Genomic DNA, 72,089 nt, shown 5'->3' with positions numbered 1-72,089 from the left:
TGTTTTGTTTTTTGGCATAAGGTCTCTTTTGATCATTGCTGAACAACATGTCAGGAATATCTGGCCAATAAGGTTCTGTTAACCACAGTCTCCAAGTCCCACCTGCATCCAGGTAGAAGCTTCTGGTCTAGAGATGCTTGTGCAACAATACTCAGTTTTGTTTGTGTTCTAAAGTATGTTTCAATGGCCCAAATTCATGTCACAAAGTCTGTATCTCAGTTGCTTAAGCACTGATCTTTTCAGGTCATTTTGTATAATCTAACAACCGTGATCCATCTCTAACTTCATCATGTGTGATGATTAAGTTTGATTGGTAATGGAATTTTATTTAGAACTTTGTATGGCACAGAATTCTGGGCACAATTCTGAGGGAGTATTTAATGTCATTAGTTTTGGCTGCACTTTAGAAACTGAGGTGGGAAAGCAAGTTGTATAACTGGACTGTAGAGGCAGAGACAGAAAAATGTCACTTTCCAAAGACTATGGAGAATCATGAACAAGGCACATTGGAGTGTAAGCAATAACACTTTTATTTATTATAACATTTACTATGATAGCATATGAATGCTGAAGCAGGATGCTGTAATTATTGTTCTGCTATGATTAAGTGGAAGGTAGAAGGGAACATTAAAATAGAATGACCTTATAATGTCTTCAGTCATCTTCTACCACTTATATGTGGTAGTTGTTCTGTTCTGTCCTGTTAAATGAACCATGAAATGTCATTGTTAGACAAACATTCTCAGATGATAGATTCACTTCACTTCAGATAAGAGTAATATTTCGGTATATTTTCTTAACTCTATACAAATAATTACTTGCGTTATCAATGTATAGGAATTTGAGTGGTACTACCATATTAATCAGGTGCGTTTTAGCCTCTTTATCGTTCTTCACGTAGGTTTTGTAGTGGATCCTGTGCAATTTAATATTTATGCCAATGCTAAGCATTTGGCAAGATTGTCTCTTGTAGGAAATTAAACAAACATTATTATTTTTGCATTAAAATCAAAAAGCATGTTGACAGTGGTACAAGACTTAAACATGCAGAATCTCTAATGGAGGTATAAATTAAAACATTGTTTCTAAATGATCTTATCAAAAATAATAATTTTATATGCATGAATCCTCTATGACTTAAAGACCATAGGAAGAATGGCAATATTGTGGGATTCGTACAGAGGCTGAATAAAGAGTCTGTCATACTTACATGTGGTATATATATAGTACCTAAGTATTTGTGTGTGTGTGTGTCTGTTTGTGTGTATACATATAAATTATATACACACATATATATAGGTTTGTATATACATATGCATAAATTTAAGTATAATTTAATTAAAGTGTTTGTTAAAAAGTTTTTCCATACTCTAATATCATTTTGTGCCCAAAACTACTCTCATATTTACAAATTTATGAAATAAGTGAATGATGCCATCCTTCCATTCATTTGATGACTAAATAAATCTTGGCTCACCTGTAGGACCTTCCTCCTGCAGAGGAATGGATGAAATTATTAATTTTTCACCATTATCGCATGTTTTCTTGTTGTGGCCAGCTAGGAATTCTTTCATAATAGGTGATTTGCCAGAGGAATTTATTGAATCTGCACAAGTCTTTAAATCCTCAGATCTTCTGTCAATACATTTATAAAATATATTATCATTTCCAAATATTTGATGATAGTTGTCTATCATGATTTGTATAATGGACATCTGTAACAACACAAGGCAAAACAAGATTGTCATTTCACATGGTTTACAAAATTGAAATTTAAAAATGATATCCAAAACTGTGAGGAAAATAACAGTTGCCATAGATAGGAATGCATGGTATGAAGTTTCTGAAATAGAGACTCTAAGTTCTCTGCATTTTACCAAAACTTGTCAAATTTAAGGCATACTGCAAAGAGTAGAACTACTGAACGAAAGCAACATTTCAAACCTGATTGTGCTGCCAAACACTGTGAGTTAATCTAATTAATGACTGCCATTCGTTGACATTTTTAGGGGTAGAAGGATTGGGGTTTCTGTTGGGATGTTTTGAATGGGATGCCATTCTAGTTCCAGGCATGGCAATACTCTCTTTGTGACAACTTTCTGGTGGCTTAAGTCCCTTGGCCCTCCTGATAGAAGTATGCCATTGCCTATAATTTGGAATTACAAAATACAGGTGCCCATTTTCAATGTAATTTCTCTGCTACATTTTTGCTTCCCAAGACAAGAAACATCAGGTTTCAGCTTGCTGTTTGGTTTTTTTTTCCTTTCTGCAGACATGTTCCTCTGTCATGACATTGAAATGCTATACTCTCTCAGCATTTCTAAGTCCCAAAGAACCACTTACTTGAACAAGTTTCCCTGGTAATATTGTTTTATTTTTATTGGCTATTTTATTTTTTTATATTTCAAACGTTATCCCCCTTCACAGTTCACCTCCACAAACCCTGTATCTCCTCCCCCTGCCTCTATTACAGTGCTCCCTCCCTCACCTATACACTCTGGCCTCAACACCCTAGCATTCCCTAACCCTGGGTCTTCAAGCTTCCTTAGGACTAAGCAGCTTCCTTCCTAGTGACACCAAATAAGGCCATCCTCTGCTACATATTCAGCTGGAGCCACGGGTTCTCCCATGTGCAATATTTGTTTAGTGTTTTAGATCCTGGTGTTTTATTAAGGCAAAACAAATGTGTCTGAGAAAAGCAGTTGGTGAGAAAAGGGAGTTTAATGGAGAAAATGACTCCATCAGATTGACCTAATGTATAGAGAAGTCTAAGGGATATTGTCCTGATAAATCTTGGAATTTGTAGGCCCAGATCTCTAGGATGTTGCCACCATTGAGTCAGAAAATGAAAGGTATGAGGTACAAGGCAAGAGGCAGAACTCCTACTCAGCTTGTACTTCAGTTTTTGAATCCAGGTTCCTGCCCTGCTTCAGTTTAGGCCCTGATATTTCTCAGGAGTTAACTGGTAACTCCAAGTATATCATGGAGTGTAACCTGTCTTCCATAAGTTGCTTTTTAATCAGTGTTTTGTCAGAGCAATCATAGGAAATTATAACATTTCCTAAAGTGAGCAACAATGATAAGTTACTTTTCTTCTGAGATGATGGCTGAGGTTAAGTCAATTCTACTCATCACATATTTCTTACCAGCATGCAGCTAAGTTTATATTTGAGCAGTCCTGCACAAGATAGTCATATTTTATATGCAGATTGCACAGAATAGTTTTGCTTGTTTGTTTTCATGCTTGACCATACAAAAGAATATATTTGAAAAGAACTGCCCATAACAGAAGAATCATTAATAGTTATTAAGAGTGAAAAATTAACTTTGTTGCTTCATTTGGACATGCGCTTTGATACAGGCTTGGATTTTAGGTTTCCAGGAGCTTGGTAATAAGAAATTACCTATAAAAGTTAGGTTTCTAGTCCAAGCCAAGTTGATTCCTGGGTGAGAATACTACTCATGTGTGTGACATCACTAATTCGTCCTTCCTGTGGACTTAATCCCTGGAAACTACTAGTTAAAATGTACCTTGCTTACTTTCATTTTTTACTTTTTTGTTGCTTTTTATCCTTTTCAAAATATATGTCTGTTTTTGAATCTCTTTAAATTTATCATCATGCTCACAAGTAACTCTCATTTTATTTTTCAATCCTTCCAATTATCTCTTGATAACAATCCCCCCTCGCAAAACTTCAAAAATTAAAATTAAATAAAGTTTTAAAGGTAAATTAAAAATCAAACAAAAAATTAAAATCCTTTTAAAAAATGCACTCTGTGAGATGTGGTGTGCTCACTATGTCACTATACTATGTAACAAATTATACCCTTTTGTCCAAACAGGTTTACTTGCAAATGTACATTGAAATAAGTCACTGACCTGCTTCAAGCCCTCTGGATTTTGCTACACCATCAATACCGGAGCCTCCCATACATGCCTCTCCTTCTATATCCTGGTATCTTGCTGTAGCTTGTAAATCATTGTGATCCTTCACCTTTGAATCTGCAGGACCTCCCCCTTCATATGCTCCACCAGCAGGATCTAGGCCCCCAACATATATGTAGCAGATGTGCAGCTTAATCAATAGTTATTCCCTTTTCCGGTTTCCGGGCCAAAATACCCCTGTCCCCTCCCCCTCCCCTTCTATATAGATGTTCCCCCCCATCCTCCATCCATTATGGTCCTCCCCCCAACAGTCACGTTCACTGGGGGTTCAGTCTTAGCAGGACCAAGGGCTTCCCCTTCCACTGGTGCTCTTACTAGGCTATTCATTGCTACATATGAGGTTGGAGCCCAGGGTGAATCCATGTATACTCTTTGGGTACTGGCTTAATCCCTGGAAGCTCTGGTTAGTTGGGATTGTTGTTCATATGGGGTCTCGAGCCCCTTCAATCTCTTCCAGTCCTTCTCTGATTCTTTCATTGGGAGTCCCTTTCTCGTTCAGTGGTTTGCTGCTGGCATTCACCTCTATATTTGCTGTATTCTGGCTGTGTCTCTTAGGAGAGATCTACATCCGGTCCCTGTCAGCCTGCACTTCTTTGCTCCATCCATCTTGTCTAATTGGGTGGCTGTATATGTACGGGCCAAATGTGGGGCAGGCTCTAAATGGGTGTTCTTTCTGCCTCTGTTCTAAACTTTGCCTCCGCATTCCCTCCCAAGGGTATTCTTGTTCCCCTTTTAAAGAAGGAGTGAAGATTTCACATTTTGATCATCCGTCTTGAGTTTCACGTGTTCTGTGCATCTAGGGTAATTCAAGCATTTGGGCTAATAGCCACTTATCAATCAGTGCATACAATGTGTGTTTTTGTGTGATTGGGTTACCTCACACAGGATGATATTTTCCAGTTCCCTCCATTTGCCTATGAATTTCATAAAGTCATTGCTTTTGATAGCTGAGTAATATTCCATTGTGTAGATGTACCAAAATTTCTGTATCCATTCCTCTCTTGAAGGGCATCTGGGTTCTTTCCAGCTTCTGGCTATTATAAATAAGGTTGCTATGAACATAGTGGAGCACGTGTCTTTTTTATATGTTGGGGCATCTTTTGGGTATATGCCCAAGAGAGGTAGAACAGGGTCTTTAGGTAGTTCAATGTCCAATATTCTGAGGAACCTCCAGACTGATTTCCAGAATGGTTGTACCAGTCTGCAATCCCACAAACAATGGAGGAGTGTTCCTCTTTCTTCACATCCTCCCCAGCATTTGCTGTCACCTGAGTTTTTGATCTTAGCCATTTTCACTTGTGTGAGGTGAAATCTCAAGGTTGTTTTGATTTGCATTTCCCTTATGACTAAAAATGTTGAACATTTCTTTAGGTGTTTCTCAGCCATTCTGCATTCCTCATCTGGGAATTCTTTGTTTAGCTCTCAACCCCATATTTTAATAGGTTTATTTGTCTCCCTGCAGTCTAACTTCTTGAGTTCTTTGTACATTTTGGATATAAGGCCTCTATCTGTTGTAGGATTGGTAAAGATCTTTTCCCAATCTCTTGGTTGCCGTTTTGCCCTAACCACAGTGTCCTTTGCCTTACAGACGCTTTGCAGTTTTATGAGATCCCATTTGTCGATTCTGGGTCTTAGAACATAAGCCATTGGTGTTTTGTTCAGGAAATTTTCTCCAGTTCCCATGTGTTCGAGATGCTTCCTCCCTTTTTCTTCTATTAGTTTGAGTGTATCTGGCTTGATGTGGAGGTCCTTGAGACCTGAGGAACTTAAAACTGCACCTGAATACATTAGTGGTAAAGTAATTGAAAGTATACAAAATAATATACACCACTTTGTCACGTACATACACACACACACACACACAAATATGCACACACACATATGAAATGTACTTTTGTATGACCATTAATTCACTTGATATGAATATTTAATAATATAATGTCCCGCGCTATGTCTCGCCAGCAGGAACGACGCGGCACACACAGGATCCTTCTGCAAAAAAGCTTTAATGTGTCTTGAGAGGGAGAGCATAAGCTTACAATGCAGAGACGCCGAGTGAGGAATAACCGTCCCTAATATAGGAAACTATCCTCGCCTAGGACGTGTCACTCTCTGACTGGTCGCTGCCAATTATGCCAGATGACGTACCAAAGCGTACGTGTCCCTTTGAGTAGGGAAGTTACCAGGCGCCTGCGTATTGCCCTTTTTACCTGGTGCGTTCTGCCAGATGCTGGTGCCATCTTGTAATGGAGTATGTGAGGACAGCTCCTCACATCTCCCCCTTTTCTGTTTTTTAAGCAAACAGGACACCCAGATATAGGAGGGCGAAGACAGAGGTCATATCCTCGTACAAAGTTGGCGAACCTGTACAAGAGAGATACCCTTAGGCTGTTGTTGGGACCCAGGGCACTCCCGACACGTCGCACTGCCATTTTTCGAGGGAGGGAAAACTGGGGCAGAAACCCTCATGTAATATGACATGCCTTCCAGGGAGCGTATTTGGTAGAACTTCCCTGTGCGATGCTAAGCTCGTCACCCCTCATGGGCTGCTCAAGCTGGACACTCTAACCCTGTGCAATGAACCGAGGTTCTAGGAGTGCAAGAACTGTCCAGCCGGCGACCTGTTGCTTGAGCATGGTCAACTAGATATCGGCTGACGCTCCTTGTTCGAGGGCTACAAGTGCCTGGGCGATCACTACTTTGTCCTTTCTTGTTTGAGATCTCAATTTGCAAAGCAACCAGATGAGTAACACTAATCCACAGCAGAGGATCACTTCAAAAAGTCCCACTCCCACCCATTCCTTGAAATAAGAGACTGCTGAGGTGATCCAGGACGACAATCCCTCCGTCAAAGACAGGTCCAGTCGGGTAGAATTTGCTTGAATGATGGTCGCTCTCAGCTCCCGAAGTGTCTGTTCAAACTCCGAGGTCCAATTCTGTAACAGATGCTGTGAAAGACTCTTAGACAGATTAGCAGCTTGGGTAAATTTGTCATATTATATGGAGGTGACACAAAGGCCTGGGAGTTTTTGCTCACAGCCAAGCTGGGCCAGTTGCCATAGAATGTCTAATTGCTTTCGGACCAGATCTATACGTTGGTTGACAAGCATAAGGCCTCCCTGTATCTGAGTATTGGCCAAGGCCTGTCTGTCCCAAGCCACAGAGACGGTGGCCGATAAATCATTGATAGTTTGGGTTGTCTGTACTGAATTTGACAAGGCCAATGCCGAGGCAGTAACCGAGGCAGCGACTGCTGTCATAGCAATAATGCCAGCAATAATTGCAGAAATACCAAAATCTCTTTTTCTCTAAATAAGGTCATGGTCCCCGGGGTATCAACAGGGATCGGCATAAAGCAAGGCATGTGGGTAACTACTGCGATATTTTATATGAGTAGCTGTCCAGACAGAGGCAGCAGGTTTGATGTTCCCCATCCAGGAAAATGACAACCGTCCCTTTTCGCCCTTTCCTCCAAGTAGCATCGCCATGGGCGTAAGATCAGTGCAGCTACCATTAACGCAATGTAAGGCCACCACCATAGAGAACTGTGGCGTTAGCCACAATGTCCTCCTCACCAGTTCCCCATGTGCCCTCCCTTAACCAAACAGAAGATTGATTACATAACATGATGTAAGGGAGATCAAAAGATGTTTTGTTGAATATGCCAAAACAAAGGCTGCCCTTAAGGGGAATAGTCCTATTTTCTTTTAGTCGTTCAACCTGTGGATCCTCAGGTAAATTCAACCTTTGGATCCTCAGGTAAATAGGCCAACCCTAAATCCCTGTTAGTGGTACATCACCGGCATCGGGAGTGGAAAGGTTGACATTATTCCGCATCGTAGCTTGCCCTGCACCATTGCTGGCATCTGTGGAAGAAGAGTGAGGAGGTGCAGGAGTCCCAGTCCCTTCTTGATCACTTGGTGTGATGCTCTGAGTAAGTCATCCTGGGATCCATATGGGACTTTCATTGTCCTGTGGAAAAACACAGACCGCTCCCCTGGATCTTATTAAAACAGGATCCGGGCCTTTCCATTCATTTGTCAATACATCCTTCCATTTGACTAATTCTTTTGTCCTCTTGGGCTCTGAGCAATGTTGCTCAGCTGCTGTTTGTCCAGCTTCATCAAGATTTAAAAAATTTAAGGTAAAAAGGGCCAGAGCAGTGGCCACTCGGGGTGTTGGGGGGAGTTCTATCATAATTCCCCCTCTTTGTTTTATTAAATATGAATTGAGCGTCCGATGAGCACGCTCTATGATTCCCTGTCCTTGAGGGTTGTAGGGCAGGCCCGTCAGGTTGGGTAACCTGCTTCTGAGCACAAAACTGATGGAATTTTTGAGATGTGTAGGCGGGGCCATTGTCAGTTTTTACACATTTTGGCTTTCCCCAAGCACTCCATGCTTCAAGGCAGTGCTGAATGACATGTGTTGTTTTTTCTCCTGTAAGTGGGGTGGCATGTAGAATGCCAGAACATGTGTCTATAGATACATGCACATACTGTAATTTTCCAAAAGTAGAATTATGAGTAACATCCATTTGCCAGATTTGCAATGGCTGTATTCTTCTCGGGTTGACCCCGATGTGAGGAACTGGGAGGAACTGGCAGCACTGTTGGCATTGGGTGACTATAACACGTGCCTCTTTTCTAGTTATAGAGAAGTGGCGGCGTAAAGTTTCTGAGGTGACATGGAAATTGCCATGAAAGGCTTTAGCGGCCTCTAAAGGAGAGGCCAGGGCCACAGCTATCATTTTTGTGGCTTTGTCAGCCAAATCATTCTCTGAACTCATTGGGCCAGGGAGTCCAGAATGGGCTCGTATATGAGTAATGTATACAGGGAATCTTCTATTTAATAGGATAATTTGGATGTTTCGGAAAATATCTGCCACCTTACTAGTGGTTTTAATTATACCGGTGGTTTCAAGAATACTAACAGTATTAACCACATAGGAGGAATCTGAAACAATATTTAGAGGAACCTGGAATTTTTCAATGACCTCCATGACCACTAGGCATTCTACCACTTGGGGTGAGGTTTCAAAATATTGTCGTGAGAATACTTGGGAGTTTACCACATATGCTCCCACCCCTGTTTTTGACCCATCCGTATACACTGTTTTCCCCTCCTTTAATGGTCTGTGGGATGTGACGCGAGGGAAAACAACAGGTTGTGATCTTGCAAAACACAATAGGGGGTGTTTAGGATAATGATTATCTATCTTCCCTGTAAAGGATGTGAGCAGCACTGCCCAATCATCAGAGGTAGCAGCTTGAGTTTGGACCTGGTAGGGTGTATATGGGATAATCAAGGATTGGGGTGGAGTCCCAAAATGACAGATGGCAGCTTTAAGGCCCTTAATAGCCAGATGTGCTACTGCGGCTGGATACCAATCAATAATCTTCACAGGGGAAGCATGTGGATGGATCCATAACAGTGGAGCTTTTTGCCATAAAACTGCAGTGGGTAAATCCTTGGTATCTAGTACACAGAGTGAAAAAGGTAGAGACCAATCAATGTGTTGCAATTGGGCCTGTTTTATGGCATCTTCTACTTTTAGTAAGGCCTTGGTTGCAGCGGGAGTTAGCACACAAGGGGAGGTGATGTGGCTGTCCCCTTCCAGTATTTCGAACAAAGGTTTTAATTCCGTGGAAGGGAATTTCAAAAATGGTCTCACCCAGTTGATATCTCCCAAGAGCTTCTGAAAGTCATTAAGAGTATGGAGGTGGTCTCTACGGATTTCCAGTTTCTGGTGTATAATCTTATCAGGGAAAATAATGGATCCTAGAAAATGACCTGTGTCAGCAATTTGGACCTTTTCTGTAGCAATATGTAAGTCCCTTTGTTTAAGGGTTTTTTGTAATAAGGAATAGGCTTGTTTGAGTAATTCTAAGTCTTTATGACACTTCAATATATCATCCATGTAATGGATTAACAGTAAATTTGGATAGGTCTCCCTGACTGGTTTGAGGGATTCCTGAACATATAACTGACACATCATAGGGCTGTTGGCCATGCCCTGAGGTAGGACCTTCCACTGGTATCTTTTATCAGGTTCAGTATAATCATACTGATGGGACAGTAAAAGCAAACCTGGGCCTATCAGGGGGGTAAAGCAGAATAGAGAAAAAAAACAATCCTTGATATCTATTATTACCAAATTCCAATCTTTTTGTAGGGCCGAGAGTATAGGAAGGCCCCGCTGAATGGGTCCAAGGGATTCCATCTGATTGTTAATGGCCCTCAAGTCATGGAGTAGTTGCCATTTTCCTGATTTTTTCCTTATTACAAAAATTGGGGTGTTAAAAGAGAGGTGGAGGGCTCCAAATGTCCCAATCTTAATTGTTCATCCACCAGTCCTGTAGCTGCCTGTAATTTCTCAGAGGTTAAAGGCCATTGGGGAACCCACACCGCATCCTCCGTCCTCCATGGTATGGGTCGTGCTGCCCCAATGGCGCCTAGGAAAAACCCAGGCTTTGTTTATGGGGGTTGGCGATCGGTTCAATGGGCGTGAGACGACCCTGTTCTAATCGCCCTAGGCCTTTCCCTTCCTTATAGCCCATCCTTGACATCATGTGGGCCACTTGTGGGGGGTATTCATTAGATAAGGTAAGTCCCATGGTCTGCATAACATCCTTCCCCCAAAGATTAACAGGCAGGGGAAGTACATAAGGAATAAATTGTCCCTGTCGGCCATCGGCAGTTGTCCAAGTTAGAGTGGCAGAGCTGATCATAGGGCATAACTGGTAGCCTAATCCTTGTAGCGAGTAAGAAGATTTTGTGGTAGGCCATGATTGAGGCTACCATTTTGAGGAAATTATACTTTTATCAGCCCCAGTATCCAGTATGCCTTCGAATTTCTTTCCATTAATTTCTAAGCTCAATTTTGGGCGGTTGTTAAGGTGAACCACCAAATATGCCGAATCATGACCAGTGGACCCCATAGGTCCCTTGGTATCCTGTATCGTGGCCTGGGAGCACGGAAGGAGGAGTAACTGTGCTATTCTATCTCCTTTACTTATGGAAAAAAACCCCATCGGGACTTGAACATAGAATCTGAACATCAGGAGAGCGCTGAGCTTCAACAAGGCCTGGATGGACTATCAGTCCTTGTAGGGCGAGAGATCCTCTCCCAAGGACAAGGCCTATGGTTCCCGGGGGTAGAGGCCCCACAGTCTGAGCAGGAATTGGATGAATGCCCATCTGGGGCATTAGAAAGAAGTCTGAGGCGGCACACAGGTCCAATTTTGTGTTGCCTCTTGGGGGACCTCCTCTGCCGGGGTCGTGGCCCTGTGAAAGCGGTTCCCATATCTTTGAGGGCCCTGGGACCGGGGGCCCACCAGCCCGTTTTTTGACATCTCATTAGGCCGAGTCTTCAAAGGAGGGAGTAGTTTGCCTTTAATGTCTCTCACTGACCGGCACTGGTCAGCCCTATGGTAGCCTTTGCCACATCGGACACAGAGGGTTGCAGACCCCCTGTCTCCTTTTGTCATCCTGCAGTCTCTTTTTAGGTGGCCTGTTTTCCCACATTGAAAGCTTGATCTTTTATCCGTCCCTTTAACGGGGCATCACTGGGACTGGAGAATGGCGGCCGCCAGGCCTGAGTTAGTAAGGGGCCCTCCAAGTTCCCTGCAGACTCTAAGCCAATCCTGTAGCCCTCTATTTCTTCAGGGGGCTATGACTGCTCGACACTCCTGGGTGGCTTGCTCGAAAATGAGCTGTTCTATAAGCGGTGCTGCCTGTTCAGGATCGCCAAAGATTCGTCCTGCCGCCTCTGTCATTCTAGCTACAAAATCTGAGAAATTTTCCTGGGGTCCCTGAATGATTTTTGTAAGTTGATTATCGATCCCTCCTCTCCTGGACAGTGCCTTCCGGGCTCTAATAGCCGTGCTAGAGACCTGAGCATAGGCGCCCCAGTGGTAAGCAGACTGATCAGCTGCAAAGCGGCCCTGTCCTGTTAAGAGTTCGAAAGTCCATTCCTGTTGCTCAGGTATTAAGGCCGTAGCATTCGCTCTGGCCTATGTTTGGGCTGCCTCATACCAGAGCGCTTTCCATTCCATGTATTGGCCCATGCTGGCAAGGGCTGCCTTAGCAATCATCTGTCAATCAGCTGGTGTCAATGCCGTCATGGCCAACCTGTCGTGTTGTGTTAGAGTAAAGTTGGCCGTGACTCCATACTTTCTAACTGATTCTGCTAATTCCTTAATCTGATTATATTCAACAGGGGCATGGACCCGTCCTCCCTCCGGAGTCTCAAAGACAGGAAATGTCATACTCAGCTTTCTTCTCACCCTCTCGGGGACTAGTGGGAAGGCACGTGAGTGTGTCTCATATGGAGGAGGCGCCATTGGTGGCGGCTGCGCTAGAAGCCTTCTATTACTTCCCCTACATTCATCGGGGTAATATCTTTCCTCCTCATATTTAGCTGCTTCCTCATCTAGCTCGGCTCCTCCTCTGAGTCTAAGGTTTTATTTTCAGAGCTTTCAGAACTGTCGAGGTTCAGTGCTTCTAGCTCTTTCACAGGGTATAGGCTGGCTCCCCCTCCTGGCTTATGTGTAGAGGAGGAAGTGCTGGAATCTGAAAATTTCAACGCTCCCTTGTCTGCGGACTTACCGGGAGGGCCATTTTTCTTTCTTAGGATGTCCTTTTTCTTGCGCGCGCCCAACCTCTCACTACGTTCGGTTTCTGACATACTGTCCTGGACTACCTCGTGAGTTGCCTGTCCTTCCACTACTGCTGCCTTACACGTTTCATCCTTTAAACAATTCTTAACCAGCTTCCATATAGCTTTGGTCCCTAGGCGCAGATCCTCTTCCGCCAATTTTCTGTCAAGGTCCTTTCCAAGTTTGTTCCATGAGGCAATTGTAAATGAGCCTGAACAGGCAAACCAAGGAGCCACCCTCTCCACCTCCTTCACAAAGTTTTTAAGTGTTCTTCCTCCAATTTTGATGTCCCTCTGCTTTAACACTGTTTCCAAGGCCGTGACCAAAGACTGTGAGGATCCCATGATGGGCCAGGAACGCCGGCGGCTTATCTACATCCGTCTGACAAGGCATGAGGTGAAAGGGTAGAGACGGACACGCTGCTCTCTTATGTACGGGAGTCTTACATGCGCCTCCCCGGATGGTGCCACTTATCTACATTGGCCTTATCGCGTCTTTGCTCCTCAACAGTCAAAATCAAAGGTAAAAGGGAGCTGCGCGAAGCTCCCTTATATACGAGAGACTGAGACGCACCTTCAGCTGCTGTGATCGTCCTTTTAACAGCGAAAACGGTGAAAACAGAACATAATAATAAGAAAGAGTAGGGTGGCTACCAGGACAAATACTATAGCCTCAACAAATCCTTCCCAAGGCGGTGACAACCCCAGACCAAAGTCCAAGAGAGGCCTGCCTCTCCAAACGTACCTGCCTGCAGTTCTGAATCCTCCTTGTCGCCAAGGGATCTCCGAAGGTGCTGACGATGGCGAGGTCTTTCCCGGGTTTTCGGCACCAGATGTCCCGCGCTACGTCTCCCCAGCAGGAACGACACGGCACACACAGGACCCTTCTGCAGAAAAGCTTTAATGTGTCTTGAGAGGGCGAGCATAAGCTTACAATGCGGAGATGCCGAGTGAGGAATAACCGTCCCTTATATAGGAAACTATCCTCGCCTAGGACGTGTCACTCTCTGACTGGTCGCTGCCAATTATGCCAGATGACGTACCAAAGTGTACGTGTCCCTTTGAATAGGGAAGTTACCAGGTGCCTGCGTATTGCCCTTTTTACTAGGTGCGTTCTACCAGATGCCAGTGCCATCTTGTAATGGAGTATGTGAGGACAGCTCCTCACAATATAATAGTCTAATTACTGTAAAATACAAGTATTATATACTCCAAAAATAGGGCTAGAATAAAAAAAAACAAGCAAAACCTGTATAATCAGGATTTTTTAAAACTTCACTCTAGTCTTCTTTGACTACCATTATATGTGAAGCATACTGTTGGCCAAAATCAATATGTATGAAGAAAGAACAAAAGAAAGACTGAAATGATTCACTTATTTTAAACTACATTAACCATCTTTCTTCCCAAATCTTCCTGAAACAGATCGATATATATTCCACTCCACTCCAGAAGAATGGAATCCTAGGGTTTCCTTTTACAGAAATGATCTTTCCAAAGTTTTCCTACTTCCTGCATTACAATGAGAATTTTGTTCCCAAAGGCAAAAGTCAGATCCCCTTATCTTTCTTGATACATCACTCCCAAACCATGTGTCCTTTGTAGTCTGATCCCACAAAACATAAGGAGCTATCTGGATAGATAACCTGTTAGTGTCTAAATTATTCGTGGATGAGTCTCTTATTATTACTATTACCAAATGAGATGCTTTAGAAAGATAAAGTTTGCTTGAGGAATCTTCAGTAGAAGTCTAAACAAAGAAAGGAGATAATTTTATTTTAGACCATCTGAAAACTAATGTTAGTTACAAAACTAACTATGAAGAAAACAGGGCAAATGTTTTGTAGACCAACTCATAGTATAACCAGAATTCAAAAGAAGTATAATATACAGCGAGAGTACTACAAAAAATATTTTCTGCAAATCATTTTACTGTATAAAATCATGGGAACATTTTAAAAGTATGAATGATTTTCTATGTAATAGATAGTTGACTGCTACCAACAGAAGCCAGAGGAAGCTGTTGGGATATTGGTATTAGAATGAATGAGATTGTTGCAGACTATGTGTGTTCTGTGTATGAAAACATCTAGTGTTATTAAACATCAATCCATCTTTCCAAGCACCATGGAGTGGAGACACATTTAATATCTAATGTAGTATAAATCCATGTAACATTCTTGTGACACTCTAGAACATAAGGAGCAGAAAGCACTCTAGTGGCCATACACAATGCGATTATAAAAGCTTTGCTACAGCATGACAGAGATGCATGGCACCTGGGTAGAAAGTGGAGCTCAATGCTCCTGTTACACACAAAATCATTCTCTGGAGTATTGAACAGAAAAAAGATTCAAAGAAGTCAAAGCTATACCTGACCTAGAGTGTTTGAGGTAGTTATATTTGAGAAAGAAGTATTCATAATAGCTTCATGTTCTAATCAATGACATATATTTAGCATGTGGTATATTCACAGTAACATGGTAATAATACTAGGATGCAAATAATCCACAGGTATTATACACACCTCTTTCTTTTAATTTGTTTCACACAGGAACTAAACCAATACTCTAGGCTGACCTGCACACAAGGTGTTGCATAGGCTGTCTTCTAAACTGTGACAGTTATAAAGAAGAAGACACCCAGGTGTGATTACAGACATGGTTCAACATTCTAGTTTGAGAACTGAACATCTTTAAAAAGTGACAATACGTGTCTGTGCTAAGGAAACCTCTTGGCATGGGACATCACTCCAGCTTATAATACTGTAAACACAAGCCTATGTACCTTACAAAAACACTGCTTCTATATTGGTACAGTTCCGCAAGTGCTTTCTGTATCATTACCTTTGGATGGCATTAATTTTTCCAACCAGAATTCCTTCATCTGGGACGCTAAGCCAATTCTCTTATAAGTCAGAAGTAAGTAAACTTCCTTCAATGTTTGCAATGAAGTCCTTTTTTTAAATGAAAATAAAAAAGTAATGGTCAATGGTCAATGTACATTTTAGAAAGAACATGAAAAGCATTTTTGTTTAAAATTAGCAGTTTAGACTAGTGATTCTCAACTTGGGAGTCATAATCCATTAGGGGTTCGCATACCATATATCTTCCATGTCAGATATTCTCTCCATTTTTCTTTATAATTCTTACCAATAGCAAATTTTTAATTGTGAGAAAGCAGCAAAATGATGTAATGGTTAGTAATCACCAAACCATAAGGAAATATATTAGTGTTACAGTATTAGGATGGCTGAGAATCATTGGTTGAGAGCATATAACATAAAATACTCCCAAACTTCTATCTCCCCAGAATCTTGGATCAAATGTGGAACCTATATGCAGGATCTTGTGTTTTTTCCCTAAGACTAGAATCAATGAAGCAGTGTCTTAGTTGCTATAGCAATGAAATAAACCTATGGTCTGTTCAAATTGCTTCTCCTGATTTCTAGTCCACACTATGACTTGCAATCATAGATCTGCACTCCACTTCCCAGCCCAAAGCTCTCTCTGCCTTGAAAAACGCCAGATGCTATGTGGAATATCCAGACAGGAACCTATCATAACTGCCCTCCAAGAGGCTCCACCCAGCAGCTGACTGAAATAGGCTATGTAGAGCCACAGCCAATCATTGGATCTTATGGATCAATCGAGGACTTGTATGGAAGAAATGGGGGAGAGATTCCATGACCTCTAGGAGATAGGAATTCCACAGGAAGAGCAACAGAATCAACTAAGCACCACCACTGGGAGCTGAATTAACATCTAAAAATCCTGCAGAACCTGCAGCATGACTTACAGCACAATTTCTAGCAAATGTAAAGCTTAGTCTCTTTGTGGGTGTGGAATAGGAACTATTAAAAAATGACAGCACCCAAAATTAACTCATCCTGACTGTATAATTGTTGAATCTGTACTTTAGGCTCACACAGCATAAACCTGTTGTATACACGTACACCTTGCTTATAAACCCAGCAGGAATAGTGGTGAAGCTTACTTATTAGTGGTGAAGCTTATTTATTTTCCATGAGAGAAGGTCTCACAGTTTCATGTCTTTTTCTTAAAATTTGTAAATATTCAACTATTTAAATTTAGTTGTAAGTGTCAGATTGTTTGAAGAACAGAAACTGTCTTTTGCATGAAATATAACAATGAACTTTGATGTTGTACTAAGGATAGCAAGCCATAAAAATGGAAGAATCATAGGTGCCCTTGTACATGTAAATTGCTTTGAATACACACAGCTAACTTCAGTAAGGTCTTAAGTTTCTGGCAATGAGAATCAGACACACTTGGCAAGCTCAAAGGCCAAGGAAGGATCATTCAGTACCTCTGCCTAATGTCAGTAAGCATAGTTAATCCCAGAGCACTATTTTTACTATTTATGTCTGGGCCATAGCTCCACAGACTTCTGAAAGGTGAAATCAGATAATGGCCCAAGTAAAAATAAAACAATGATATTTGCTCTAGAGTCACTGCAGCTCCCTGGCAAGTTAGGAGTGTTAGTGTGTTGGACAAGTTAAAAGTAGGTTAGGCTAATACTTGAATATTTGACATGGAATTTGAATGGCAATATCTGGTGAAAGTGAGAGTGTTGGATTATTTTTTGATTGAGAAGGAAAACGATTTCTTGTATATACAAGACAGAGATTAATATTCAACATGGATAGCCTATTGTAGGTGAGTGTTGGACTTGTCAATTTGAACTGTTATTTGTGAAGGATATTTTTTGGTAAGTATTATTTAATACATTCATTTGATAAAGCACATTTTACCACCATTATACCTTGTTCAGCTATTAATTCACAGGGTATGTTCAGAGGTGAAATCAGTGGGAATATTTGTAATGACCAACTAAAGTCCATCTCATATATGAGGATGTTAACTTCCAACAGAAGCTCTTCACCTGTGTCTTTATGATGAATCTTTTGGGTTTGGCAGATTTTACCTGCCATGCCTCTTATCAAGAGGTCACGTGTCCATAGTTCTAGGAAACAGTCATCATCATGTAATCTTAAGGACAGGAAGCACATATGCATCTCTAGAGGGATGATTAATGTTGGTGACATGAAAACCTTCCTTACCTTCAAGACAGATGCTATTACAAGCACACATTCTTTAATCCATTCAATGAGTTGTTCACTGTCATTCCTCTCTCTGAGGCACCAGTGTGAATTTTCAGGTAGAATTTCAAATATGTGATCTGATTCTCGTCCTTTCCCTGCAATTATGGATAACATGTCCTGTGTGGGATAAGGACGTAGTATTAGAGATCCACACCTGAAGCACAAATATGTCTTTTATTGGAAACCTGAGCAAGGATAGTTTTGGCTGCACAGCTATAACTGAGAGGAATAAAGTAGTCATTGAACTTTTTTCTGGTTTAGCTTCCAAATACATTTTCTTCCCTAATCCATTTTCCCCAATTTGTAACATCATGGTTTTGTTGGATTTCTGTTCCCCAAAGCATTTTGGTGAATGGTCCTCTACTACTTTGTGTTTCCTTCTACCAGTATCTTTCTCAAGCCTGGCATCTTAAGTAAATATTGGGACATTTCCCTTCCAGAGATAAACTCACTATTTTACTTACTGTTTGTTTTTGCCTGTATTATGAATCCTAACTTTTGTGTTTTGAAGAAATAGTTTTTCACCATATTTCTGAGACTTTTATATCCTTATTCTGTGACTTCTTATTTTCAACTATGTCTACAGATGCTTTCACAAAAACCCAAGCATATTTCTATCATTCTAGCATAATTTACTCTGTAAACATGACTACCATGCATAGGTTTACACCACTTTAATTTGATTACACGAATACAAACAAGGTTACCAGAAAATTCTGCTCTAAAATACCTAAGAAATTGGCAGTAATGCTCATGTGTCTGACAGGATAAATTTGTTCACAAACAGCATAAATTCCTATCACAGCTATAGTGCTAAAAGAGATGTTGGATACTAAAGATATGTTTACAAAGAAGTTTAATAACTAATTTAAAATAGATTAAGCCATATTAGATGGCATTTAAGTATAGTCCACTAGGATAAATGATGTTAATATATATAAAAAAACAGTGTGCTCATCTAATTCATTGATAATTTAAAAGAAAAGCCTACAGATATTTTTAAGTATTGAGTAATTTCAGGGGCAATGATATTAAGGGAGATTCCAGAGAAATGTGGAGTCATAAAGAAGCTGCAAGACTTTACAGTTGGGTAATTAGTGGGGCACTTCCATAGAATTATTTCCTCTAACATGCTGGTGGGTTTGAATCTTTGATGCAGTCAGTGCAAAACATGGGAATGGTATTTCTTTTCTTTTTCTTTCAATTACGTTATTCAAAATACAGTAGAACTTATTTCTGTTTTAAAATGATCTTTCTCTCATAGATCGGTTATCTAAACATTCCTCAGTTTGATTAAATAGCTTACTGAGCACAAAGGTGCTACAGAAAGCCAAAATGATATTCACACATATTGGAGCAGACAGCTTTCTGTCGACATAAATGCTTGTAAGATTTTTGCCAAATAAGCATTTCTTTCATGGTGGTTTTGGATCAGAATATACTGGTGGCTTGGCATATATATATATATATATATATATATATATATATATATATATATATCCTTTCTGTTTTTCAGAAAGAAGGGAAATCATTTTTGAAACTGAACTCTTTTTAACCTTGTATATCCTTTGCATTTATCACACCAAATCAAAAAGAGTTATGTGTTAAAGTACTAGAAGCATAGAAAACATCAAGTAGACACATAATAGTCAAAGGCTAACTGAACATAGAAATAAAATACAAAAAGCTATGAATGAAAAAGACAAAGTCACACAACGTTAACTACATTAGACTAATACCTGAATTTTCAATGGATATTCTAAAATATAGTGGGCCTGCATCAACGTTCTCCATGCTTTCAAAGAATACAGATACTAGCCTAGACTTTATTACTGAGCAAAAGCATCATTCATATCAACAAAAGAGGAGAAACATTACATAGTTTAAGCACCACTAAGCCATTTCTCATCATCAATCTTGGTCTACAAAATGCAAACAGCAGGCTGAAGATAACGTACATATACACAAGAGGACAGAAATGATAAATAACCCTGTAGTCATTCAAAAAAGAGGGGGAAAAGTATGTGTCAACAAAAAAATAACAAAGACCAATAAATACTGCTCATTAATAACTCTAAGCATTAACTGTCTCACACCAATAATATACAGACTATCAGTTTGGGTCAGAAAGCAGGTTTCATCTATCTCCTGCATCCAAAAAATACACTTGTTTTAGATAAAATCGCATACTCGTGTTTACGATGCAATCGCCTATATTTCTTTGTCTAGGTTTCAGGGCCCATTTAGCTTTCCATGTTCATTGGTGTTGCCTTGTTCAGTTAATGTTTAGGAAGTGATGTTGGTGAGGCTTTACGGGTGAGGTCAAGGGAACATGGCAGAAGACTGGGAGGAAAGAAGTTTTAAAAAATCACTTCTACAATATTGTTTCTCCTAATAACATCAAGAGTGTTATAAATTTTATCAGGCTTTCAAAGGATAGAATCAAAATGTTACTACAGGATGATCTAGAATTTTTACTGTTTAAATCTCACTGATTCATGAACATGTGGGAATCTTTCCATTATCTGGTATCTGTTCAATTTATAAGACATTTTGTTTTGTTTTGGGTTTTTTTAATTTTTTTCTTTTGTTTTTGGTTTTGTTTTTTTTTTTTAATCATAAAAGCCTTTTATTTCTTGGTTAGAATTTTCCCAAGAAACTTAATACTTTTAAAAGTTACTGTTAATGACATGTTTTCATTGATTTACTCTTCAGTAATTCAGTGATTTTTACAAAGAAGGAGTACTCACTTTGTGTGTTAATTTTGTATGTTGCTACTTTTGAAAGAATTTACAAGATATCTGATTATTCTTATGTTATATTTAGGCTCACTTATGTTTACTATCATATGATTTTCAGAAAGACATACTTTGAATTCTTCATTTCTAATATATGTCCTCTTGGTCACATGCATTTTAATATTATCTTAATTGTTTACATATGCTGTATGAAACAAGAGTAAATTGAGTATGACCAAAGATCAGCGAAGGAAGCCATTGGTACCATAATATTTCATAAATAACTTGATGAGGGGCAGCACACACTATAAGGAAATTCTAGGTGATAGAATCATTATCATCCTTGCAGACATAAGGCACTCACTGTTAAATATTCTTCAATTAACTCAATATGGTAAGCATTCTTATTGCTAGAAATTTCAACTTTTGATGTTTTAGACTATTGTCAATTAAGGCTAATTGTAGATGTGGATAGAAGAAAACTAAAGTAATCAAAAAGAAGGAATTATATATTTATATAACATTTATATCATATTACTTTAGGAAAATGAATTTATCTTGTCAGAGAGGAGTGAAAATGTGAGAATTGGTCAAGTCAAAGGACCTGCACGGATGATCCTAAAGAGAAATAACATACCAAATGTTGAACTTTAAAAGCATAGGAATAAATTTTTTCTGAGAAACCAAATGAAAGACCCAGAACCATGTTCAATTCTATGGTAAAGAAAATACATTTAAGTCTAATCAAAGAACAGTTGTTTTGAATTGAGCTGATAGTGTCACTTATTGAACCTATTCTGCTATCTTGCCATACTGGTTATCTTCATACTTTATAGGTATTACAGGTGGGTACAAGTATCAATTGCTTCCCTAACGTGTCAACTTGCCTACTGTTTTATCTACCTTAGAACTTTGACTTAAACCTAGAGGCTTCTAAGACATATCCAGGTAGATTGCTGAGATTCCTTGTAAGATTTATTTGGCAACTGGCACTCAAGCCACCAACCTTCAGAGAAATCCAAGTTCTACCTCACAAATCCATATTTTGGGGGAAAGCCACAGGAAATACTTTAACAATTGGTAGAATTTCTCTCACCAGGATTGAAATCATGGCTGGAGCTAGAAATCTAGTCCGATTTATGTAGCTAGTTTGGTCATAAACTTTAAAATTGATGACATTAATTTAATAAATTAGCGACGTTTCTTAAAGCATTTACATATTAGTCTTATATGTACCAACAAGTGGGGCCATCATCCTACATCGAAGAAGCCTCTTTGTATAGAAAATGGAATCCATTACAGAAAACAAAAACTTGGACACAATGAAGAGATAATTGCATTATGAAAAATCCAGCACCAGTGAATACATGTACATTAGAGCTAAATGCTCTGTAGCTCAGAGACCATTGTAGAAAAGGGCTTACAAATACTGTAAGACCCAGCATACTTGAAAGTCTGTTTTGAAATTGCCTCTCATAAAAATAGGTGCAAAATCACAATAATAGCAACGTCAATGCAGTGTTAAGGCAATGGTCAAAATTTCACTTGTCAAAAGTTATAGGCATCTAATTATGACTGACAGAATATTAATTTTTCCAGAAATGACCTGCATATGGATTGTCTAATACACACTGTATATCATGGAAACCATATTCACAAACAGAACAAAATGATCTCAAGTAATATTCATATTTGTAAAGGTATAAACATATATGTATATATATAAACATGTACAAAACAATATTTAAATGAGTATGAAAGTGCAGTGACTGTGATGGACTTAAGGGAGAAAAGTCAGGCTACAGTGCTATAATTCAATTTTTGATAAAAATTTAAAATACTAGTAATAAATGAAAACATTGTAAACTTATAGTAATGGGAGTTCAGGAAAGACCAAGAACAGTAAATATGGAAATTGTCAATTTCTTTGCTGGAGGATTTCTCTAAGATTTCCATTTCTCATATTTGTATTACAGACACTTTTGAGATAGACAAACCATGAATAAAGAATATTTCATGTTGAGGCCTCAGGTGATGAAGAGAGATATAACAAATATGCTCTATGCTTCTGTGCATTTCTTAGTGTACGTAATGCATGCGTGTGTGTGTGTGTGTGTGTGTGTGTGTGTAAAGCACGTGCAGATCACATCACTGATGATATATATTTAGAGATTAATTAGAGCTTTGAGCTTATTAACATATGAGGAGCCTCCAGTATTGGTCTTTCTCTCTGTCTCTTTTTTTTCGGGGGGGGGCACTGTTGATCATTACTGAACAATATGTCAGAAATATCTGTGCAATAAGCTTCTGTTACTGTCTCTGACTGCCATCATTATTCAGGTAGAAAGTTCTCGTTTAGAGATGATTGTGCTACAATGCCTAGTTTTGTTTGCTTTTTAATGTATGTTTTGATGACCCAAATTCATGTTACAAAGTCTAAATCTCAATTGCTTTAGACACTGGATTATCTTTTCAGGTCATTTTTTATATTTTAAAACCATGATCCACCTCTAAGTTCATCATGTGTGATGATTAATTTTGATTGTTAATGGAATTTTACTTATAACTCTCTATGGCACGTGATTCTATGCAGAATTCTGAGGGATTATTCAGTGTCATTAGCTTCTGGCCACACATTGGTAACTGAGGTGGGAAAACTAGTACTATAACTGGGCTGTAGAAGAAGAGACTGAAAATTTTTCCAAAGACTGTGTAGGACCATGAACAAGGCACATTGGAGTGTAAGCAATAACCCAATTTAATAACATTTGTTATAATATCAAACAATATGAAATATGCAGCATAAAATAAGTACAATGAGTGAAAATTATTTGTAACTAATACGGTGAAATATAAAACTAACATAGGATCTTGGAATAATTCTACAAATATGACTAAATGGGAGGTAGAAGGGAACATTAAAATACAATGACCCTAGACCTTATTAATTCATCCACTACGACTTATATGTGGTAACTGCTCTGTTTTGTCATGCTAAATGAAACATAAAAATGTCATCATCAGACAAATATTCTCAGATGATAGATTCACATCACTTAAAATAAGGGTAATATTTGGGTATATTTTCTTAACTCTATAGAAAGAATCAGTTCAGTTAAAAATGTATTTGAATTTGTGTGCTACCACCTGATAATCATGTGAGTTTAACCTCTTTATCATACCTCTCATAGGTTTTGTAGTGGATCCTGGGCAAATATTTTTACCAATGATAAGATTTTGACAAATATTGTTTCTCATAGGAAATTAAACAAACACTAGTATTTTCGTGACAGGAAACCATAGCATATTGACAGTGGTGCAGGACTTAATCTTGCAGAATGTTTAATCAATTTTTAAATCAAGTCATTGCTTCTAAATGATCTTATCAAAAATAATAACTTCATATGCAAGGAATTCTCTAACTTAAGGACCATGGGAAGAAAGGGGGGAAAATATAGCAGAAAATATTGGTGGATTCTCTAAATAAAGAATGTTTCATACATACCTGAATGTATCCAGATGTATTTCAGTATATGAGTATATATATAGGTGTGTGTATATATAAATATATATACATATATATGATGTTTAAAAGCTTTTCCCATACTCTAATAATCATTTTGTGTCCCAAAGCTTCTCTGATATACACAAATTTATGACATCATGAAATGATTTGATCAAATAATTCCGTTCATTTGATGAATAAATAAATCTTGTCCTACCTGTAGGACCTTCTTCCTGCAGTGCAGCATATGAAATATTAAATTTTTCATCAATATCATTGGTTTTCCAGTTGTGTCCAGCAGTGGCTTTTGTCATAATAGAAGATTTTCCAGAATAATTTATTGATTCTTTGTATGTCTTTAAGTCTTCAGAACTTTTGTCAATGTGTTTACTAAATATATCATCATTTCCAAATATTTGATCATAGTTGTCAATCATGATTTGTATAAGAGACTTCTGTAACACCACAAGGCAAAAACAAGATTGTCATTTCACATAGTTTACAAAATAAATTTAAAAATGAAAAGAAATACCAGGAGGAAAATTACAGATAAGAACCCATGAAATGAAGTCTCTGAAATGGAGACTCTAAGTCTTTTGCATCTTTACACAACTTGTTAAAATTTCATGCATATTGCAAAAGAACAGAACTACTTAACCAAAGCAAAATTTCAGAACTGATATGCTGCAAAAAACTGTGAGTGTACCAAATTAATGACTGTTGTGTGTTAATTTTTTGTGTGTGGGTGGGGGTAGCTGTTTATTGTGATGTTTTGAATGGGATCCCTCTCTAGTTCCAGGCATCGCAATACCCTCTCGTTGACAATTTTCTGGTTGCCTTGGTCTGCCTGGTAAAGAGTGCCACTGCTTAGAATTTGTAATTACAAAAGGTAGGTGCCCATTTTCAATGTACTTTCTCTGCTACATTTTTGCTTCCCAAGATAAGAACCATCAGGTCTCAGCTTCCTGTTTGTTTTTTCTTTTTTTCTGTAGTCGTGCTCCTCTGTCATGACACCAAAGTGCTATACTCGCTCAGCATTTGTAGGTCCCAAATAGCCACCTTCTTCAATACGTTTCCCTGGTCATGTTGTTTTATTTTTTATTGTTTATTTCATTCATTTACATTTCAAATGTTATCCCCCATTCACAAATCCCTTCCACAAATCCTATATCTCCTCCCCTGCCTCTATTGCAGTTTTCTCTCACTTGACCACACACTCCTGCCTCAACAAACTAGCAATTCCCTACCCTAGGCCATCAAGCCCCTCAGGACTAAGCAGCTCCCCTCCTAGTGATGCCAAATAAGACAATCCTCTGCTACATATCCAGCTGGAGCCATAGTTCCCCCATGTGCACTCTTTGGTTGGTCTTTTAAATCCTGATGTTTTATTAAGGCAATAGAAATGTGACTGAGAGAAGTTGGTGAGAAGAGGGAGTCTTAATTGAGAAAATGCCTCCATCAGATGGACCTATTGTATAGTGAAGCCTAAGGGATATTGTCCTGATTAACCTTGGAATTTGTAGGGCCCAGGTCTCCAGGATGGTGCCACCCTTGAGTTATTGGTCAGAAAAAGAAAGATGAGATACAAGGCAGGAGGCAGTGCTCCTACTAGGCTTCAGCCTCACTTCTTGCCTCCCTGTTTTATTTTTGGCTTTGACATTTCTCAGTATTTAACTGATAACTGCAAGTATATTGTGGAGTGTAACCTGTCTTCCATTAGTTGCTTTTCATCAGTGTTTTGTCACAGCAATTATAGAAAATTATGACACTTCCTAAATTGAACAACACTGGTAAGTTACTTTTCTCCTGAGATGATGACTTAGGTTCAGCAAACTCTATTCATCACATATGTTTCTTCTCAGCATGCACCTAAGTTTATTTTTGAGCAGTCCTGCACAGGATAGTCTTATTTTATATGCAGATTGTACAGGATAGTTTTGCTTCTTTGTTTTCATACCTGACCATACAAAAGAATATATTTGAAAAGAACTGTCCATAAAGGAAGAATCTTTAATAGTTATTAAGAGTAAAAATACTTTTTATTGTTTCATTTGACTAAACATGCAGTTTGATATAGTCTTGGATTTTAGGTTTCCAGTACCTTGGTAATTAGAAATTAACTAAAAAAGCTACGTTTCTAGTGCAAGCCAAGTCCAGTCCTGAGGAAGAATCTTATTCAAGCTATCCCTTGGGCTATCATCCTCCAATGTGAGTAACATCATGATATCTTCTTTCCTGTGGACCTAATACCTGGGAGCTACTAGTTAACATGTACCTTGCTTTCTGTCATATTTATATTTTTTTCCTTTTCAAAATATGTGTCCTTTATTAATTCTCTGAAAGTTCTAATCAAGCTACCAAGTAACTCTCATTTCATTTTTCAATCCTTCCATATATCCCTTGGAAACAATCCCCCCTCACTAAATTTCAAAAATTAAAATTAAATAAAAATTTAATTTTAATTTAAAAAAAATCAAACTAAAATTTAAAAAAATTAAAAATACAGTGTGTGAGATGTGTTGTGCCATAAGTGGTCACACATTATACCCTCTTGTCCAAACAGATTTTCTTGCAAATGTATAGTGAAATAAGTCTGGTTTAAGCTCTCTGTGTTTTACTATACTCTTAATACTGGAATCTCCTGGAGATGCCTCTCCTTCTATATCCTGGTATCTTGCTGTAGCCTTTAGTCATTCTGATCCTTCAGCTTGAATCTGCAGGATCTCCCCCATCATATGCTCCAGCAGCAGGATCTAGGGCCCTTATATATATGTAGCAGATATGCAGCTTGATCTTCAGGTAGGTCCCCTACCAGTTTGTATGCAGACTGGCTCTGACTCTGTAGTCTACAACTGGATTGCTTTCTTTTATCTGGGCTGCTTTGTATGGCTTCAGGGGAAGGTGATTCACTTATTCCTGTTGTGAATTGATGTATGAGAGTGGGTTGGTGTCAATGGAAGGTCTACACTACTGAGATAAAGAAGAATGGAGGGGCAAACAGGTTGCAAAGATGGGACTTGGAGGAAGGGACTGCAATCAGGATATAAAGTAAATACATTAGTAAAGAATATTGATGTATGTGTGTTTATAATAAAATTAACAGCTACAGTATACCTGAGGATCATAAAACTCTACCTGAAATAGGTTAGTGCTAAAATAATGGAAAGAATACAAAATAATATACACCAATTATTCATCATTACATATGTATATACATATACAAATACATGCACATGTACAAGTACACTTTACACGTATATGTACACACACAAACTCACACTCAGACACACACTCACACACACATATTTGTATACACACATACATATGTATATATATGAAATATACTTAGTATGACCAGCAATTCACATGGTGTGAATATTTAGTAATATCATGGTCTCACCACTGTGAAACACAACTGTTCTATACTCCAAAAGTAGGGCTACAATGGAAAAAACAAACAAAACCTAGGTAATCCAGATCTTTTAAAATTTCACTCTAGTCTTCTTGGATTACCATTATATGTACAGATTATTGTTGGCTAAAATGTCAATATCTAAATCAATATCTAAGAAGAAAGAAGGAAAGAACAGTAGAAAGAAACAATTAACTTACTTGAAACTACATTAAAAATCTCCCTTCCCAAATTTTCCTGAAATAGATCAATACATATTCTACTCCACTCCATAAGAATGCAATCCTGGGGTTTCCTGTTAGAGAAATCATCTTTGTAAAGTATTCCCAATTACTGAATGATAAAAATTAGACTTTTGTTCCCAAAGGCAAATTTCAGATCCCCTTACATTTCTTAAAACGTCACTCCCACATAATGAATCTCTCGAAGTCTGACCCCACAGTACATGTGGAGCTATGAGCAGAGACAAAGTGTAACTGTCTAAATTATTCATTGAAGAATCTTTTATTATTACTAATACACATATGAGATGTTTTAATAGTTTAAAGTTTGGTTCTGGGGTCTGTTGCAAAAGGCTAAACAAAGAAAAAGGAGAATTTTAGGTTAGACCATCTTGAAAATAATGTAAGTTAGAAATCTAACTACAAAGAACAAATAGGGTAAATGTTTTGTAGACCAACTCATAGTATAATCAGAATTCAAAAGAAGTAAGAATATATACCTAGAGTATTACATAAAATATTTTCTGCAAATTAGTTTTCTGTACAGAATCATGGAAAAAACATTTTTCAAATTATTTAGGAATTTCAGTGTACTAGATGTATGACTGCTACCTACGGAAGCCAGAGGAACATGTCAGGATCCCTGGTAACAGAATGAGTGAATATTGTTGCAAACCATGTATATTCTGTGTATGAAAACATCCAGTGTTATCAAACAGCAAACCATCTTTCTTGCCACCATGGGGACACATTTAATATCTAATGTATTATGAATCAATGACACATCCTTATAACAATCTAGAATATAAGGTGCAAAATCACACTCATGACTCTACTCAATGCCCTGGTATTAGAATGAATGAAGATTTTTGAAGACCATGTGTGTTCTGTGTATGAAAACATCCAGTGTTATTAAACAGCAAACTATCTTTCCATCCATCATGGAGTGGAGACACATTTAATATCTAATGTAGTATGAATCCATTTAACACTCTTGTGACACTCTAGAACATAAGGAGCAGAAAGCACACTAGTGACCCTACAAAATGCAATTATAAAAGCTTCTCTACAGCAAGACAGAGATGCAGGGATCCTGGGTTGCAATGGGAGCTCAAAGCTCTGGGTAAGTTTGAAATCATTCTATGTATCACACAGAAAAATGATTCAAAAAAGTCAAAGCTATACCTGATCTAGACTTCTTTAGGTAGTTATAGTTGAGAAATAAGAATTCACTAAGAGATTCCTGTTCTAATCAATGACATATATTGACCATGTGAAATATTCACAATACCATGGTAACAATTCTAGGATGCAAGTAACCCACAGGTATTATACACACTTACTTCTTTTAATTTGTCTCACACAGGAACTAAACCAATACTCTAAACTGACCTAAACACGAGGTTTTACATAGACTGTCTTCTAAATCATGGCATTTATAAAGGAGAAGGCTCCAAGATAAGATTACAGACATGGTTCAACACGCTAGCTTGAGAAATGGGAATGTTTAAAAAGTGACAATACATGTCTGACCTAAGGAAACCTCTTGGCATAGAACATCATTCCAGCTTATAATCCTGTAAACACAAGCCTATGTACCTTACAAAAGCATTGCTTCTATATTGGTGCAGTTCCCCAAGTGTTTACTGTATCATTACCTTTGAATGGCATTAATTTTTCCAGCCAGAGTTCCTTCATCTGGGATTCTAAGCCAATTTTCATAAAAATCCAAGGTTAGTAAGCTTCCATCGATGTTACCATCCTTTTTTTATTGAAAATAAAACAAAAATAGTAATGGTCAATGTACATTGTAGAAAGTACTTAAAAATATTTTTGTTTAAAATTAGCAGTTTAGACCAGTGATTCTCAACTTGTGGGTCATAATCATTACGGGGTCACATATATTTTCCATATCAGATACTCCATCATTTTTCTTTATAATCACATCAGGAGCAAAATTTGAATTATGAAGAGAAGCAAAATGAAGTAATGGTTAAGAGTCACAAAGCCATGAGACAATATATTAGTGTTACAGGATTAGGGAGGCTGAGAATCATTGGTTGAGAGTGTACTTCCCCAAAAGATTCCCCAACTGCCATGGCTCCAGAATCTTGGCTCAAAAGTGGAACCTATATATGCAGCATCTTATTTTTTTCTTTCCTAAGACTAGAATCAATGAAGCAGAGTCCTAGTTGCTATAGCAATGAAGTAAACCTACTGTCTGTTCAAATTGCCTCTCCTGGCTTCTAGACTACACCACTCCTTGCAATCATAGATCTCCACTCCACTTCCCAGCTCAAAGCTCTCTCTGCCTAAAGGAAACCAGTTCCTACATGGAATATCCAGACAGGAACCTATCATAAGTGCCCTCTGAGAGGCTTCATCCAGCAGCTGACTGGAATAGGATATGAAGAGCCATAGCCAATCATTGGATTTTATGGAACAATCAGGGACTTGTAAGGAAGAAATGGGGGAAGGATTCCACACCCTAAAGGAGTTAGGAACTCCATAGGAAGAGCTACAGAATCAACTATTCAGGACCACTAGGAGCTACCAAAGGCTGAATTACCATCTAAAAAGCCTACAGAAGCTGTACCAAGACCTACTGCACATTTATAGCAAACGTAAAGTTTAGTCTCCATGTGTGTCCCCCATAATGTGGAGTAGGGCTATCTGCAAGCTCTTGACTTGAAACTCCTCCTCAACTGGCCTTAGGGGAGAAGATGGTCTAACCCTGAACAGAGTTGAGGTGCCAAGGTAGTAGGATAAACCAGGGGCCCGTAACTGGCTCAGAGAAGGAAAAAGACTTTGTGGGGAGAGAATGGGGTGGTTGTCAGCAAAGGAGACATAAAATTAACTAATAAATAAATGTAAAATAATAATAACAATGTTTGTAATAATGATGACAATAGTAACTAATAAAATACATGAACAAAACAAAGAAACAAAGACCATAGTCCTCTTCTTGGAAATAGGCAACTGTCAAAAAATGGCAGCACCAGAAATTACCTGATCCTAATTGTATAATTTGGTGAATGTGTAGAGTACACACAGAGTAAAGCTGTAATATACATGTAGACCTCTACTTACAGACCACCTGGAATAGTGATGAAGTTTCTTATATGTTTTCCAAGTGAGAACATCTCAGTTTCATATCTTTTTTTTAAAATTGGTAAATATTCAACAATATAAATTAAGTTGTAAGCATCAGTTTGTTTAAAGAACAGAAACTGTCTTTGTTCATAAAATACCACAAATAACTTTAGTGTTGTACTAAGGTTAGCAAGTCATAAAATTGGAAGAATCCCAGGTGCTCTCATACCTGTAAATTTCTTTGAATGCACATGGCTACCTTCAGTCACTGATCTTAACTTTCTCCCCATGATGTAGTCCTAAGTTTCTGGCAATTTTAACCAGACACACTTGGCAAGCTCAAGAGCCAAGGAGGAATCATTGTGTACCTTTGCCCAGTGTTATTAAACATAGTTAATCGCAGAGCATTATGTTTTCTCTTGATGTCTGGGCCATAGGTCCACAGTCTTCTGAGAGGTGAATTCAGATCAAGGCCCAAACAGAAATAAAACAAGGATATTTGCTGTAGAGTCACTGCAGCTCCCTGACAAATTAAGAGTGCTAGACAGGTTAAATGTAGCTTAGGTTAATTCTTGACTACTTGACATGGAATTAGAATGTCAATATCCGGCAAAAGTGAAAATGCTGGATTGTTTTTTGATTGACAAGGAAAACAATTTTGTTTATCTACTGGGCAGAGGGCAATATCAAACATTGACAGCCTATTGTGGGTCAGTGGTGGACTAGCCATTTTGAACTGTTATTTGTGAGGGATAATTTTTGGTAAGTATTATTTAAGACATGAATTTTGTAAAACACACTTTTATCACTATTACTACTTGTCCTGCTATTACTTTACAATATACAGCCAGAGGTGAATCAATAGGAATATATGTAATGCCAAACTAAAGCCGATCTGTTATATGATTATTTTACCTTCCAACAGAAGCTGTTCACCTGTGTCTTTGGGATGAATCTTGTGACATTCTAATCTTTGTCAGACTTTTACCTGCCATGCATCTTATCAAGAGATCATGAGTCCATGGTTCCAGGAAAGAGAGATGGTATAACAAGCGTCCATTCTTCATTCCAATTAATATATCGTTAGGTGTCTATCTTATCCCTCAGGGACCAGTGTGAATATTCAGATAAAGTGAAATTGTGGGTTAGGTTTTTGATTGGGAATGAAAACAATTCCATGTAGGGAGGGCAATATCCAACATCGAACACCAATTCTTTTTTTTTTTTCTCAAATGGGTGCTGAATTTATTTCCTTAATCAATAATGGTCCTAGCAAAAATTAGTTAACCAACACTGAGACATTTGTAATGAAATTTTAAAAACCCATGATACCTTGATAGAAATTAGAGTTTACACAAACAAATAGAATTCTTCGATATTGCCAGCAAATATAGAATGAGTGTCGCACATCTGACAGGTGCAGCAATGCATTTACACATTTTCTTTTCTTTTTTTTTTTTTTTTTTTATTAACTTGAGTATTTCTTATATACATTTCGAGTGTTATTCCCTTTCCCGGTTTCCGGGCAAACATCCCCCTCCCCCCTCCCCTTCCTTATGGGTGTTCCCCTCCCAACCCTCCCACCATTGCCGCCCTCCCCCCATAGACTAGTTCACTGGGGGTTCAGTCTTAGCAGGACCCAGGGCTTCCCCTTCCACTGGTGCTCTTACTAGTATATTCATTGCTACCTATGGGGTCAGAGTCCAGGGTCAGTCCATGTATAGTCTTTAGGTAGTGGCTTAGTCCCTGGAAGCTCTGGTTGCTTGGCATTGTTGTACTTTTGGGGTCTCGAGCCCCTTCAAGCTCTTCCAGTTCTTTCTCTGATTCCTTCAATAGGGGACCTATTCTCAGTTCAGTGGTTTGCTGCTGGCATTCGCCTCTGTATTTGCTGTATTCTGGCTGTGTCTCTCAGGAGCGATCTACATCCGGCTCCTGTCGGTCTGCACTTCTTTGCTTCATCCATCTAGTCCAATTGGGTGGCTGTATATGTATGGGCCAAATGTGGGACAGGCTCTGAATGGGTGTTCCTTCAGTCTCTGTTTTAATCTTTGCCTCTCCCTTCCCTGCCAAGGGTATTCTTTTTCCTCATTTAAAGAAGGAGTGAAGCATTCACATTTTGATCATCCGTCTTGAGTTTCGTTTGTTCTAGCGATCTAGGGTGATTCAAGCATTTGGGCTAATAGCCACTTATCAATGAGTGCATACCATGTATGTCTTTCTGTGATTGGGTTAGTTCACTCAGGATGATATTTTCCAGTTCCAACCATTTGCCTACGAATTTCATAAACTCGTTGTTTTTGATAGCTGAGTAATATTCCATTGTGTAGATGTACCACATTTTCTGTATCCATTCCTCTGTTGAAGGGCATCTGGGTTCTTTCCATTTTCTGGCTATTATAAATAAGGCTGCGATGAACATAGTGGAGCACGTGTCTCTTTTATATGTTGAGGCATCTTTTGGGTATATGCCCAAGAGAGGTATAGCTGGATCCTCAGGCAGTTCAATGTCCAATTTTCTGAGGAACCTCCAGACTGATTTCCAGAATGGTTTTACCAGTCTGCAATCCCACCAACAATGGAGGAGTGTTCCTCTTTCTCCACATCCTCGCCAGCATCTGCTGTCACCTGAGTTTTTGATCTTAGCCAATCGCACTGGTGTGAGGTGAAATCTCAGGGTTGTTTTGATTTGCATTTCCCTTATGACTAAAGATGTTGAACATTTCTTTAGGTGTTTCTCAGCCATTCGGCATTCCTCAGCTGTGAATTCTTTGTTTAGCTCTGAACCCAATTTTTTAATAGGGTTGTTTGTTTCCCTGCGGTCTAACTTCTTGAGTTCTTTGTATATTTTGGATATAAGGCCTCTATCTGTTGTAGGGTTGGTAAAGATCTTTTCCCAATCTGTTGGTTGCCGTTTTCTCCTAACCACAGTGTCCTTTGCCTTACAGAAGCTTTGCAGTTTTATGAGATCCCATTTGTCAATTCTTGATCTTAGAGCATAAGCCATTGGTGTTTTGTTCAGGAAATTTTTTCCAGTGCCCATGTGTTCCAGATGCTTCCCTAGTTTTTCTTCTATTAGTTTGAGTGTGTCTGGTTTGATGTGGAGGTCCTTGATCCACTTGGACTTAAGCTTTGTACAGGGTGATAAGCATGGATCGATCTGCATTCTTCTACATGTTGCCCTCCAGTTGAACCAGCACCATTTGCTGAAAATGCTATCTTTTTTCCAATGGATGGTTTTGGCTCCTTTGTCAAAAATCAAGTGACCATAGGTGTGTGGGTTCATTTCTGGGTCTTCAATTCTATTCCATTGGTCTATCTGTCTGTCTCTGTACCAATACCATGCAGTTTTTATCACTATTGCTCTGTAATACTGCTTGAGTTCAGGGATAGTGATTCCCCCTGAAGTCCTTTTATTGTTGAGGATAGCTTTAGCTATCCTGGGTTTTTTGTTATTCCAGATGAATTTGCAAATTGTTCTGTCTAACTCTTTGAAGAATTGGATTGGTATTTTGATGGGGATTGCATTGAATCTGTAGATTGCTTTTGGTAAAATGGCCATTTTTACTATATTAATCCTGCCAATCCATGAGCATGGGAGATCTTTCCATCTTCTGAGGTCTTCTTCAATTTCTTTCTTCAGTGTCTTGAAGTTCTTATTGTACAGATCTTTTACTTGCTTGGTTAAAGTCACACCGAGGTACTTTATATTATTTGGGTCTATTATGAAGGGTGTCGTTTCCCTAATTTCTTTCTCGGCTTGTTTCTCTTTTGTATAGAGGAAGGCAACTGATTTATTTGAGTTAATTTTATACCCAGCCACTTTGCTGAAGTTGTTTATCAGCTTTAGTAGTTCTCTGGTGGAACTTTTGGGATCACTTAAATATACTATCATATCATCTGCAAATAGTGATATTTTGACCTCTTCTTTTCCGATCTGTATCCCTTTGATCTCCTTTTGTTGTCTGATTGCTCTGGCTAGAACTTCAAGAACTATATTGAATAAGTAGGGAGAGAGTGGGCAGCCTTTTCTAGTCCCTGATTTTAGTGGGATTGCTTCAAGTTTCTCTCCATTTAGTTTAATGTTAGCAACTGGTTTGCTGTATATGGCTTTTACTATGTTTAGGTATGGGCCTTGAATTCCTATTCTTTCCAGGACTTTTATCATGAAGGGGTGTTGAATTTTGTCAAATGCTTTCTCAGCATCTAATGAAATGATCATGTGGTTCTGTTCTTTCAGTTTGTTTATATAATGGATCACGTTGATGGTTTTCCGTATATTAAACCATCCCTGCATGCCTGGGATGAAGCCTACTTGATCATGGTGGATGATTGTTTTGATGTGCTCTTGAATTCGGTTTGCCAGAATTTTATTGAGTATTTTTGCGTCGATATTCATAAGGGAAATTGGTCTGAAGTTCTCTTTCTTTGTTGTGTCTTTGTGTGGTTTAGGTATAAGAGTAATTGTAGCTTCGTAGAAGGAATTCGGTAGGGCTCCATCTGTTTCAATTTTGTGGAATAGTTTGGATAATATTGGTATGAGGTCTTCTATGAAGGTTTGATAGAATTCTGCACTAAACCCATCTGGACCTGGGCTCTTTTTGGTTGGGAGACCTTTAATGACTGCTTCTATTTCCTTAGGAGTTATGGGGTTGTTTAACTGGTTTATCTGTTCCTGATTTAACTTTGATACCTGGTATCTGTCTAGGAAATTGTCCATTTCCTGAAGATTTTCAAATTTTGTTGAATATAGGTTTTTATAGTAAGATCTGATGATTTTTTGAATTTCCTCCGAATCTGTAGTTATGTCTCCCTTTTCATTTCTGATTTTGTTAATTTGGACGCACTCTCTGTGTCCTCTCGTTAGTCTGGCTAAGGGTTTATCTATCTTGTTGATTTTCTCAAAGAACCAACTTTTGGTCCTGTTGATTCTTTCTATGGTCCTTTTTGTTTCTACTTGGTTGATTTCAGCTCTGAGTTTGATTATTTCCTGCCTTCTACTCCTCCTGGGTGTATTTGCTTCTTTTTGTTCTAGAGCTTTTAGGTGTGCTGTCAAGCTGCTGACATATGCTCTTTCCTGTTTCTTTCTGCAGGCACTCAGCGCTATGAGTTTTCCTCTTAGCACAGCTTTCATTGTGTCCCATAAGTTTGAGTATGTTGTATCTTCATTTTCATTAAATTCTAAAAAGTTTTTAATTTCTTTCTTTATTTCTTCCTTGACCAGGTTATCATTGAGTAGAGCATTGTTCAATTTCCACGTATATGTGGGCATTCTTCCCTTATTGTTATTGAAGACCAGTTTTAGGCCGTGGTGGTCCGATAGCACGCATGGGATTATTTCTATCTTTTTGTACCTGTACACATTTTCATTTGACACCTGACCACGTTTCCAGTCTCCATAACACCTTCTCTCCAGATTTAAAAAAATAGTATGCTGATTTCTATACCAAAGCTATTTTTTTTCATACAAAAATCAAATAATGGCCAACAAGCCACCATAGTGCAATAGGTAGAGGCTAATGAGAAATCGCACAAAACAGGTGCTGAAATAAATACTAACTAGGAGTAGACTGGAGCCCTCCTGTGGGTTTGTTGCTCACTTTAGAGTGTGGGATCTGTCTTCGGAGCCACAGGGGACCTCCCTGGGGGCCACTCATCTGACAGTGAAATCCGGTTGCCTAAGAGTCAGGCCTCCCAGACCGCTGGGAGCAGTTGTCTGGGTTAGAGGCAAACACCAGGTCGGGTCAATTACAGTTATGCTTTCCTTCCTTCCGCTCAGTTCTGTCAGAGTCCTTAAGCAGCCCCTTGAGATGACATGGACAGGTGAAAGTTGTGCATGAGAGCATCTACATTGCTTTTCCTGGCAGAGGTGTGGGTATCCCAGCCCAAGCTAGCAACTGAAGTCACTGTGGAAGGTGACTTTCCTGGAAGGTCAGTGTGGAAAAGGACTCTGGTGTGAGAAGCGTCCTGTGCAACCTCAGGGCCACCTCTGAGAAGAGGCCCTTGCTACTCCCTGGCAGTGAGTGGGTGGCCTGCGCTGCCCAGGCTGGTGGCAGGTTGCACGATAACCTCCGTCTGCCACCAAACTGGGTTATCCTGACTCACACTGACATACCACGAGCTGGAAAAGCAAAGTGGTACACACAAGGCAGGTACAGGGAACCCCAGCGAGAGCCTTTTTGGCCAGTCAGAGAATATGAGGCAGCTCCCCATTGAACAATCTGCACCAAAAGGTGTGGAAGGCACAAGCAAGAGTGGCCAGGGACCCTGCAGGGCTGGTGACACCACGAGCGTCCACAAGGCAGGCGCAGAAGTGACCTGGTTTGGTTCCCACCCATTGATAAGAAAGAGACGCTGATTATACAACAACAACAACAACAACAACAACAACAACAACAACAAAAAGCAAAAAGTTTTTTGGTTTAAAAAGAAGCCATTCAAGGGTGAAAATAGTTATTTTTATCAAAGACAATTAATTTTCAAATAAGCTGACACTATCTGGAAATGCCTGTGTTCCCTGCAAGCCCTCCACCCCCGAGTGTCCACCGCTTCACCCTCCCAGGACCTGAGCCTGACACGGAGTCAGACGTGTGCAAGAGTGAGCGTCTCTGAGAGCCTTTACAGAACGCTGCCGGGCAGGACAGGCAGTGGACTCTCGCTTACACTATGATGCACAGGGCCGGGGCAGTTCAGATGCGTCTCCTTCGGGTCTTTGCTGGGCGAGGGTTTCACCTGCTCCTTGGCTGCTATCACCTCAAGGACACCTTCACAGGGCAGTGGGCCTGTGCCCCCTCACCTTTCAGGCTCCTCCTCCTCCTCCTGGAGCTGTTGCTCAGACTTGGCTCGCTGCATCTGGAGCAACTGGAGCTGCACTCAGAGCTCAACGATGACCTCCCATTCTTCACCGACCGCTTGGTTCAAGTGATTGATTGTTCTTTATTTCTAACTCTTCATTCTGCCTCTCTAAGTCTTCCAGAATGATCTGCACCTTCTCCTCATCCTTGCTTTCGCACTCGCTCTCAGAAGAGGGCTTCTCTGTCTCGCTGCAGCCATGCTGGTGACTGGATCTCTGCAATCTCAGCTCGGAGGCAGTGGATCTTTTCTTTCTCCGAGGCGATCTGACTACGCAGAAACTGCTCCATGGCCAAGACCTCCTCCTGCTCAGTCAGGATCTCATTCTCCAGTGCAGGGAAGATATTTATGACCTCCTCATTTTCGTCCATTTCTTCTTTGGCAACATCCTCGTTCGAAAGGCTGGCTATGTTCTGGGAAATCTTGGTCTCACACTCTTGTCTTTCAGCTTCCCTCAACTTTCTCTTGAGGGCAGTCAGAATCCTCTGTACTTCCCATAATCTTTCTTCTTTAGATAAGTCCTATATTCCGCGCTGCAGATCTCGATGTAGACAGTTCAAAAGGAACTCTTGTCTCCTGATCTCTTCCTTGATGCCTGTTTGGGTCTCTGGCAGTGTACGCATTGTGGCCATGTTGGACCAACGCAGAGGTCTTGTTACTTGCTTCAGGACTACGGTGCTAAAGAGCTCTTGCACGTGTGTGAAAAGCACATACAGGACCCGATTGCTGGTCTGGACAGTTGGGCTCAGCACTAGAGAGATGTTCTGGACGTTCATCTTGGTTTCTATCTCCTTCGCAATGATGTGGTCCATGTGCACAATGAGCCAGGAAAGCAGAAGATGGTTATACTCCGGCAGTTAGGGAACTCCTGCACTTTCTCCGTCTCTGTGGTCCTCTGCTGACCAGCCTCTTCAAATCGGGGCATAAGCTCTCTGGCAAGCAAATTCTCTGGAAGGTCTCGCAAATACTGCTTCAGCAAGCTGGCTACAGTGTTAGGTTCATATTCTTCCAAGTTTGGAGACTCCTCTGGGTCACAGGCTGCTCCTCTACCTTTGATTTGATTCCTGACACTCGGTAGATGCCTTCACACTTCATGCCATGCTTCTCCATGTAGTCCACGCACTCTCGGAAGACAGCTGGCAGCTGGATACCGTCATACATCATGGTCCTCTCTACTGCGTCAGCCAAGGGAACGCCGAAATGGGTCTGAGACTTGGGACGTCCGTCTGAGGCACCTCTGACTCCTGAGTTGGCTTCTTCTTTTTCTTCTTTTCCTTCCACTCTTTAACAACATTGGATTCTGTCAAGTCTTTACATTTCTTTTCTTTATGCTTTTCCTATTTGTGCTTTTCCTCTTTATACTTTTCTTCTTTGGGCTTTTCTTTGATTTTAAAATCCTTTTCCTTCTTTTTCGAGAAGCTGGGCTTTTTGAACACATGGATTCTCTTGGACCTCTTCATCTTGGAAGGACTTTCAGCTTCATCTCCACAGCTGTCTTCCTAGAAGGCAGCTTAGCATTCAGCCTTTTCTCCTTTTTCTTAAATTTTCTTTTTTATCTTTCCATGGTCTTTCTCATCATCTGACACGGTATCAGGAGGCTCATGGAGGATTTCATGGGGAGGTGAAGGCTCACCTGTCTGGTACAATCCAGGAAATTTTGTAGGGCTGATCTCCTCAGAGCTGGGAGTCCAGGTCAGCCCCACGCCTTGCTTGTCCTGGCAGTGTTCACTATGGCTGCTGGTGGGGGGCAGGAAGGAGCTGAAGCCCTGAGGAGGAAGGGAAGTGGTCTTCTGGTACCTATCCATTCCACCAGTGCCTGCAGCCGAGCGACATCTGCTCTGATGAAGCCGCTGCCTCCTGTGCTGTCCCCCTGGCCGGATGCAGGAACCCCATTCCCACCCCGCCCAGCCTTTGCCTGTTTACTGTTTCTTGATCAGTGGTGGACTAGCCATTTTAAGCTGATATTTCTGAAGGACATTTTTTGGTAAGTGTTATTGAAACATGTGTTTTGTGAAGCACACTTTTACCACTATTGTAACTTGTTCCACTATTACTTCACATGGTATGGTCAGAAGTGAAATCAGTAGGAACTTTTTTAACGCCAAACTAAAGCCCATCTGACATATGAGGATGTCAACTTCCAACAGAAGCTCTTCACCTGTGTCTTTGTGATGAGTCTTTGAGGTTGTCAGACTTTTAAATGTTATGCCTCTTATCAAGACGTCATGTGTCCATAGCTCCAGGAAACAGACATCGTCATGTAATCTCAAGGACAGAAAGGACATATGCATTTCTAGAGGGATGTTAATGTTGGTGATGTAAAAACCTTCCTTACCTTTAAGACAGATGCTGTTATAAGCATGTATTCTTCACTCCAGTCACTGTGTTGTTCACTGTCAAGCCTACACCTCAGGGACCAATGTGATTCTTTAGGTAGAATTTTGAATATGTGATCTGATTCTGTCCCTTTCTCTCCAATTATGGATAACATATCCTGTGTGGGATAAGGATAAGCTTGTATTAATAGAGAGCCACATCTGAAGCACAAATATGTCTTTTATTGTGATCATGAGCAAGTACATTTTTGGGTGCACAGCAGTAACTGAGAGGAATAAAGAAGTCATTGAACTTTTTTCTGTTTTAGCTTCCAAATACATTTTCTTCCCTAATCCATTTTTCCCCAATTTGTAACATCACAGTTTTGTTTGGACTCCTGTTCCCCAAAGCATTTTGGTGAATGGTCCTTTATTACTTTCTGTTTCCTTCTATGAATATCTTTCTCAAGCATGGCATTCTAAATAAATATTGGGATAATTCCCTTCTAGAGATCAAATCAGTATTTTACTTCCTGTCTCTCCTGGCCTCTATTATGTATCCTAAGTTTTTTATTTTTAGAAATATTATTTCCCTACTTCTAAGACTTTAATTTTCTTTTCTCTGACTTCTTTTTTTTTCTTCTTTCTTTTATCCAGAGCTGGGAACCAAACCCAGGGCCTTGCACTTGCTAGGCAAGCTCTCTACCACAGAGCTAAATCCCCAACCATTTCTGTGACTTCTTATTTTTAATTATGTCTAAAGATGCTGTCACATTTAAGAACCCAAGTATTTGTCAATTATTCTTCCATAATTTTATTCTGTAAAAAATGATTACCATACACAGATTTATTCCACATTTTCTCTATTTTCAATTGATTACATGATTAAAAACATGGTTACCAGAAAACTCTGCTCTAAAATACCTAAGAAATGGGCAGGAATGCTCATGTGTCTGGCAAGATAAATTGGTTCACACAAAGCATAAATTCCTAGCTCAGCTATAGTGCTAAAATAAATGTGGACAGTAAATACATATTTCCAAAGAAGTTTAGTAAGTAGTTTAAAATAGATTAAGCCATATTAGGCAGCATTTAAATCTAGTCCACTATAATGAAAGATGTTACTATATAGCAAAAAATTAATGTGTACATCTAATTCATTGATAAAATAAAGTAAAAGTCTATAGATATTAATTATAAAATATTGAGTAATCTCAGAGGCAATGCTATTAAAGGATCGACTCCGGAATATATGAAGTCATAAAGAAGCTGGAGGACTTTACAGTCGGGTTATCAGCGGTGTACTCCCTAGACCCATTTCCTCCAAGAAGCTGGTGGGTTAGGATCTTTGATACAATCAGGGTAAAATGTGGGAATACTAATTCTTTTTATTTTGTATTTTTGATTTCTTTCAATTACATGACTCAAACTTCAGTGCAAATTATTTCTATTTTATCATGATCTTAACTTCATGTATAGGTTATCTAAACATTAATCTGTTTGATTAAATAATTCCTTAGAACGAAGGTGATGAAGAAACCCAAAATGATACTCACAAGTTTTGGAGTAGAAAATTTTTTGTCTTCTAAAAGACCCGAAAGAGATTTGCCAAACAAACATTTCTGTTTTGCTTGTCATGGATTAATAGATGTTACTCTTGGGTTAGTATATACATTGCCTTTGTGTTTTTGTGAATCTAAGAAAGAAGGGAAATCATTGCTGTAACTGAACTCATTTAGTCCTCATTTAGCCCTAGGATACATGCCCTTTTCCTTTTACCACCTGTATGCCTTATGCAATATCACAAACACACAGAAAATAACTAATTAATATTATAACATTTATAATGATCTTGCTTCATAAGGCACTCGATATATAGTTCTATATGGCCCATTCTTCATGTATAAAGAGTAAGTTATTGTGTTTGCCTTGAAAGCTATGCTTATAGGTATTAGAATCAAACAGTCATAGAGTACCAATCTTTTCATCCTATTGTTTGACTTTCTGATGCCATGGACAACAGTAAAGTACCAGCAGTATCTGTACTTCACAACACAATTTGCCTAACTGCACTTTTGTTATATTCCTTGGCTTTCTCCACTGATCCATGAGCTCAAATCTGAGATTGTAGTGTCTATGTCAACCATATGGCTTTATTATGCTATATTTATAGATTTTCCTAAGAGACTAGGATGGTGGCACATGCCTTTGTTTCTAGATCTCAGGAAGCAGAGCCAAGAGGATCTCTGTAAATTTGATTTCAGTTTGGCTCACTGATCATGACATCCAGAGCTGTTACATAGAGAAGATCTAATTTCTATTGAGTTGCTATTTTCTTTCTTATATAAATCTATGAGATTCCACCTCACACTAGTAAGAATGGCTAAGAACAAAAACTCTGGTGACAGCAAATGCTGGCAAGGATGTGGAGAAAAAGGAACACTCCTCCATTGTTGGTGGGATTGCAGACTGGTACAACCATTCTGGAAATCAGTCTGGAGGTTCCTCAGAAAATTGGACATTTAACTACCTAAGGACCCAGCTATACCTCTCTTAGGCATATATCAAAAAGATGCTCCAACATACAACAAAGACACATGCTCCACTATGTTCATAGCAATCTTATTTATAGTAGCCAGAAGCTGGAAAGAACCCAGATGCCCTTCAACAGAGGAATGGATACAGAAAGTGTGGTACATCTACCCAATGGAATATTACTCAGCTGTCAAAAACAATGACTTTATGAAATTCATAGGCAAATGGAGGGAACTGGGAAATATCATCCTGAGTGAGGTAACCCAATCAGAGAAAAACACACATTAGGTATGAACACATTGATAAGTGGCTATTAGCCCAAATGCTTGAATTACCCTAGATACACAGAACACATGAAACTCAAGATGGATGACCAAAATGCGAATGCTTCACTCCTTCTTTAAAAGGGGAACAAGAATACCCTTGGCAGGGCACAGAGAGGCAAAGATTAAAACAGAGACAGAAGGAACACCCATTCAGAGCCTGCCCCACATGTGGCCCATACATATACAGCCACCCAATTAGACAAGATGGATGAAGCAAAGAAGTGCAGGCCAACAGGAGCCAGATGTAGATCTCTACTGAGAGACACAGCCAGAATACAGCAAATACAGAGGTGAATGCCAGCAGCAAACCACTGAACTGAGAATAGGACCCCTGTTGAAGGAATCAGAGAAAGAACTGGAAGAGCTTGAAGGGGCTCGAGACCCCATGTGAACAACAATGCCAAGCAACCAGAGCTTCCAGGGACTAAGCCACTACCTAAAGACTATACATGGACTGACCCTGGACTCTGACCTCATAGGTAGCAATGAGTATCCTAGGAAGATCACCAGTGGAAGGGGAAGCCCTTGTTCCTGCTAAGACTGAACCCCCAGTGAACATGATTGTTGGGGGGAGGGCGGCAATGGGGGGAGGATGGGGAGGGGAACACCCATATAGAAGGGGAGTGGAAAGGGTTAGGGGGATGTTGGCCCGGAAACCGGGAAAGGGAATAACATCCAAAATGTAAATAAGAAACACTCAAGTTAATAAAATAAAAAAGAAATGTAAATAAGAAATACTCAAGTTAATAAAGATGGACAAAATGTTAAGAATCAATATATCATTGTAAGTATCATTTCTTTACATATTCTTAATTTCTTAATCTCATTTCTGTGTTTAACCTCTAGCATAAACTCAGGACCAGTGGAAAGAGGTACTAAAATTTGGAAGCAAATTCTAACAATAGGATAATATCTGTAATGCACAGGTGAAATTTTCCCTCTCATGGTAAATCCTTCATTACTGTTTGTTATAAATCATATTTTCAGTGCTCAATGATTTAACTTTAAGTTCTGGGAGTAGAACAACCTATAAGGCCCTCATAGGGAAGAGGAGCAGCTGGACTGTTCGGCAGTGTATTATAGCCAGGAGTGCATGTCCTCCCAATGGGGCAGCTGCTGAGTCCATGTTCGGTTTCCTTAATGTTTCCAATATTTGTTGCATTATTCTGGGAACATGAAGACTTTCCTCCAGGAAGATGGTATAGTGATGTTCCATGCCGCACTGCAGCCAAGGCCTCTGCAAAAACTTTTGTAGAATTTTAGATCATAAATTCTACTAGAGAAATCTATGAAAAAACAGGGCAAACACAGAGGGTCTCTGTCATTTTGCATGGTTGCAAAATCACATTTTACTTCTTAGTTTTGGAGGCTAAAAATATGCCGTTCAAAATTCTGAGAAAAATTTAGCTGTTAGAAATAGGGGCAGGCTTTTGTCAGAAATTTAAAAGATTGTGAGATCAGATGTTCAAGAGTGATCATCACAGTGCATTGTTACATAAGAGAATGATTTCCACTTTTTACATTGTGATGGCCAGTATGTGATACATACTGTACACTGAAATAGCTTTGGTTACATTTTATAATATATGTGTGAGCATGATTTTAAGGATGCTTATAGAAAGGCAGAGCTAAGGAGGGAAGATGGCCTCTGAATGTGGGTACCACCCTATTGAAAGTTCGCATGGGCTGTCTAAAAAGTAAGAGACAGGCAAACCCATCTGAGCAGTGAAATTCATGTGTCTCAGTGCAGTGCAATGGTAACAGCTGCATCAATATATCACCGTAGGTGCCATTTCTTCACATATTTAGTTAATTACTTAATCTTAATACAGTGATGACTCAGTGCAGATGCAATGGTAACATTTTGATTTTATGATTCATTATATTGGGAGGTATTTGAAATAAGATCTACTGGGAGGAAATGGGATAATTATGTATCTTCAATGGCAGGTACTTTGGAACCCTGTCTTCTCCTGATCTTTGATTCTTCTACACAATATGAGGAATATTATTGTTTCTCAGTTGAGTTGTTTAATAGTATGTTCCTTACAGGTCCAAGGACAATTGGTCAATTAATAATGAATCAGAAACTCAAATACTTAGAGTCAAAATAACTATTGATCACTGTACTGCATAAGGTTTGTTAGTTTATTATAGTACTTGAAAGATGGCTAACATAGAAAAGTATACACAATAATTTCTCTAAACCAATCATAACCAGCATCCTGAGGCCAATGGTATTTTACTCACATTAATCAGGAATTCTTAAGGATCATATCTGATAAAAAAAATCGAAATTGCATTGCCATTTTTTGTTGGGGAAACCACCTTGAAAACAAGTAGAATTTCACACATTCTACACTGAATATATCAGAATTAAGTCTTGATTGCTGAACCCTGTACCTAGGATTTTTTTTGTATCATTTCACAGCATTTTTTCTCTATGGTTTATGTCATTTATTCTAAATGACAAAGACAAAAGACTGAGTCACTGAGCTCAAATACCCATTTATATTTTACTTAAAATGCACCAATGATTCCTTCCCTCCAGAAGAACACCTTTCAAAGCTGTACTTACTTTATAAAATGAAACAAAACAAAAACCAAAACAATCATCAACAACAAAATAACCAAGATTCTCAGGGTAATTCTGTTTTCCTGTCTCATTGTAAAGGCTTATCGATGCTAGCCATAAAGTTCTTATCTAATTACCCTTTTGCCAATATCATTTGTCACTCCATTATTGTAGGAGCAGGGCACAAATGAGAGACATGGGGCTAACCCAACAGATAGGTGGTAAGAAGACATTTCGTTAACAGAACAGTTACTTTTAATTTCATATAATATACAAAAAGTTGCCTCAGAAGAGCTGCATTTTCAGGTGGTATTTTATCTAAAAGACTGAACACAGAGACAGTTATTTTAAAACAAGTATACTCAATTTGTAAATATGAAGGAAGGGAACGGAGTAATCGTATCGTATGCAGGATGCACTGTAAATAAAATGAAAGAGTTTGTACTCAAATTATTGCTTGAAATATTTACCCAATTCAGAAAAAAGACAAATCTAATTGGAATATGAAAGTAAGATTATAAGCCTGGGCTACTGTATTTCCCACTGTAACTCATACTCTTTTAAAAGTGTCTTCCATGTTTGTGAACAATTGAAAGCTTTTGCTGTCTGTCAGTGTTCTTAGTAAATGTTTCTGTGATATATAATCTCTAATGTGTGGAAGCAAATGTTACTTCTATTTTGTTGAGGTTGTTCACAGTTTCCAACAACTACCTCTGCACTGCAGCTAATTTCTCTTCATCATTGACCGTTTCAGGTAGCAATCCACTCATAATATAGCATTGATGTCATTAGACTTCCCTTGTGGTTTTGGAGGAAGTCCTTATAAAGAGAGGAAAAATATTTTTTGGAAAAAATTAAACATGGAAATTATTCAAAGTACATTCACCTGTAAATTTCAGTTTAGTTCCAACTTTCTTCACAGTTCCCCAAATTTCCCCTAGTTAGAACGTTCCATGATATGTGGGCCCAGTAAGTTTCATCTATTTAAGCTAGAGACCAAAGAGTAAATTTTCAGATTTACTTGGACTATAGAAAAATCTTTCCTTAGCTCAGCATGCCTCTAGGGGACAGCTGAGCAAACTAGCACATATAAGCGATTAATACTACAGTTCGAATACTATTTTTAAATGATAGAAACATACAATTATGATATCCACAATAAAGACAACCATAGGAAGTTATTATCGGATTTCTAAGGAGGAGAAAGCCACGTCTGGTACTGGAAGCATGGAGGCACATGTGGTCATAGTTCTTAGAGAATGCCCTGCCCCTATTTCACTAAACAAGTGTAACTCCGAACTCTATTATAAATATTTAATTTAATGTTCACAGATAATATACCCTTACCCATCAAAAAAGGTTCTCTTTGAAGTGGATGGAGACTATTACTGAAAACAACAGCTAGTCAAGGTACAAAGAACAAACTATCCTGTGACTCTGAGTGCCAGTTTATATATATATACATAATAACTCCTGAACTGTCGGCTCTGAGCATAGGTTGAGACAGTCAGAAAAATTGTACACCAGAGGATAGGGACATTTGCTTTGAGATTTGTTCTCCTAGAAATGAGGGGAGGGTTCACTTTTGATAGTTCCACAATCACATTGCTTAAACAATTTCTGAACAAAACATCATCCATGTTATTAACACTAACATATGAGAATTTGAGCATATAAGATTTCTCTCATACATATCTACTGTCACTCAAGGGAATGCAAAAAGAAGACAACTACTCTCATAGACTCTGAGGAGTCCTGAGGTGGATGATGGAAGGACATTACCTACCTTAAATATCCACGCCATTACATTAACTGATTGCTTGTTTATATCCACCTCCTCTTCCGAATCCAATTTGTCCTTTACTGTTTGGCACAAAGTTATACTCAGAGGTTCTAAAAAGACACCTGTGGTTGTGAGCCCTTTCTTTTTTAGTAGGTACAGCAAGTCCTGAGAAGAAGATAGAGAAATACCTGTCAGGCTTCACACACCACAGACTACTATTTGTTCCTTGAGAACCAGACCAATGGTGTGCACAGGTGCAGTGCACGTGTTGGCATGGACACAGATGACCTCACGCTGGTTTTGTGCCTCAATATTTGTTGTACACTTCCAACCCTAATATTATCCATTAAGGATCAGGCAACATTTCTTTATATCAGATTTTCCAAAATAGTTAAGGAATTAAATCCAACTTTTCCTATAGATGGTTTCTGAATAGCCCTCTCTCATCTTCCTACTGGAAAGCCAATGATTGAGAAACAATTCTTGCTCCACATGGTGATAGAAGTGAAGGGGTCAGGTATTTAAGAAGCAGGATTTTGTCTTAGCATAGCCAGAGAAACACCATATGAGACATACCAGAATTGCTGCAGGCAGGATGCCATCCTGACAAATGGAACTGAGTTCTCTTCCAAACAGTTTTCTTCCCTTTTTAAATGGTGGGGTGGTGCATACTTGGTCCTGTGGGGCACAGAGCCTTGTCCAACTGCGATGTTGTAGAAGTTCTTTGTTTCTTAAAAGTTTTTTCCTTCATATCTGAGCAGGAGTTGAGATCATTACATGGGATAGTATAATTTATAAAGATCTTTTACAAAACCAAATTTCAATTGCAAAATGTTCCTATTATAATGGGTTAATCATCCTGTTGTGCTTATGTAACCTTCTTCTCATATGACTTACACTGTTATTAATCTTAGTGATGTCTCTAAGACATGGTCTTGTGTTCTGTAGTGGGAATTCTCACAACATGATGATGTCTAACTCCATACTGTATCATGAAATACTAGATACATTGGTTGAACGAGCTCACTGAACTGTGTATAGGCTGTTGCTTCAATAATTACACACATTTTCATAGCCACCCTTACTTTTATTCTCATTTAAAAATTTTCTATTTTTTCAAATGTCATAGTGAAGCTCGTTTCATCCTTATTTTTCTTGTTCAGCATTTTGAAGAACCATTGTTAAGTTTATTTCAGCAGCAGCATGTCCCCCTCTTGAGAAAATATACATGACTATACACTATAGTGTCAGTTCAGAGCTGAAATTAAATTTCTTTTTCGCTTCTGAGTTTTCTTTTAGAATATTGGACTATAATACAATTTTAAACATGTTACTTAAAACAAATAAATTAAAAGTAAACAAATGAGTCATATGACACAATATAAAAATAGTCTTCTTCACTGAAAAACATATTGTCTGCCTTGCTATCTAATGCAAAATTATGAGGGCTGAAATCACAAGTAATATTAGATAGATGGACAAAGATGTTTGAGTGTGTGTGTGTGTGTGCGCACGCGTGTGTGTGTATGTGTTTTTATATATATGTATACCAAAACACCTATCAAAATTTTTGATTCGGTATTGTTTCTGTCTAAAGAAAATGCAGGGACAAAAACTGGAGCAGGGACTGAAGGAAAGGCCATCCAGAGATTGCCTCAACATCTGATCTATCCCATCCATAGACACCAAACCATGACAGTGTTGATGATGAAATGATATGCTTGCAGACAGGAACCTCACAGGGTTGTCCTCTGAGAGGGTCTACCAGCTTCTGACTGAGACAGATGCAGATACTCTCAGCCAACCACATGACTGAGTCCTGGGACCCCAATGAAAAGTTAGGGGAAGAAATGAAGGAGGAGAGAGGGATAGCAACCCCATAGGAAGAACAATAATATTAATTAACTTGACCCCTCAGAGCTCCCAGGGTCTTAGCCAACAACCCAAGAGCATACATTGCCAGTCTGCAGTCCCTGCTACATATGTAAAGAGATGGCTGTCTTGTCTAGCCTCAGTGGGAGCGGATGTTCTTGTTCCTGTGGAGGCTTGATGCCCCAAAGAAGCGGGATGCTAGAGGGGTAAGGTGGGAGTACGTAGGTTGGTGGGGGAGCACCCTCTTACAGGCAAAGGGGAAGAGGGATGTGGTGGGGTATTCTTGGTAGGGGGACCAGGAATGGGACATTTCAAATGTAAATAAAAGTAATAAAATAAAAAAGCAAAGTTTAAAAGAAATCAGGGGTATAAGTGGGAGATTTTTCAAGAAAGGAGAATAAGGAGAAATAATGATAGTATTCTATCATTTGAAAAAATAATTAAAAAGCTCCAGTCTATCACTGTTAGGGCCATTTCGAATCTAGATATAGGTCTAAAAGATATTTGTGGTATGATTTGAAATGAGATTAGAGACTAGGCTACAATCTTAAGGTGATTTCTAGTCAAGCCTGCAACAGATTATCTGCAATACCATAAATCTTGTTTTTCTATGTAGATTTCATTGCAATAGATTGTCAAAATATAGTTCATGAGTAATTTTGTGCTCTAATCACGAAACCACTTAATGGGAACATAACACGATCCATGTCTTAGACCTGCTTATTCTAGTGGGACAGAAATGTGTGTACACAGTATTTTGACATACCAGTTTATGGCAAATATCTGCCTGGCAAAAATGAAATGTTCTCCCTATAACCAAGATTAGTCTTTACATCGGAATTTAGAGTTCTCTTAATATGGACCTGAAACATACTGCTTTAGTGTGGTTTGGTTTTTTTTTGTTTGTTTGTTTGTTTTTACAGTGCCCCTTTCCTAAGCAAGAAAATGATAGTATGCTACGATATTTTATGACAAATTAAAATGGGAACTAAGAAAAGCCGCCTGAAGGAAGATGGCAGGCTCATTCTTTTGCTGCTGGCTTCTTGCTGAGTTTCTGGGCTTCAAGATGAATTTCCCATGTACATCAGCATTTAGATATTTCATGATTACCCCAGGTAGGGAAGAAAAAGCTGTAAAATTTCTTAAGTTCCGTGAACTGAAGTTCTTTTGAATATTTATCATTCTAAAGTCATGCGGATACTCATGCCTTATGAGAAAAAAAAACATGAATTGTAACTACTGTAACTGAATATAGGCAACCCTTCTGATACAATTTAGAATGCTTTGCTGCATTTCTTCTCCTTGTCCTCCCCCTCCCACTCCACCTCTTTCTCCTCCTCCTCCTTCTCCTCGACCTCCCTCTTCCCTCTCCCTGCCCCTCCCCTCCTCCTCCTCCTCCTTCTCCTTTTTCAGGATAATGTAGATTGTACATACTAGAACATTAGAACCCTTACAGGGATACTATAATAAATTAAGCTGAAAACTCTACAAATAATGAGGAGAAAATTTTCAGTGTATCACTTTGTTTAGACCTAAGAATGCACTGTGTAGGGGGACTTTTGCTGTATTCTTCTCTAACCCTTTTAAGACAGGCCTGTTGGAGTATTAATACCAATAATATTTTTACATCATAAGAATCCTACTTCACCAGGGTTGGGGATTTAGCTCAGTGGTAGAGTGCTTGCCTAGCAAGCACAAGGCCCTGGGTTCGGTCCCCAGCACCAAAAAAAAAAGAAAAGAAAAAAAAAAGAATCCTACTTCACTCCTCTAGCTTCATATTAAGAAATTTAAATATTTCACACTGCATACATAAAATAAAATATGAGCACTAATTGTCTTCACAAAGATAATTGTGATACCCTATACTAGCAACTTAAAAGAACAATGAAAACCCCAGGTCAAAAATAAGAAAATACACTAAAGAGAAGCAGACAACAGGAAATAATATTAAGTCTGAAATCAATTAGAAACAGAATCCATAAAACCAAGATCCTGTTCCTTGAGAATATCAACAAGACACATAAACCTAAACTAACTAAGAGTCTCAGAAATAGTATGCAAATTAACAAAATCAGAAATGAAAAGAGAGACATAATAGAAATTGAAGAAATTTAAAAAAGTCATCAGGTTTTACTACAAAAGACTAACTTGACAAAGCTTGAAAATCTATATGAAATGAATGATTTTCTAGACAGATACCACATACCAAAGTTAAATCAAGATCAGATAAACTAATCAATCCCATAACCCCTAAGGAAGTAGAAGAATTCATTAAAAACAACCAACAACAATAACAGTAACAAAAAGACTAGGGCATGATGCATAATTCAGTGCCTAATTCTACCAGACTTCCAAATAAGAGCTAATACCAAAACTCCTTAAACTGTTCTCAAAAGAGAAACAGAACTACAGAACTTGCTGGTCAGATTGTAGAGAAACGGGAATGCTCCTTCATTGCTGGTGGGATGGCAAATTACCACCACTCTGGAAATCAATCTGGCTGTTCCTCAGCAAACAGGAAATAGTTGTACCTGAAGACGCTGATATACTGGTCCTGGGCATATAGCCAAAAGATGCTCCACAGTACCACAAAGATACAAGCTCCACTATGTTAATAGCAGCCTTATTTGTAATAGAAACCCTGATATTCTTCAACCAAAGAATGGATACAGAAAATATGGTTTATTTATACAACGGAATACTATTCAGCTACTAAAAACAAAGGACATTGTGAAATTTGCAGGCAATTGCATGGATCTAGAAAATATTCTGAGTGAGCTAAACCAGACTCCAAAGGACATGAATAGTATATATTCATTAATCAGTGACACTACACAAAATATACAGAATATCCATGACACTAAAAGTTAAACCATAAGGAAAGCCTAAGTAAGGATGCTTCAATCCCACTTAGCAAAGGGAAATAAATAACCATGGGAGGCAGAGGGAAGGAGAGATATGTGTGAGAGTGGAATGGGAAGAGAACAGGTCAGGATCAGGTATGGGAGAGACATGAGAGAGGACAAGGGACCCAAGAGAATGAATGGAAATATACAGATCTTGGGGTTGGTGGGAACCTCTAGAATATCCCAGAGTCATGGGATAGGGGTGCTCCCAAGGGTCAAGGTAGGAGTGAACGTGATTGTTGGGGGTAGGGCGGCAATGGGGGGAGGGTGGGGAGGGGAACACCCATAAAGAAGGGAAGGGGGAGGGATTAGGGGGATGTTTGCCTGGAAACTGGGAAAGGGAATAACATTCTAAATGAAAATAAGAAATACTCAAGTTAATAAAAAAAATTAAAAAAAAAAACAAAAAAAAAAGAGTCAAGGTAGGAAATTTTGCCCAAACACAAAATCACACAGATGTAAAATTTGAAGAGACCACCTTTTTAAATCAGACAGGACACCTGTGGATGGATAAGGACACTACACACCTACAAAACTTTCAACATCAAATTGATCCTGTCTAAAAGAAATGCAGGACAAAAATGGAATAGAGTCTGAAGCAGTGACCAGTCAGTGACAGGCTCAACTTGGGATCCATCCCATTATTAGGTAACAATCCCAAATATTATTACTGATGCAATGTTGTACTTGCAGCCAGTAGCCTAGCATGGCTGTCCTCTGAGAGGCCCTGCAAGCAGCTGACTAAAACAGATATAGATATTACGTCTAACCATTGCACTGAGGTCAACAAGCCCTATGGAAAAGTTGGGAGAATTGAAAGAACTGGAAGGATTGGAAACATCATAGAAAGACCAGCAATATCAACCTGGACCCCTGGGAGCTATCAGAGACTGAGTCACCAACTAAAGAGCATGAATGGGCTGTTCAGAGGACACAGCCACCTATGTATGAGAATGTTTTCTTATCTGGCATTAGTGGGAGAGCGTGCCCTTAAATCTGCAGAGACTTATGTCACTGATATGAAGGTCAACTTTATGGTTTAGAGCTTCAATTTTTCAGTAGCTTTTAAAAGATCAGCTTTGCAAGAATACTTGGTGACCTCAAATTTTATTTCTTATTCAAACTTTTCTGATAATTTTATTACTATTATTTATTTGGTAATAATCTGGTGAGAAATAAAAGAAGGCAACAAACAGTATACTGTAAAGTCAGATTGTCTCCAGAAATAAGAATATGATTTCATATTCAGTTGCAGAATTATTGGTCATAGGAGATGTGAACTGAATATTTTACATGGATTCGGAGAAAGGGCTATATTTCTAATATTCATTACAAAACAATCTACATAATTTGGAATAAATAAAAAACTGAAGATTTCACATTTTATATTTAAACTTGTTTCTCTGTGTAACTCATTCACTCACATATATAACCGATCACCATGTTAGACTTGGTGTCTGGGCAGGTTAGATGTGGGAATTAGAAACCCTGAAACTGGAGTTATAGATGGTTGTGAGCTACCATGTGAGTGATGGAATCCCTTGAGATATATAGCTAGGAAGAGTTTCTGTAATGATCAGTAAGTGACTTTTTTAAATTGTTTTCTCCAGAAACAATATGTCTAGAGTTTTGTTTTGTTTGCCTTATCAGGAAAATTCTGTTTCTGAAACAGAAAGCACAGAAAAATTCCTGTCATTCTAAGGCTGTTGCTTATGAGGTAATAAATTGTTTCTGAATGGTATATTACTAATTATTTATGATTTAAATGAATGAAATTATACTTAAGTCATTTTGCTTTAGTGTTTATTCAAGTTTAAGACTAAATAATAAAAATAGTGAGGATTCACCAAACTCAGCTCGTCCCTCCTTAGATTTCCCTGTTAATACCTTGGAGTACTCTTGGAGCTTTCCCAGGGCCAGTACAGAATCACAGATGGTAATCTTAAATGTTCTGGGAGGCAAAAAGAACCAACCATCACAAATAAACTGACATTAGAGTCTTGAAGAGTCTAGCAATTTCCTTTACTTACCATTTCTAGCTCTTTAGCAGGGAAATTATTTAAACCAGTATTAATGATATTTCTTCTGACCACAGGTTTGAGTAAACAGGACTGATTTCAGGAGAAAATCTATGGGTACTTGCCTTTCCTCTTGGAGGGAACCTTGATCTACTGATCCACAATAAAATAAGAAGTTGAATAGAGCCATTACCACTAACAAGACAAATAGTATTATGAAAAATCTTACATCTGTGCAGACTGTGTGTGGTATATTGAATTTTGACTTAACATGAGCACAGAACCTAGTGTCCACAGAGGCATATACTCATGGTGGCTATGATGAGTTTAGCAAAGTTAACATTCAAAAGATATGATAACTTCGACAACAGTGAACACAAGAGTCAAAACCAGAGAGTCTTTGAGGGTGCCTAGAAGTGAAAACATCCCTTGGCTTTAATTCAGAGATGTCCAGTCTGTGGAGATGAAGGACATGTGTCTATCCTGGCAAATAGGCCTGATGCTGAAAAGAAGTTCTAGAACATAATTACTGCACACAGTGTTATGGATCCATTTGAAATGATCATCTAAATAGAACATTCTGTTGAAATATTGAGCACCCTCCAGGAGTGGCTCTAACTGGAATTATTATTAATTTTATTTTCTTGTAGACTCCTATTTAAAACCAATGTCATTGTCCCATAGAGTTTTTCATTGTTAAACTAGCAGACAAAAAGCACTCAAGCAGACACACCACCAAATACCCATTTACACACAAACATACATGGAGAGGTGATAATGAAACAGAAAGAGAAAGAGAGTGAAAGAGAGAGGCAGACAGAGGTAGAGGGGCATAAAGTTAGAGAGGCAGACTGACATGTGGATTCTCATTGTACAAACTCACAGAAAGCGATAGACAGGGATGCATAAACACAGAGAAACACACACACACACACACACACGCACACACAGTTACAAAGAGATACACATGCAAATTAAAAATAGAAAGACAATATATACACAGATATGTATGCAGAAAAGACATAGAAATGTAGACTCATTCATTAAAGATTTATTAAAAGTTAAAAATAAATACAGTAGAACATGTACGCTTACACATCCACACAAGAGAAATGAAAACAAGAAGAAATGGGAAAGACTACAGAATTACATACCAAATAGGCAGTACAGTCTAATTTAAAAAAAAAAAAAGAAAGAAGAAAAATATTCCCTCGAACATTGGTATCCTTTAAATTAGGTGTGAGCATATGACAAATTAATCACAATTTATTACAGTGGATATGTATTATCTAGTGAAACCACACATAAAGTTCAAACCGTTGGGCTATGACTTTCATTTCACATAAAACTAGACATGAATTCAAGAAAAAATGTCACTCAAAGGACTATTATTATGTCTTCAATAACTTCTGATTAAAAAGGAACCATTTGGTTTTAGCGGGATTCCCAAACCCGCAGATCCCTGCCCGCAGCAGCTCACTGCTCCCAAACCCCGTGGAAGAGAGACCTCACCGCCTGGACAGGTGGGCACTCCTGAGACTGCAGAGCAGAAGAGACCACCAACACTGCTTACCCCTGCCCACATCCCTGGCCCAAGAGGAAACTGTATATGGACTCTGGGTTTCCTTGGATAAGGGCACAGCAGCAGCAGGTCCCCTGCGTCTGAGACACCGCCAGAACCTGAAGGGACCGACCAGATAAACAGTTCTCTGCACCGAAATCCCGTGGGAGGGAGAGCTAAACCTTCAGAGAGGCAGACACGCCTGGGAAACCAGAAGAGACTACACTCTGCCCACATTACTGATTCCAGAGGAAAACCCCAAACGCCATCTGGAACCCTGGTGCACTGAAGCTCCCAGAAAGGGCGGCGCATATCTTCCTGGTTGCTGCCCCCACAGAGAGCTCATAAGCAACACCCCACGAGCAAACTTGAGCCTTGGGACCACAGGTAAGACAAACCTTCCTACTGCAAGCGACCTGACTAGTGAACTCAGGACACAGGCCCACAGGAACAGCTGAAGACCTGTAGATAGGAAAAACTACATGCCTGACAGCAGAACACTCTGTTCCCATAACTGGCTGAAAGAAAACAGGAAAACAGGTCTACAGCACCCCTGACACATAGGCTTATAGGACCGTCTAGCCACTGTCAGAAACAGAAGAACAAAGTAACACTAGAGATAATCTGATGGCGAGAGGCAAATGCAGGAATCCAAGCAACAGAAACCAAGACTACATGGCATCATCGGAGCCCAATTCTCCCACCAAAGCAAGCGAGGAATATCCAAACACACCAGAAAAGCAAGATCTAGTTTCAAAATCATATTTGATCATGATGCTGAAGGACTTCAAGAAAGACGTGAAGAACTCCCTTAGAGAAACACAGGAAAACATAAATAAACAAGTAGAAGCCTACAGAGAGGAATCACAAAATTCCCTGAAAGAATTCCAGGAAAACACAATCGAACAGTTGAAGCAATTAAAAATGGAAATAGAAGCAATCAAAAAGAACACATGGTAAGAACCCTGGATATAGAAAACCAAAAGAAGAGACAAGAAGCCGTAGATACAAGCTTCACCAACAGAATGCAAGAGAGAAGAGAGAATCTCAAGAGCAGAAGATTCCATAGAAATCATCGACTTAACTGTCAAAGATGATGTAAAGCGGAAAAAGCTATGGGTCCAAAACATACAGGAAATCCAGGACTCAATGAGAAGATCAAACCTAAGGATAATAGGTATAGAAGAGAGTGAAGACTCCCAGCAAAAGGACCAGTAAATATCTTCAACAAAATCATAGAAGAAAACTTCCCTAACCTAAAGAAAGAGATACCCATAAGCACACAAGAAGACTACAGAACACCAAATAGATTGGACCAGAAAAGAACCTCCTCCTGTCACATTATAGTCAAAACACCAAATGCACAAAATAAAGAAAGAATATTAAAAGCAGTAAGGGAAAAAGGTCAAGTAACATATAAAGGCAGACCTATCAGAATCACACCAGACTTTTCACCAGAGACTATGAAAGCCAGAAGATCCTGGGCAGATGTCATACAGACCCTAAGAGAACACAAAAGCCAGCCCAGGTTACTGTATCCTGCAAAACTCTCAATTAACATAGATGGAGAAACGAAGATATTCCACGACAAAACCAAATTTACACAATATCTTTCTACAAATCCAGCACTACAAAGGATAATAAATGGTAAAGCCCAACATTAGGAGGCAGGCTATACCCAAGAAGGAGCAAGAAACTAATCATCTTGGCAACAAAACAAAGAGAAGAAAAGCACAGAAACATAACCTCATATCCAAATATGAATATAACAGGAAGCAATAATCACTATTCCTTAATATCTCTCAACATCAATGGCCTAAACTCCCCAATAAAAAGACATAGCTTAACGAACTGGATATGCAATGAGGACCCTGCATTCTGCTGCCTACAGGAAACACACCTCAGAGACAAAGACAGACACTACCTCAGAGTGAAAGGCTGGAAAACAACTTTCCAAGCATATGGTCGGAAGAAGCAAGCTGGAGTAGCCATTCTAATATCAAATAAAATCAATTTTCAATTAAAAGTCATCAAAAAAGTTAAGGAAGGACACTTCATATTCATCAGAGGAAAAATCCACCAAGATGAACTCTCAATCCTAAATATTTATGCCCCAAAAACAAGGGCACCTACAAACGTAAAAGAAACCTTACTAAAGCTCAAAACACACATTGCACCTCACACAATGATAGTAGGAGATTTCAACACCCCACTCTCATCAATGGACAGATCCTGGAAACAGTAATTAAACAGAGACATAGACAGACTAAGAGAAGACATGATCCAAATGGACTTAACAGATAGTTATAGAACATTCTATCCTAAAGCAAAAGGATATACCTTCTTCTCAGCTCCTCATGCTACTTTCTCCAAAATTGACCATATAATTGGTCAAAAAACGGGCCTCAATAGGTACAGAAAGATAGAAATAATCCCACCGTGCTATCGGACCACCACGACCTAAAGCTGGTCTTCAATAACAATAAGGGAAGAACGCCCACATATATGTGGCAGTTGAACAATGCTCTACTCAACGATAACCTGGTCAAAGAGAAATAAAGAAAGAAATTAAAGACTTTTTAGAATTTAATGAAAATGAAGGTACAACATACCCAAACTTATGGGACACAATGAAAGCTGTGCTAAGAGGAAAACTCATAGCTCTGAGTGCCTGCAGAAAGAAACAGGAAAGAGCATATGTCACCAGCTTGACAGCACACCTAAAAGCTCTAGAACAAAAAGAAGCAAATACACCCAGGACGAGTAGAAGGCAGGAAATAATCAAACTCAGAGCTGAAATCAACCAAGTAGAAACAAAAAGGATCATAGAAAGAATCAACAAAACCAAAAGTTGGGTCTTTGAGAAAATCAACAAGATAGATAAACCCTTAGCCAGAGTAACGAGAGGACACAGAGAGTGTGTCCAAATTAACAAATCAGAAATAAAAAGGGAGACATAACTACAGATTCAGAGGAAATTCAAAAAATCATCAGATCTTACTATAAAAGCCTATATTCAACAAAACTTGAAAATCTGCAGGAAATGGACAATTTCCTAGACAGATACCAGGTACCGAAGTTAAATCAGGAATAGATAAACCAGTTAAACAACGCCATAACTCCTAAGGAAATAGAAGCAGTCATAAAAGGTCTTCCAACCAAAAAGAGCCAAGGTCCAGACGGGTTTAGTGCAGAATTCTATCAGACCTTCATAGAAGACCTCATACCAATACTATTCAAACTATTCCACAAAATTGAAACAGATGGAGCACTACCAAATTCCTTCTATGAAGCCACAATTACTCTTATACCTAAACCACACAATTACCCGACAAAGAAAGATAACTTCAGACCAATTCCCCTTATGAATATCGACGCAAAAATATTCAACAAAATTCTGGCTAGCCGAATCCAAGAGCACGTCAAAACAATCATCCACCATGACCAAGTAGGCTTCATCCCAGGCATGCAGGGATGGGTTAATATATGGAAAACCATCAACATGATCCATTATATAAACAAACTGAAAGAACAAAACCACATGATCATTTCATTAGATGCTGAGAAAGCATTTGACAAAATTCAACAACCCTCCATGAAAAAAGTCTTCAAAAGATCAGGAATTCAAAGCCCATATCTAAACATAGTAAAAGCAATATACAGCAAACCAGTAGCTAACATTAAACTAAATGGAGAGAAACTTGAAGCAATCCCACTAAAATCAGGGACAAGACAAGGCTGCCCACTCTCTCCCTACTTATTCAATATAGTTCTTGACGTTCTAGTCAGAGCAATCGGACAACAAAAGGAGGTCAAGGGAATACAGATCGGAAAAGAAGAAGTCAAAATATCACTATTTGCAGATGATATGATAGTATATTTAAGTGATCCCAAAGTTCCACCAGAGAACTACTAAAGCTGATAAACAACTTCAGCAAAGTGGCTGGGTATAAAATTAACTCAAATGAATCAGTAGCCTTCCTCTACACAAAAGAGAAAGAAGCCGAGAAAGAAATTAGGGAAACGACACCCTTCATAATAAACACAAATAATATAAAGTACCTCGGTGTGACTTTAACCAAGCAAGTAAAAGATCTGTACGATAAGAACTTCAAGACTCTGAAGAAAGAAATTGAAGAAGACCTCAGAAGATGGAAAGATCTCCCATGCTCATGGATTGGCAGGATTAATATAGTAAAAATGGCCATTTTACCAAAAGCGATCTACAGATTCAATGCAATCCCCATCAAAATACCAATCCATTTCTTCAAAGAGTTAGACAGAACAATTTGCACATTCATCTGGAATAACAAAAAACCCAGGATAGCTAAAGCTATCCTCAACAATAAAAGGACTTCAGGGGGAATCACTATCCCTGAACTCAAGCAGTATTACAGAGCAATAGTGATAAAAACTGCATGGTATTGGTACAGAGACAGACAGACAGACCAATGGAACAGAATTGAAGACCCAGAAATGAAGCCACACACCTATGGGCACTTGATTTTTCACAAAAGAGCCAAAACCATCCAATGGAAAAAAGATAGCATTTTCAGCAAATGGTGCTGGTTCAACTGGAGGTCAACATGTAGAAGAATGCACATCGATCCATGCTTATCACCCTGTACAAAGCTTAAGTCCAATTGGATCAAGGACCTCCACATCAAACCAGATACACTCAAACTAATAGAAGAAAAACTAGGGCAGCATCTGGAACACATGGGCACTGGAAAAAATTTCCTGAACAAAACACCAATGGCTTATGCTCTAACATCAAGAATCGACACATTGGATCTCATAAATCTGCAAAGCTTCTGTAAAGCAAAGGACACTATGGTTAGGAGAAAACAACAACCAATAGATTGGGAAAAGATCTTTACCAACCCTACAAAAGATAGAGGCCATACATCCAAAATATACAAAGAACTCAAGAAGTTAGAACACAGGGAGACAAATAACCCTATTAAAAAATGGGGTTCAGAGATAAACAAAGAATTCACAGCTGAGGAATGCAAAATGGCTGAGAAACACCCAAAGAAATGTTCAACATCTTTAGTCATAAGGGAAATGCAAATCAAAACAACCCTGAGATTTCACCTCACACCAGTGAGAATGGCTAAGATCAAAAACTCAGATGACAGCAAATGCTGGTGAGGATGTGGAGAAAGAGGAACACTCTTCCATTGTTGGTGGGATTGCAGACTGGTACAACCATTCTGGAAATCAGTCTTGAGGTTCCTCAGAAAATGGGACATTGAATTGCCTGAGGATCCAGCTATACCACTCTTGGGTATATACCCAAAAGATGCCCCAACATATAAAAAAGACATGTGCTCCACTATGTTCATAGCAGCCTTATTTATAATAGCCAGAAGCTGGAAAGAACCCAGATGCCCTTCAACAGAGGAATGGATACAGAAAATGTGGTACATCTACACAATGGAATATTACTCAGCTATCAAAAACAATGACTTTATGAAATTCATAGGCAAATGGTTGGAACTGGAAAATATCATCCTGAGTGAGATAACCCAATCACAGAAAAACACACATGGTATGCACTCATTGATAAGTGGCTAATAGTCCAAATGCTTGAATTACCCTAGATGCCTAGAACACATGAAACTCAAGACGGATGATCAAAATGTGAATGCTTCACTTCTTCTTTAAAAGGGGGACAAGAATACCCATGGGAGGGAATAGGGAGGCATAGTTTAAAACAGAGGCAGAAGGAACACCCATTCAGGGCCTGCCCCACATGTGGCCCATATATATACAGCCACCCAAGTAGACAAGATGGATGAAGCAAAGAAATGCAGGCAGACAGGAGCCGGATGTAGATCTCTCCTGAGAGACACAGACAGAATACAGCAAATACAAAGGCGAATGCCAGCAACAAACCACTGAACTGAGAACAGGACCCCTGTTGAAGGAATCAGAGAAAGAACTGGAAGAGATTGAAGGGGCTCGAGACCCCATATGAACAACAATGCCAAGCAACCAGAGATTCCAGGGACTAAACCACTACCTAAAGACTATACATGGACTGACCCTGGCCTCTGACCTAATAGGTAGCATTGAATATCCTAGTAAGATGACCAGTGTAAGGGGAAGCCCTGGGTCCTGCTAAGACTGAACCCCGAGTTAATGTGATTGTTGGGGGGAGGGTGGCAATGGGGGGAGGAAGGGGAAGGGAACACCCATAAAGAAGGGGAGGCGGAGGGGTTAGGGGGATGTTGGCCCGTGAACTGGGAAAGGGAATAACACTCGAAATGTAAATAAGAAATACTCAAGTTAATAAAAAAAAAAAGAAAGAAAGAAATTTATACCTAACAAATAAAATAAAAAGGAGCCATTTGTAAAATATGATTTGTAAATGTATCATGATCAAATTTCATCTGTATTTACACATTTCCACATATGTGAATCTCAAAAGCAAAATTCAATTTTAACTCAAAATAGATTGAAAGTAAGTTACATGCTTTCTTATCATTGGTAGTAACTTGCTGATTATGTCATTCACCATATCAAAGTTTGTTGCTGTTACATACCGAGGCTATAGAATGCACAGAGAGAAAAACGCTATAAAATAACCTGAAAGCTCATGAATATAAAATTAATATGATCTAATCATTATTTACACTTCATAATCTGTAAGAACTCCTCTAATGTAGAACTCATTTTCTTCCCATAGGCTAAGTCTGGAAGACACTCAGTCTAACATATTTATATTAGAATTTAGTTTTTGGGTACTGAAAAATCAAACATAACTGTTACAGGTTGTGTATGATAAAGGGTGACTGAGAAGCCATGGGTGCTAGAGCTCAGCATCCTGATTTCTCTTTCATTATGGCAGAATGTAGTCAGGGAGGTCACTTAAAAAGAGAGCAGAGACGTTTGCTTCCTCTCCAACTGGACTTCCATCATTACAGCCTTACTTCCATGTGCTTCATATGCACAGTTCTAGAAAAATGAGGTTGGGAAGCAGCACAATTATTTTTATAAAAATTAAAATTAGTGAGCACTCTTATCATATCAGGGTTTGTAAATACTTAGATGGCATACAGATGTAGAGTGTTGAATTCTTTTATGGTGATAGATCTAGGGATCCAAAATGAATATATTAGAAACAAGAACCCATTTCTTAACACTCCCAGGAAAAAACAAGGTACTTGTACTATTAGCTCTCTACTGCCTCTCACATTTAGAATCTGCTCCAGAGACCAAGGAAGACAGCAGCAAGAATATAGCATGAAATCAAAGCATAGTAATCGGACAAGAAACCACTGATGTACTGGAAATCTAATAAATAACCAGACAGTGAGTACATAAGTATATTTTTATGAAGTTAGTATCTATATTATCAGTTATCTTTGATGAGGATTGTAAGTATCTAAGAAACAGTCCCTTAAATGAGAAACACAGCACATGTGCTCTGTCCCTATCCATAACAACCATGAACCCAAACCTAAGAAAACCACTTCACAAGCCATCTCTTTTACAAAGGTTTCATTCATTATTTTTTAATTTTTACTTTTTATTAATCAACTGCTATGCATAATCTATTACTTTGAAAATAATATGAGTGAGTGTGTCTGTGTCTGTGGTGTGTTTGCATGTGTGTGTGCCTGTGTGTGTGTATGTGTGCGTGTGTGTGTGTTTGTGTGTATGTTTGAGTGCTTCTGACGATTCATCCAAGACCCCAATGTTACATGTCAGCTTAGTAGAATTTTATGAAAAGGACAATTTACACTAACTGACTTTGTATCTTTTTATGCAGAGGCTAACAATTATGCAAAAGCATCTTAGAATATGAAAAAAAAAACCAGGGACTGGGGATTTAGCTCATTGGTAAGAGCGCTTACCTAGGAAGCGCAAGGCCCTGGGTTCGGTCCCCAGCTCTGAAAAAAAAAAAAGAACAAAAAAAACAAAACCAGCTCTGATCTTGTGGTTGGAATGTAACAAGAAAGGAACAAATTTAAGGTTTTGTTCAGAATGTAAAATTAATCACCAATGGGTGAAAATATAGATCAGGGCTCAGAAATCATACATGCCAGAAGGAAATAATCACCTGCAAGTTTCCTTATTACACCAATATGGCACATTGAAATATGTACATATATTCATAAACCACATACTCATAGGAACACACATACACACACACACACACACACACACACATAGAGACAGACACACACACACACAGTAAGCATAGAACATTTAATGAAAAGTAAAGCTTCTGATAATTTGATGAATGTCTGAAAACATAGGTATAATTTTAAGACAACAAAGTTTTATTATAAAGAATTCTGCACATGAGGTAGAGTAATAATTCACATGGGACTTTAATTCACATTACTGTAAACATTTTGTTTTCAGAGCATTAGAAACATATTAATGTCTAATTAACAGTTGCAAAGATGTGTACATCTCTTTCTGATGGTGATTTTGTTTGTAAAACAGATTTCAAGACAAAGAGACTTTTTAAATAAAATATTTCTACAAATAACATTTTTCAAGCATGAAAACTAAAATAGAACTGGTAGTTTTATTATATATGCTAAAATATTTCTTGACTCATGATGAACCACAGAAAGGTAAACAATTCTTAAGAGAGAATATCAACCTTAGGATAGTTCACATGCTCCTTGTATGAGGAATAAAATGTTTTAATTTTTCAAAGACAAATAAAAAACGTTTAACGTAAATATATTTGCCTATATCTTCAGATAGAAATAATAACTGTGAATATTGAAATTACATATTAATAGACTAAATGTGCAACAGTGAGGTGATACTATCACTAACAAGGTATGAATTTTAAAACAGATTACTAAAATCATGGAGGCATGTAGTAAAATGCTGTCCCCCAGCCATGGCATAAGCATTGACTCATGAGGACAGTGCAGTTGTTTTCTATACAATGCTAAGACCAAAAGTCAATATTTTATACATTGATACTTAGTAAAGTCAAGAAAAGGAAAGAACATGAATATAGGGAAAGGTTTGGGGATATCTTGTGATTGTGCAGGTGATTTGGCATTTCTATACTTACATGAAATTATCGAATAAAGATAATTCTAAAATCATCTGCATCTATCTATTTTAAAATATAAGCAGTGTCTGACAGATCTACATTCAATCTTAAGAGTAAAGAAAAAAGAAAAATTAGGTGGAAAAATCCTAATATAAAAATAGGATTAAAACATTTTCCTAATTTATCCATAGAAAAACTTTACAGTCTATCTGTCCCTCTGTCCCTCTCTCCCTTTGTCCCGCTCTCCCCATCCATGCTCTTCTTATCTCTCCATCTTCCATTACTTTACAAACTGTCTCTCTCCTAGTCATGAACATGGAATATTAGTTTTGGTTTTGTATTCACATACAGTGTCACAGCATGCAATGTTCTCAGTGAATATCTGCATGGGAAGTTGCATTTTGTTGTGTTTCTTGGCTTCACGAATGGATCTGGGAAATGCAACAAAAATATACAATACAGCAAGATTAATTAGGAGCATATTTCAAGCTAATCCCTGTCAATATTTTTTCAGAATCATCTTAGCTTTCAATATAAGAAAATAAGTTCAGCAATATTCATTATTAGACTGGTGAATACTCAAAAATGTTTCAGAAACAGATATAGTCAGGTAGTAACACATTGACCTAAGTAGTATAGCCAGTCCTCAAAATGATGTGCCTGAAACAAACAGAAGAATAGAAATTTGCTTGACCTCAAAGGAGGAAGCAGCAGATGGTTGGAATGTGTATGATAGAGTGACATCTACTTAGTGGAACTTAAAATAAGACTTGAGAGTACTGTTTACTCTAATACGAAGAGGAAATAATAAATGCAGAACTTCCACCAAATTAAATAAAATAAGGAATGAACAAGAGAATGCAAAGCATTTTCCATTGACCATCTAATTAACAACTGATTTCGAGACAGAATATCAAATGTGTGTGTGTGTGTGTGTGTGTGTGTGTGTATATATATATATATATATATGTATATATATATATATATGCACATACTACCATTCCTATATCACCAAGGAATTAAAATATTAACAAAAGTAATATACCTTTGTAGAAAGAAATACCACCAAATGGTCTGTTCCATGGAACTGTGAAATTGAAAAATACTAGAGTCATGATAAATGGTAAGATTTTTAAGGTTATTATGCATAAAAATATCTTACGTTTGTGGTCATCAATTATGGCATAGGTATATTTGGCAGTCTCTACACAATTCCACCTCTAAATGACCTAATTTTTGTACTGCCGTGCTGTCATGTGACACTTTACAATCCCAAATATAATATTTCTCATATTTGATAAGAGAAACCCTAAGTATTAAATAACAAAATTTTGAGATTTTACCAGAGGAGTAGAAAACATTCAAAGAACAAAAGGTGATCTTCCCTTTTGTCAGAGTCTATGACAAATGCTTTTCCATGTAAAGAGCAAAGTCACAGAGCCTAGAATGCTCATAAAACTTGTGTTTGTGTTATTTGAGTCAACTGTGTGATGACACTAAGAATTTGGATAGAAGAATGAAAAGAGCTCAAATATGGAGTATGCATGAACTTTTCATGTGGAAAAAAATTTGAATTTTGGTATATGTTTGATTAGAGCAGAAGTCACATGCTACACAATCCCTGTGATTCCATCAACTACACTCAATATAATATCAATATGCCATGAGCACATCTTCTCATGAAAGATTAGAATGCAAATTTGAAATTTTCCTGAACTCTGAAAATTATACCTGACTCTGATGGTCTAATGACACTAGTCCTTTTTAATTGACTATAAAAACCAGTGATATTCTTCTGCAGAGACATTCAAATACTTGAGTATTGCATGAGTAACTTTTCATCATTCAATTAAATACTAATTTTTAAGAAAATGTGGGAGTATATAAAGTATTTTTCAAATTTAATTATACTACACAATATTATTGGGAAGAGATAGATCTGTGTACTTTTAAGACACAGATAAAATCAGATCATTTTGGGAAGAAGAATGTGTAGGATAAATAAGATCTTGTCTTGTTCACATTCTTCTAGGACAATGCACCTCTGTCCTGCCCCATGGATCTTGTGGAGTCTTGAACATCGAAGATCAAAACTTAAAGCACACTGGTGCTTTGCCCATTGCTCCGGCCCTGTGGGCTCACACGAGGTTAGAGGTAGCTCGCGAGGTCATGCTGTGCAAGCGCGTCCAAAATGTTGTACATGCTTCCGCATCTACACAATGGCTGGTAGGTAGACCGGCCAATCCTTTCAGAGGAGGACTGTGTGGTCATCATTTACTTTGGACACGACTAGGACCCCACTTGCATGAAGACATACAAAGTTCTGTACAGCATCGCCGAAACGAAATGGAAGATAGTGAGAGATCTTCCTCATCTCGTATGAGTTCCGTTTGGATAACCCAGGTGTCTTAAAGCAAATGGTGCTGGTGTCGCTTGTGCTCTGTGGCATCCTCTCTGATTCTCCCTAGTCTGATAGGCTTTTCTGCCGCCAATATGAGCATCTGCTGGGCTCGGCCATATGACCTGATAAACATACAACACTGCAACCCGCTCTGCCTGCCCGAGAACTACCAGATGAAGTACTACTATCATGGCCTCTCGTGGCCCAGCTCTCCTACATTGCTGAGGATGAGGTTGGGAAGATTGTGGGTTATGTTCTGGCCAAAATGGAAGAGGATCCTGATAACGTCCCTCATGGACACATCACCCCACTGGCTGTGAAGCGCTGCCACCTAAGCTTTGTATTGGCCAAGAAGCTAATGGACCAGGCCTCTCAGGCCATGATAGAGAACTTCAGTGCAAAGTATGTCTCCCTGCATGCCAGGAAGAGCAACCGAGCAGCCTTGCACCTCTGTTCCAGCACCCTGAACTTCCAGGTTAGTGAGGTGGAGCCCAAGTACTATGCAGATGGCGAAGATGCATATGCTCTGAAGCGAGATCTCTCACAGATGGCAGATGAGCTGAGAAGGCAACTGGAGCTGAAGAAAGGCAGATATGTCGTTTTTGGTTCCAAGGAGAATCAGGATAGCACACTTCCTGGTTCCGAAGAGGCCTATCAGCAGGACAACCTGGCTAGAGGTGACAGTGGCAGTAATGGCAAAGATAGCACTGGTGTCCAAGACAGCCTGCAGACCTTGGGGTCCGCCTCTTAGGACCTGCTTGAGCACAACAGGTCCTCGTATTTTAGTCATATTGTTCTTGGGAACCTTGTTCTGCAGTCCTGTGACGCAAATGGCCCTCCTTTTGATGCTTAGCAACCTTCTGCATAACCTGTGTGATCATGGAGGCACACCTGGACACAGAACCTGTTGTGCGGGAGTCAAGGAGGCCTGAGGACTGCCATGCAGCGCCTTTCTTGGCTTCTTCATGCTGCCATCAGATTCTGTTCAGTGCTGTACTGGTTCTGTATATCCTGCAGGTTTCCAAACCCTAGAATGCTAAACAGGAAGTGGGGACAACTTGAGAATACCCCAGCGTCCTGCATTTGCCAGTGTTTATCTGGGTTTTCCTTGGAGTAGAATCGTCAAGCTAGTCCTCATGCCCTCTCCCTTGTGGGGAGTTATCCACTCTTGCTTTCTGGGGAACTGCCTGGACTTGCCCTCCCTTCTTTTGAAGAAGAATGCTCTCTTTCTTCGTGGGAGACGATGATAGGTTCTGGACTAATATGGGAGCAGAATTTGTAGATCTTAAGGAAATGACAAGCAGAAATTAAACTGCAATCTCTAACCTGAACAAATAAAAATATAAGGAGAAGAAAAAAAACCCAAACAAACAACAAAACAAAAAACAAAAACAAAACAAAAAACCGTAAAGCACCTACGTACGTGTGGAAATGGATATAATGAAGAGTATAGAAAAATCTAGGATCATCATAGAAGGCGGAAAGTTGAGTTGGCATCCTGTATACAATTAGACTAAAATTGACTCTATTTTTGCAAACATTTTGGGATGATGAAAGCATTTGGTGAAAGGAGTTACTAGATAGATACACACTCTTCAATGGTCACCAATAACCATAGCCTGATTTTTGTTTTCTAACTGGAGAATATTAGAATGAGTATACTCATTCACTGGGAAGTGAATTACACTCCATTAATTTGACCCACAATTTCTGAAGTTATCATCTTGTGATCACAGGTCCGAACTCTAGGTCTTACCGAAAGGTGGCAACAACATATCCCATCGGCCAGTATAGGTAAATGGACTTGGAAGCAGCAGTGTTGTCTGACCTGAATGCGTCCAATTCATCACCAATCCACAGGGTAGCCAATGGAATGACATGTTTTATCTTAAATTTCTTATTTTTATAAAGAATCAAATATCTGTTAGTTTAATTTGCATTGTAGTTAGTGTTGTGGTAAAACCAAGTTCTTCCTGCCCCAGAGCAAAAAAGGACACATCCATTGCTAAATCTAAGCACAGCGGCACTTACAGAAAGCCACCTGTATCAATATTTCTTACCTGGATTTAGTTAAGGAGTAACTATTTTGCTTTGTTTTTTTTTCCCATAATATACAAAGGAAATCATTTAAAGATTTTTTATTTTAATTAATTACATGGAAAAATCTTTCCAGAATATAAACAAAAATATTGTTTGACTTAGTAAAATTTTCTGTTGTCTATCTCCCTGTACTAAAATATTCAATAACCTCATTCTAGTAGCTCCTGTAGAAAACCCGCAAATTACATATCACACAAGTAACCAAAAAGGCGATCATTTTTCCAATAATTTAGCCAAATAATTAGAATAATGTCTTCCTATCAAGCATTCTGGTATTATTAGAAGTGTTTTTAAGAAACAATAATCTTTGAAGTATAAATTTTATCCTTTTGTCATTCTTTTTCTGAGTAATTTGCTCTTTCAGAATTCTACATTAAAATACAATGCGTTTGATGATTGTTTTTGTCACTTTCTCCTTCCATTCTATCTCCTGACAGATCTCCTCCCCACACTCATGATTTTTTTTTTTGTATTTTTTTAATGATGGATGGTGCATTTGCTGTGTAAACCTAGGTATTGAACTTTCCTTCTGATACTCGTGTGCTAATATGTGGCTAGATAACTGAAGATAATGACTCCCTCTCAAATTCAGGGGACAGAATATCACAAGAATAAATCATGGTTCAAAGATCCTGTATATAAACTTTAATATTTAAAACATGGGAAGACTAATTGCACTACAAAGAAAGATTCCTCATATAATCTAATGTAACATACTATAGTTAAAATACAAGCCATTGTGCAACATGTACTTCAAGATATACATACACACATGTCTCAATAATGAGATATTTATATTTACATTTTATATTCACCATTTGAACATATATATAAAGTTTCCAAGAAATGTTTGAACCTGAAACTTCTAATTCCAATGTCTGATAAGAGATAATCTTCCTTGAAAATGGAAATAACAATAATCACTCCTTATAAACTTGATAAACTTCTTTCCATAATGTGAATGAAAATCTAAAAATAGTTTTAATTACAATTGCTTCATGACAGAAGCGATCATATGTACTGGCTTTAAGAAACCAACCATTTCCGTTTCCTTTATTCTCAGCACAAACTTAAGTTTACTTCCTTCCATCAACTACACTTATATGGCAAATGATCAGTTTATTTCTTTTTACATTTCTGATGAGTTGATTACTATCTTTTAATATAAAATGTGAAGATTTCCCACTGTGGAAAGAAAAGGAGCTCTGTACCAAAAAAAAAAAAAAAAAAAAAAAAACCAAGAAAGATGGACAGATTGACAGACACCCAGTCCATTCTTTTATTTTCAGCCTGCCTCAGACACTAATTACCATTTTCTGTGAAGGAGCTTACATGACTGATCAGGGTTGCAAGAAAAACATACCCAGTTGGTGTATTTATAATGTATAGAAGAACTCTCACCTGAATATTTTATTTTTCTCACAATCTGTGAAATGGATCTTCTGGAAAATGATTCACTGATGATCAGAAAATTTAACCCCTGCCCCCCCAAAAAATGGAATAGACTATTTTATTGATGTCTGTCTGATAAATTTATGTACATATGAGAACACCACTTAAGATATTTACTTGATAGTATCAATACCAGCATCACATATTCTAGAAGGCTGTGATCATAAGTAGTGGAGATTATACATGATGTGGTCCCAGAAAACATCTCTATGGCCATACATTCTAATATAACCAAGTACACAGTTTCATTCAATCACAACAGTTTTCTCTAGTGTCTGCAGAATCACCAAGCAAGACTTAGTGCCAGCAGTTTCCCTTGATAGTGGAGAGATTGAAGCTGCTTCCTATCTCTTCATGCTAATCTGGAAGCTATGAGGTCAGGAGGTTTACATGTGTAGCTCCTTATGACCAACAATCTTGCTTCTGTAATCTATTTGTAAACACCAAGCAAGAAGGCTCCTGCTTATCAGGAGTATAATATTTTATTTAGAGAAATGTGTCACTAAATGTGTTCACAGGGCTGTCACTACCAGTTGTAATACTCCTAAGTTAGTTTTTAAAAAATGCTAGAAATGTGGGCACATGCCTGCATAACTGTCTCCTTGGTAGCTTGTCGCTAATCTTTCACCAGATTCAAACAGCAGAGTGGTACCTTAATTAATTAATTTTTTAAATGTGCCTAAAGAATTTGTCAAAACAAATTGATAAATATATAGGAGTAGTCCAGTAAGCATCAACCCTACTCAAAGAAGCATATGCTACTAAGGAAACTTGAGAGTAAGAGAAATCTCCCCTAGGATTGTCAATTAGATTGCCTATCTAATACCAAATACACATTCCTGAAAACACAAATACAAGCAATATTATACTGACTGAGTAGGTTATATTTAAGTACTTAGAAACTGTACCATGAATATCTATTATATATGTGTATCTTATGTTAGCTTACATACAAAATAATGAGTAAGAATGAGTAATAAAAAAACCCAGAAAGCCATGATTTCAAAAGAGAACAAGGAGGGGTATACGGAAGGATGTGGAAGGACATGGAAGAGGAAAAAGAAGGAGAATGTAAAGTAATTATAATCTCAAAAATAAAGGAAGTTATACACAGTTTTGTACCTTAAGGTCTTTCCACTGAGTAGCCTCTTATATTAAGGAAAGCATGATGCGTATACTTACAGTTTACTGGATACCACCAAAATGTCATCGAACAAGGTCAGATATCGTTTCTTTCTTTTCTAGCCTCTTCGGATAACCGCAGCACCTTGGCAAACCATGGTTCGATTTTCTTCTCCTACATCTTCCTCCTTAGTCGTGTCCATATGGAGAAAAAAAAATTCTCCTGATGCAGAGCTCCACCTAGAGAACAAGTGTTCAGTGGATAAGTTAAAAACCAATGTTCATACTGTATTTCAAAGGGCGAACAGAGTTAAAATGCAGACTCAGTTTTCCAAGCATGATTCTGTTGAGCTATAGACAGCTTTAAAATGTAACAGAAACTATGTCATGGATGAAGGGAACTATTGGGAACGTATTGAAGAAGTAGGATCTTTTCAGAAGTGGGACCCTTTTCAGAAGTGTCATGGGAATAGTTTGAAGAAGTGTAGTTGGTAGGATATAGAACAATGGTTCTCAAACTCTAAATGCTACAACACTTTAA

General features: G+C 38.5%; 1 long non-coding RNA gene and 2 pseudogenes across 1 annotated transcript; 1 reads left to right on the top strand and 2 right to left on the bottom strand.

Annotated features, from left to right (window-relative positions):
* Positions 1–37,087: 37,087 nt before the first annotated feature.
* On the bottom strand, positions 37,088–39,350 carry LOC134478857 (ralA-binding protein 1-like; annotated as a pseudogene).
* Positions 39,351–64,687: 25,337 nt separating this feature from the next.
* Positions 64,688–68,973, bottom strand: Ralbp1-ps2 (ralA binding protein 1, pseudogene 2). The gene is made up of 3 exons (XR_010064715.1): positions 68,631–68,973; positions 65,519–65,560; positions 64,688–64,904 (listed from the first exon to the last, which is right to left on the bottom strand). It is a non-coding gene; the product is annotated as a ralA binding protein 1, pseudogene 2 (long non-coding RNA).
* Positions 66,576–68,229, top strand: Naa11-ps14 (N(alpha)-acetyltransferase 11, NatA catalytic subunit, pseudogene 14; annotated as a pseudogene).
* Positions 68,974–72,089: the final 3,116 nt, after the last annotated feature.

The sequence above is a fragment of the Rattus norvegicus genome, chromosome 3, assembly GCF_036323735.1.
Source record: "Rattus norvegicus strain BN/NHsdMcwi chromosome 3, GRCr8, whole genome shotgun sequence".
NCBI lineage: Eukaryota > Metazoa > Chordata > Mammalia > Rodentia > Muridae > Rattus > Rattus norvegicus.
The sequence above is the reverse complement of the archived record's forward strand: the minus strand, read 5'-3'. Positions and strand labels throughout refer to the sequence as shown.